The sequence below is a fragment of the Thermobia domestica genome, chromosome 7, assembly GCF_964235325.1.
Source record: "Thermobia domestica chromosome 7, izTheDome1.hap1.1, whole genome shotgun sequence".
In the NCBI taxonomy this organism is placed as follows: domain Eukaryota; kingdom Metazoa; phylum Arthropoda; class Insecta; order Zygentoma; family Lepismatidae; genus Thermobia; species Thermobia domestica.
In genome coordinates this window covers 251,227,643-251,299,731 of record NC_137460.1, presented here as the reverse complement: position 1 = coordinate 251,299,731, position 72,089 = coordinate 251,227,643, and the positions used below count along the sequence as shown (strand labels likewise).

Sequence of the window (72,089 nt, the reverse complement as noted above, 5' to 3'; positions counted from 1 at the left end):
TGCTCGTGGGTTTTCTCGGGGTTCTCCCGTTTCCTCTCACTTTCTTCATTCCACCATTTCACTCATCTCTCATTATCACCGTCTTCTTTAGAATAACCGGCAGAACCGTGGGACGTAAAACAAAAATTTCATTTCATTTCTTTCGTTAAACGAAAAACTGAAAGAGTTAATTTCATATTCTCCTGATTCCAATTAACTTCGTTTAATAGGGATGATCGAAAAGCCGCAAAGAAAATATACGCCATATTGAATCGAAATTGACTCAATATGGTTAAAGTTATTTTTAAAAATATTTTATTATAATATTTAAATAATGAAGTTTCGAAGTTCAGAGGAACTTGGTCTCTTTATGCGCTTATCCATTGCGAATTTCACCCACAACCAACTCGAATGATGCGGATGGCCTAAAGTAAAAATAGGCTATGTTTTGTCTAAACAAATGATCTTTACGTTGTTTTGCCTATGCAAAAAATATTTTTGTATGTATATGTGCAAAGGGTGAGTGTTTTAGCATTCACCCCTTATTCTTGGTAGAGTTAAATCCCAAACAATAGGATTATGCCAATTTTCATTAGAATGAAACAAAAACAATAAAATATAGTTGTTGAACAGACAAAAGGGCGCAAATACTCACAAATGTTAGTAGAGTCGAATTGTAGCGCTAGTTTCAAGTTTAAGTAATGTTGTGCATTGTAGAAGTGAGCGAAGTTTTTTTTTAATTTGTCTTTGATCAATTTCACTATGTTTCATAAAATTGGGATTTGATGAACCCATAATTAGTCGCATGCGGAATTTTGTTCCGCACTTTTACGTTTTTATTTTTATTTTCCTTACTTTCGATCGTATGCTTTTGAACGTTTGTCTAGCTGTCTTTTAAAGCTTCATGATTAAACAACAAAACATATTTGCATTGTTGCCCAAGCCACTAGGGAATATTTTGATATTTATTTTGGAGTGATACATTTTGCGGAGCAAAGTTCCGCGCGCGACTAAATAATTACCCCCTTTTCTCGTACAAATTTTATGCTTTCTTTCAGTTTATTGTTTTTAGCCGACAACAATTAAGCGATTCGGTGACTACAAAACATATCACAAGCAAGCGTCACCACCATGTTTTAAAATTTATTTTACAAAAACATATTTTCAGGTGCAGTTCATTTGTAAGCAACGGAACTTATAAGCGGTTCATATGTGCATTGTGCGCTCTGAAAATAAATACATAGAGAAGAAAGTCAGTCTTTTCTTTCAAAATGGATCATCATGAACGTGATGTGGACAGAATTAGAAACATGTTGCTGGAAGTTCTGGCTGAAGACGACAATTTAGATGTTCCGGATATGGAAGATGGTGATGAAGAAAATATCATTGAAGAAAGCGACCATATCTCTGCCAGTGAAGAATCAGTAGATGAAGGTGAAGTGTTGCCACAAACAGATCATGTGGAACCACTCTCAAATACTACTGCACGGGGACTATATCTTCTAGGAAAGGACAATGTCACTAAATGGTACGCACATGCTCCACGGCAAATCATACGAATAAGTCAGAATATTTTGACCCATTTACCAGGAGTCAAAGGACATGCTAAAGAAGCGAAAACGCCGAGCGAATGTTGGAGTTTGTTCTTTAGTACGTCTATGCTGGAGAAAATCGTTGAATTTACAAACCAGTGGATTGAAACACATATGGACGCCTATAGCAGAGAAAGAGATGCTCAAAATACTAATATAACAGAAGTAAAGGCCTTGCTGGGCCTTCTATATCTTGCAGGAGGACTGAAGTCATCTCATGCTAATCTGGACTATCTCTATGCAAAGGATGGGACTGGAATTGAATTCTTCCCAGCAATAATCTCTCTTAGGAGACTGAGATTTCTCCAACAAGGTCTTCGTTTTGATAACAAAGTTGACAGATACGAGAGAAGAAAGTTTGACAAGTTTGCGCCTCTTCGAGATATTTTTCAAGAATTCAACTTGCACTGCAAAAATAGCTATTCTGTTGTGGAATATACCACAACTGACGAAATGCTTGAGCCTTTTCGAGGACGATGCAGTTTCCGTGTTTATATGAAGTCTAAATCAGCTAAGTATGGAATCAAAATATTTGCTTTGTGCAATGCAAGATTATTTTATGCTCTCAACATGGAGGTATATGTTGGTCAGCAACCCGATGGACCATTTCAGACGAACAATAGACCCCATCAGATAGCACTCAGGCTAGTAGACCCTATAACCGGAACAGGAAGAAATGTCACTACTGACAACTGGTTCAGTTCCTTACCACTGGCTGAAGATCTACAAAAACGTGGACTGTCTCTAGTTGCCATTCTGCGGAAGAATAAAAGAGAAATCCCTGCAATATTTACTGAAGGCAAGCGACGTGAGGAATGCAGTAGTTTGTTTGGTTACGGTGAAAACATGACTCTCCTTTCGTATGTACCGATGAAAAATCGAGTGGTTATTCTTATCTCTTCCATGCACTTTTCTGATGATATTGATGAATCTTCCGGAGAAGCCAAAAAGCCAGAAATGTTAACTTTTTACAATGTAACAAAAGGAGGTGTAGATCAGAGATGCAAGGGCTCGGAAAAAAACCGGCTTTTTTGAAAAAAAACTCGGTTTTTTCTGCTTTGCTTTTTTGCTTCGGAAATTTTGGGCTTTTTTCAAAATACTGCTTTAAATTGATAAAACAGACTTTGTATCGCTTCTCTATAACACAAAAAATCATTTAATTAGTGGTTGATGCTGATAATAATATAAAACATCGAAAACAAACTATGAATTTCGAAAAAATATTTCAAACAATTTTTCTTCAACATATTTACATTATGAATTCCACAGGATTAACCAATGTATATAATAAGAATTTTTTAACCTCCTATATACAAAAGTAAGCAGAGTTGGCAAGAACCGTGGTTGTTTTTGAAAATGCCAAAAACCCGTTTTTTGGGGGATGTTTAAACCAGGCTTTTTTGGTTTAAACCAGGCTTTTTTGACTTAGATTTTTTGCTTTATGTATTTATATTATATATTCACAGAAATAGCCTAAGTTTGTTTCGCCTTGATGTTATTATGCAACAGCGGGGTTATGCCGGAAGAACTCCCATAAGCTTAAAGAAGTGCGGTCAGTAAATTTCTTAATTTGGGAATCTCCCGCCCTAGCCATTGGGAAAATCCCGTCATTACTTGAAATGTAAGACAATAACGGGAAAATCCTGTTATTGCTTTGCATGTAAAATTTAAAGGTCAACGTACCATAATCAGTACGCTAAAACTGAGGTATTAAATTACAAACTTAGTACCGGTACGTAGATATCATTGAAAGTCCAATCCAAGCTAATGTTGGAAGCTACGTAGGCAATCGATAAATTTTGCCAATTTCTATCAATATATTTAAGCAATATTGGCTTCTTTATAAAACAACACGCATTTAGGCATGTAGAAATATACAATTTGGTTTGTTTCGTATATTTAGGCTTAACATCCTTACGAAATACCGAGGTTATCAAGGAGAAGACTTTCGCTTAAACTGACATCCGAACCGCTACTTGGGTTACGCATGAAAGAAGGATTGTGGTTCGACCGAGAATTGAACATGGGACACCTTGATTAAAAGGTGAAAGGGAAATGAAACTATTGCAGGTAGTTTGATATCTGGAAACGTCACCATAAAGTTCACACGATTCGCATTTTTCATTCTTTTTATTTTTGTGGTTTAAACCAGTTGTTAAAAAAAAAAAGTTGGTGTAAAACAGCCAACCCTAAAAGTAAACACTTCTTTTTAAAGAATACACAAATAACTAGCAAAATAGTATGTAGTATTTTTACTTCAAAATATTCCATACCCTCTTTTTGAAACAAAATAAAATTAAAATAAAACATAAGAGAAATACTTAGATTTATATGATACACTTAAAGGCTGCACATCTAGAGCTTTTGGTTCTGTATATTCTTGAAATTCTACAGTTAAGTTTTATAGAACCACCATCACAGTTTACCCAATCCTCAAGTTTTCTGAACTTTTAACAAGAGGGATTCAACATATCATTACGGAACTCCCCCCCACCCCCCCAAAAAAGACTACGGAATATATTTAAGTTAAGCAAAATACAACTGCACAACAAACATGACTGAGTGATTAGCTTTTGCGCTTCTATCGGGAAGTCCGGGATTCAACCAGCATTCGACCATTCTGACAAAGCTTTTCTTCATTCCATCTGTGAATGTAGAAATAGTGCGTGTACTGTGAGTTGGGCGACTTCCTTTTTTATTGTTTTTAAATCGTTATTATTACTAATTACCAGCAGTGACGGTTTTGCGAAGGTTAGGGGGGCGGTCTTTCGGACTGAAGCCCGTTCCCCAAAGTTACGGAATGTCTGCAACAAACGAAATATCTATTATTTATACCTTTACTCATAAACTTTAAGCTCCCGTCAAATAAAAATTACGAATGTTTAAAAAAACTAAACATTAGTAAGAAATCCTTCCCAAAATACTTTTCTAAATCCGCCACTGATTCTCAGTATAAAATAATTTTTAAAGTTGTATCCGGAAGATTATTGCTAAACATATAAACGAAACGAAATATTAGTTATGCCTGTACTCATAAACTTCAAGCACTTCCCAAATAAAATTAGGACTTTCTAGGAAACGAAACAATCAGAAAGAACCCTCCTAAAGTACTTTTCTAAATCCGCTACTGATTATTTGTATAAATTGGTATTCAAGGTTGTGTCCGGAAAATTATTGCTAAATCACTTCACAGCTACAGTATAACAGAAATGTGGAAGTACGGTTTGACGGATATATTGAAAAACGTACGCTTTGACGGATAAATAGAAAAACGGGCAAGTTTAACTTTTGCGCTAGAAGCTAGAGTACTAAAAGCTCTTAGAAATGAAACACGGATGACAAACTAGAGAAGAAAAAATATCGATAACTCAAAAGTTAAAATAAAGTTAAATAGCCTCTAAAATTACCCTCAAATACTACATTCTTCATGTTAGCTTTAATTCGTAAAACATGTGCTCCATCCATCTTGATGGTGAATTTCAGAGCGAAATATCACATTCAGGTCATGGAATTTTTATCTAACTATAGAATATACTATAAGAAAGCTATTTAGATAGAAAAATCATGAAGTTGAAAAAGCCAAAATTTCCAAAATTCTCGTTTTTTCCCAAAAAAGCCGGCTTTTTATGTGAAAAAAACCATCGATTCAAAAAAGCCGGCTTTTTTGCATCTCTAGTGTAGATACGCTAGACCAAATGAAAGCTACATATTATGTATCTAGAAGAACTCATAAATGGCCACTAGCTGTCTTCTTTGCTTTGATGAATATCGCCGGTATAAACTGCTTCATAATATTTCAGTCCAGCACACAGAGTAACATGAACAGGAAAGATTTTTTGAAAGTCTTAGCTAAAGATCTTTGCTTGGACAACATGAAGGCACGAGTAAGTCTGCAATATCTCCCTAGAGAATTAAAATCAAATATCCAGGAAAGTATGCAGGAATGCCAGAAGATCCATCTAAGTGTCTGATAAAGTTCCAATTTCAGGGCGTTGTGCTTTTTGCACGAGGAAAGAAAAAAGGAAGACCAAATATTGTTGTGTCAAGTGTCAAAAATTTGTGTGCGGTGTGCATAAAGAAACTGTCACATATTGCAAAGAATGTGTTCATCAAGATAGTGGAGGAAGTTGAAGACAAGGATATGTATGTAGTATGGATATGTAAACCGAGAGGCAAAAGCATAATTTATATGAACGTTTCAAAATACATAAAAACTATATATCTTATCAGGTCTAACTATACACGTTATTGTTTTTGTTATTTGAGAAAAAGCAGAAAAGTTTCTTCATTGTTTAGGTATTTATGTCTAACGTATTTTTATATTAGTTTAGGTCTTCAATAACATAAAACAAATTAAGACGCCTATTAAAACAAATATTTTAACCTAAAATTAAATAAAAATTTTAAAAGACAAATATTACACGAGATTTACTATGTAGTTATTATGCGGAACAAAATTCCGCGCGCGACTAATTAAGTAACTTTTTTTCACGCGACTAGTTAAGTGTTAAATATGTCTTCGCGGAAAAGTTTTCAAATCAGTGATGGATAATTAACTTCCTCGTTATTCACTGACTTCAGCCCCAAGCAGTAAAATATTTGGAAAGGCTTATAGAACATATACTTCATATTGTATTAGCATCTAATCACTTTTACGAATCTCGAGCCGGCTCGGTAGGTTGAGGTGTGCGCTCGGCTCACTTCTCGGCTTGGCTCGGTAGTGACTAAGCCGTGAGCCGAGTCACAAGAGCCGTTGACCACACTGCAATCTAACACCTTAGGCTGCTCAGATACACCCACCGGCTTCCACTGGGCCACTGCGGCCCCTACCTTTGTAACAGTTCGTAGTAATAATCATTATCTTCACCCTCGCCATCAGCTATCGATTTGCGGTGATTAAATTATACATAATATGTATTTTTTATTTATTTATTTACTAAAATATTTTTATAATACAGCCAAAAGAACTCGTCGTTACTAACTTTGTAAAATGTTTATTATTTTCATGAAGCAGAGAGAATATTCTATATGGGTTTAGAACTATCGCTTACTACACTTTTAATTGACAACTAACAGTTTATGTTCATAATTTCTGTCCAATTTCTACAAATTACTCGCAGAGACTATTCAGAGTAAATGTTTTACTTAGGTAATGTTTCATTAAAGTTTAGTCATATGTTAATAAACATTTCAAATATTTATTTCCGTTTAGGATAATAATTAAAAATGAAGTTTCCTTTTTTTATAAAATTCTTTATAATTGTAATACTTTATTTTAAGGACGTAATTCTGGATTATTTGGAATAATTCAAATAAACTAGAATGAAGACGATAATACTAACCAACATTATAAGAACAAAACATTGATGTTTAAGAAATTGACAAAATCAATCTCTTCTAAAAAGTAAAAAGGGAGCGTAGGGGCTTCGAACTGATGATCGTGAATAAAACCGAAATACTGCAGGAGCGTGCGCTAACCATTCACTCTACGAAGGGATGTTAAGGTTTATCCTCTTAGTCAGGGCCGCAACTAAGGGGGGGCAGAGGGGGCACGTGCCCCGGGCGCGTGGTTGGAGGGGGCGCCAGAAAGAAGATAGTATATCAATTGTTTTAAAAATCGCACCCTTTCCCTTGAGAAACTTATTCTAGAGGTTAAAAGAAATGAAAAGTTTACTTGGCCTTTTCCATGGGACCTCTTTTAGAGAGAGAGAGAGAGAGAGAGAGAGAGAGAGAGAGAGAGAGAGAGAGAGAGAGTCTCATCTAAATAGGTGTAATGTCATACATTAAAAACCTAATATTGCATGCATTTGTTCCCTTGGGCGACCACAGAGAATCCGCCCCCCTTTCCTTTTCCTACCACAAGGAGCTGTTTGTCTGTATAATTCCATTGAGTTGAGTTGATTTTAAGTTTAACGTCCCTTTCAGCAGCAAGGCGATATGAGACGTGGACCTACTGATTAACGTGGAATCCGAACCACATGAGCTCCCGCCAGGAATCGAACCCGGGTCTCCCACGCCAAAGGCGCGTACGCTAACCGCTTAGCCACGAAGAAGCTCTAAGTTTAAAACGCTGTTATCAATAGGGGCGGGGGCGAAAAGTTACCGATTTTTGTTGCTTGCTGGTGGTTGAAGAGTTTAGCTCAGACGCGCCCCTGTAATGTTACGCAATTGCTGTAATGTTTTTAAGTTAGAGGGCAGTTTTGTGGCGGAAAAGATAAGTTGCACGCCTCGGTGTATTTAATTGTTTCTTGTACGCCTACCAAGGGATTTTGCGAGTGAAGGCTGTATGAAGTTTTATCTATTAGTTTTGCTTGAGAGCTTTTCGAGGCATTTTGAATTGTTATCTATCAGTCCAACTTATGCTTTATTATGCTTTATTGTTAATTTCAATCATTGTTTTACATTAATCGTGTATAATGTATAATATTTACTATACATTAAATAATCTAAATATCTTGATCTATTTATTAATATTTTATGAAGCAATTTCTTTCATATTTAATGAACTTTCTAGTTAATGCACTGTAAAGAGATATGCTTTGCTCGAATCAGTTTTTTCTATCACTTGTGTGCACCTTCGAGGTGCATATATACAGAAAGAGAAAGTATACAGAAAGGTGCACAAAAAGTACAGAAAGTGCTCAAGTTCGAGAGGTACACATAACAATATAGTGTGGAGTTCTTTTGTGCTTCATTGTTGATGGAAAGTTTTCTTCTTTTCTCCACATCAAAGGATTACACCGAAAAATTTACAGAAATAAAAATAAGCTTTTCATTGTTGCATTGTTATGTTCTCAATGATTTTGCATTATAAATATTTTTTTAAAAATATTAATATAGTATATGTTAATATAGTATATTAATATAGTATATGTTAAACTTGCAGTTAAATAGAATTTCCAAGAATTATGCTATATATTTTAAATTATGCTTTATTTTCTAAAATTATGCTTTATTATTCTTTAAAATTAGTTTCTTCTGGACCCTTAGACAACCACACCCATGTTCAAGGTACCAACCATATGTCTAAATTGCTATTATGCTTTTTATGCTTTTGGGTTGCTCTATTTATAATATACCAGATATTTTCAAGTTTATTTTGTATTGTTTTTATATTTTTAAATGAAAGCTTATGTACAAAATTATTTTTGGGTTTATTAGAACTAAATGTTATTTCAATTATAACTTTATGATGTACTAGAAATTTTCTAGTTTATTTTGTATTAGTTTCTTATTTTAATATGAAAGCGTATGTTCATAATTATTCTTCGGGTTATTAAAACTAAATGTGTTATTTCAATTAATAACTGTATAATGTGGCAGATATTTTCTAGTTCATTTTGTTTTGATTTCTTCATACAACATTAAAACAAAATGTATGTACAAAATTATTCTTAAAACCTGTGAGCACATAACGAATGTAATATATTTTTGTGGTTAAAGTAAGTTTGATTAAAGTACTTAAAAATCGATATAACTGGTTTCATTAAGAATGTTATTTACAGTTGCAATCCATAAGTAAGTGATACTTTTCGACTAAACCTGGGGGGGGGGCGCCGAATTGTGTGTTTGCCCCGGGTGACAGAAACCCTAGTTGCGGGCCTGCTCTTAGTAAACGCATATTAGAAAATCAGTACCAGAAAGTGCCTGATCGCTTCGCGTCTTTTATGGCTTATTTCCTTTTATTTCTTTGTTTACGTATAAAATGTATAATATATATATATTATTAGAGCTGTGCAATATGTATAGCCCTTTCGGGATCCTGGATTTTTGGGGTATTTTTAGACTTTCACTCAAGCAGCTACTGAATCGTTACTCTTTATCCTAGGATCATGGTTCATACCTCATTCTCTTCTAAATGGAGCCGGCTTCCAAATGGTACCGCTTCCATGCTCATACCATATACCAGGAGAGGGAAAAATGATGTAAAGTGAACATTTCGGAGGAAAATTTTTTTCACACTTTGGCCCCCTCTGGAACGGCCCTGTGTGAACGAAGAGGTCTAAAAAATCTAATAAATAGTACTTGGTATACTGAATGTGTGTTCCGAATTTCAAGTTGATATCTTGAATACTAAGGGCGGGAGAAATTTTATCAAGAATTCTCACAATGCCCAAATCACCGCAAAACACCATGATCTCAGGTAAAAAATTTCCTGAGACATCTCTATTTACCCAAGGACTATAATCCGCCAATCATTCTCTTCAGAATTGAACTGCTTTTCAGGCAGTACCATTCACATGTCTCCATCATGTATCTAAGGCGGGAAATTCCCGAGAAAAGGAATTTTTTGGTTTAAATATCTCTTTTTTCAACTTTTCGCCCTTCTGGATCCCCCTGTTTTAACGCAGACATCTGAAAAAATCTGTTAAATACTACTCCGTGGACTGAATGTTTGTGCAAAATTTCAATCTTCTATGTGCAAAAATAAGCCCGCCAAAAATATATATAACGATAATGTCCCCTATTCCCCTATACAGAAGTATATTTTGATAAAAAAAATCCCTGATACATCCCTAATTACCCTAGGACTATAATCCGCCAATCATTCTCTTCAGAATGGAACTGCATGTCAGGCGGTATGACTCACGTGACCCCATCGTGTATCTAAGGGGGAAAATCCCGAACAAATTGATTTTTTTTGGTCTAAATATCCCTTTTTTCAACTTTTAGCAACTCTGGACCCCCTGTTTTAACGCATAGATCTGAAAAAATCTGGTAAATATTACTCGGTGGACTGAATGTTTGTGCAAAATTTCAATCTTCTAGGTGCAAAAGTAAACCCGCCAAAAATAAATATATAGACAATGTAACATAGTCCCGTATACAGAAGGATATTTTGTAGAAATTCCCTGAGACGTCCCTAATTACCCTAGTGTCATATTTTGCTCATCATTCTCTTCAGAATAAAACTACCTTTCAGACGGTATGACTCACGTGCCTCCATCATGTATCTAAAGGGGGAAAATCCCGAAGAAGGGATTTTTAGGGTAAAAATATCCCTTTTTCAACTTTTTGCCCCTCTGGATCCCTGCTGTTTTAACGCAGAAATCTGAAAAAATCTGGTAAATATTACTCGGTGGACTGAATGTTTGTGCAAAATTTCAATCTTCTACGTTTAAAAATAAGCCCGCCAAAAATAATGAACATAGGCTTAATAAATGAAAATATATAGTTTAGAATTATGACGTCATCACCTCTTATGTCTCGACGCAGGAAGGTGTGAAACCATACGTAAGGTCTTCTACAATGCCTCTGGACTTGAAAAACAAAACAAAAAACAAACGCATGAAAAAGCTCAAATATGAGAGTTATAACGCAATGTACCATGAAACACCCGTATGGTACAAATTGTACCATAATACCCCAAAGGGATAGTAACTAACATTATGAAAGATTTACGTTGTATTTCTAATAAAGTATAGAGCTCTCTCTCTGTGTGTGTGTAAATTTCGCAGCGCGTTTCAATACTTACGAAAACGGAACTTAAAATTCTGGTTTCATTACCTCGATCTGTGTGCGAATTCACACAATTAACTCGGTCTTCAAATTTTCCACGTGATTTCGGCAACAAGTGATTATTAGCTTTATCGCTACATGCAACTTTGATAAAGCATTAAAGGAATAATACAAATTACAAATAGTGATCGATCTTACAACTCTAGTCACAAGAACGATTCTATTCAAGGTGTCATCTGACCTTCCTATCTAGGAAACTACCCAGTTTCGATTCCCGGCAGGAGCTCATGTGGTCCATCCGTTGGTCCCTTCTCATATAGCCCTTCCGCTGAAAGGGGCGTTAAACTCAAAATCAATTCAACCTATCTAGAGGAAGGGCAAAACAAAACTTATTACTGCTACCAGCTAACAAATATTTATACTCCATTTCTTGTTCTCATAAAATAGTAATTCTATGTGTCAATCCATCAATGTAATAATCTTATTACGTTCATGTGTAAACCTAAAAAGAATCTAACATACAGTATATCTCTTCTGTTCCTATCAATAGCTTCTAATATTTTTGTTTTTCTTTCCTTCTTTTGTCATTCTAGTAATAATAATACTAATAATAATAATAATACTAATACTAATAATAATAATAATAATAATAATAATAATAATAATAATAATAATAATAATAATAATAATAATAATAATAATAATAAATGGACACTTCCTCAGAAACTTGCGACTTTAAGGTCTACAGTGTAGAACTCTGTCGACGACAACACATTGGACATTGTTTGCAAAAAGACCGAAAAACATTATTCACTAACTTATTGTCTACGGTTTGAACTGCAAGAAATGATCATATTTCTTCGCGATAATGTGAAAACAAAAGTGAAATGTTGTGTTTCTACACACTTTCCTTTTCTCGGATGACTGGGTAGTTTAAAAAAAGTCTATTGTTGTAAAGAAAATCGGAAGTATGTCTTCACTGGGAATCGGTCTGAAGACCCCGTTAACATGAGCCGACGTTGTTACCGATTACACCATCAAGACCTGGTTTCAAGAGTAGCACTACATGGAGTGATTTGTCGAAAGAGTTCAAGCACTTTACATCACATTGTATTTTTCCCTTGTTTCCTTGTTTTTATTGCGTTTACTCTTTGTGTGTTTCGTAGAATGCACGAAAAGGCAAATACATTTTTCACCGCGATGCCCAGGAGTACTGTTTTAACTGATCAGCAAATAGGAAGCTACTGGCGAAAATATATGGGATGCTGGGTGGTATTTTATTTTCATAGCAGCAAGGGGCAAGATACTATCCCGCGGGAAACATGCATAAACATTCTTGACAGAGTATACACCACTGGCGTCTCTGGCATGTAAAATTGGGGGGGGGATAAAAGAAAGTTATTTACATGGTACAGCCTAGCCCAACATGTTTAATATCTTCGATTCCATTTGTTAACTTTCTGCTTACCTTCACGAACCCCCTGAGGTATATCAAGAACTGTTATCATCGTTTAAGAGCCTGAATATCATATTCCAAAAAATATAATAATTATTATTTATATGATATTCTGTCGTTAGTAAAAAATTAGAATAATATGTTGAATGTTTTGTACTTCAAAATATTGGAAGGACGCGTCCCCCTCGTACCACATGCCAGAGACGCCCATTGTATACACCCACTGAAAATTAATGAAATATGCATTTCTGGATTGCGTATGCGTGACTTCTTTACCTGATAAGGATCACCATCCACAATTTCTAGAATTCGAAATAGGACATATTGAAGTTTTGCTTTTTCGTGATTTTGGACAGCCCTAGCTCTGAAACTATGCACTTTTCCCCACAGGTCCATGTAAACTTTCTCTCTTATTTAATGTAAGGAATCACCTCAAAATAAGAATAGTTCATTAACACCCTGTATAAAACTCTAACACTACAAGTAACGGCTGCTCCACTGACGAAAAAATAAAAAGTAAATATTAAAAGTAACGGCTGTTCCTTCGGAACGAGAAAACAAAATACACTTGACGAAGACTCGAACATCAATCAACTGATTGGCAGATTAGAACGTTATCTATTACGCCAGATACTCAGGTGCTTGTTTCTTTTTGGTTCTTTTTTGGCTACACACTTTAAACATCCAGTTTGTGATTTTTTTCTGTTGTCTTTCCATATTACAGTTTCTCTGCTTTACCTGGTTGTCACATTATTCGTGTTATTTGTTGTGTAAATTGCATCTTCAAACGTAACATATTTTGTTGATTTACCAGCATCCAGAGCTTTTAAAAGTGTTTATGGTCAATTACATTAACTGACCCGATTTTCTCGTATCTTGCATCGCGTCAAGAAGCAACAGATACAATGCTGCGGAGAACATGCATTTTCTTAAGTGACAAACAATACCTATACGGCCCTGAGTGCCATTACATCTTACTACACCCTTTCCCTTGGTTCGGATCAACTTCGTGCCCCTTCCTGTGCTACGAAGAAAACCGAAGGATCGCGGCCGACACAGTTCTCTTCAGGCTATCGAGTCAGAGGGATTGAATTATGTAATTGTGCTTTATTTATTTATTTACTAAACACATTTCCGATACACCAAAAATACCATTATTTTTGTAAAATGTTTATTATTTTCATAAAGCACAGAGAATTTTCTACTTGGCTTTAGAACTATCCCTACGAATTTCTAATCGACATCTAATAGTTTACGATCATTATTTCTGTCTATTTCCTATATATTACTTGCAGAAACTATGCGGAGTAAATGTTTTATTTAATTACTGTTTTATGAAAGTTTAGTCATATGTTAATTAAAATTCCACTACATGTAAGTTTCTCATTTCGGTTATGAAAGACAATTTTAGTGTTTTTAAAGATATAATTCTAAATTATTTGGAAATATTCAAATAAACTAGAATGAAGAGCAGAATACTAAGGAGCAATATTAGAACAAAACATTGTTCCTTAAGGAATCCACAGAATCAAGCTTTTCTAGCAAAGAAAAAACCGTTAGCATAGGATATGGAATTCGCAGTGCTGATCGTGGAGAAATAAAGTATGTAAAGAACAAGCTCTAATTGACTACTATACAAAGCACGGTAAGGACAGCACCTTGGCAGACGCATATAACGAAATCACAAACACTAAATGCCTGATCACTTCGCACATTTTGTAGCTTATTTCTATTTATTCCTTTGTACAAATGTAAAATGCTTAATATAAATGATTTTTAGAGCTGTGCCACATGTATAGTAACTAACCTTATAACAGATTTACGTTGTATTTCTAACAAAGCATAAAATTCCCTCCCTCATTCTAAATTTCGCTGCGCGTTTGCCACGTTTACCAAAATATAACTTAGAATTTTTCGATGAGAATTCCGAATATTTATTTTTTAATTATAACTTGCTTATTTCTTAATTTTTTATTGAAATGTTTTTTGGAAATATGTGTTTCGTTTTTCTGCTTATTTCTTCTAAAAATGTGACATTTTCTATTACAAGAAAAGGAGTCATTTTATTTATGTAATTTCTTGAGACATGCGATAACAATTTTGTACATAAGTGTACATGAAACATTTTTGATATTACCTCGAAAACATTTTCTCTCCCAACGTTGAAAATATATTACACTACATTCAGCACAATATTTCGATAACAATTATCGAAAATTTTCCTTACATTATTATCCTCCTAACGTTCTAAAAAATTCACTTCCTGTACTCCATAAAAGGTTTTCCAAACATATTTTTAAACATTTCCAGTAAGTGTTTGGGATAATTCTCAGATATAACAAGGAAAATGTTTTCCCCACTAACTGAAGAGTATATTCTGAAAACAATGTAAAAATGTTTCTGTGGTATGTCAGAAAATGTTGTTCACTAAAAATACAAAATATTTTCCAAAATACAACGGAAAACCTTTTCTGTACATTTTTAATAAGTTTTCTTTTCTCTGTTTAAAGTTGTATAATCAAAATTGGAAAAATATTTTGGAAATAATACTGAAATATTGCACGAAAATATTTCATTTAAGTTATAAGAGAAGATTACTTAAATAAATTAAGTAACCATTTTAAAAATATTTCTGAAAAGTATTTCTTATAAAATAATTTATTTTTAAATTAGTCTATTAGTCTATCCAATATGTTTTCTCGTGAAAATAGAAAAAATATCGTAAGGAAAACATTTTTTTAAATATATGGAATATATTTTGTTGTATTGTTTTCCATATCACATATGAAAAACATTTTTTGTACAATTTAGAAAATATTTCCCTTCTCAGCAGCAAACACATATTACATTGCATCCAATACAATATTTTTAATAAATTTTGTGAATATTTTCCTGGGTTTCCTTTCCGGCGATCATTCTCAAAATGTACTCTCTTTATTTTCTAAAATGTTTTCAAACATTTCTTGAAAAATATTTTCGGGAAATATTCGGAATATATTGGAAAAACCAGCACGGAAATCTCCCCACAACGAAAACCTTTTGGAAACCAAGGAAAATATTTCCTTTTGATTAAGAAAATATTCCTTTGTGTGTTGGAATGTATACGAGCATGGAATTGTTAACTACCAACAATTTTGCGTACAGAATCATTCGATAATTTAAAAGAAAAAATATTACATTTTTTTGCATAAAGTATTCAATATAGTGCATTTCGAAATATAAAGAGATCTTACAGTTTTACTATAGGGATGCACTGATTGTAAAATGTACGAGAAAATTTGAGGAAGCTTTAATTTGTATATTTTATGTCGAGAACAGGACCCAATGAACTCTTCCAGTACTGTCAACTGGTTTCTACTACTACTATTTATGCTATGGATCAGTGTTGAATTCAGACAATTTTACACGGGGGGAACGTGAACTCTTCGGGAGAGTAAGGTGTTTTTTCTGTATTTTTACAAGGGAGCGGCATATCTAATAATTCAATTCACATGCACATTTTATTTAATTCTGGGACTAATTGCGGATAAATATCTAAAGTAAAATTATAATAAAAAAGAATCGTTATTTTTATCCAAAACATTTAATAATTATAAAGACTGGCAAAATTATTTTAAATTAAACTTTAGTTACTATTTACAGTATTTATTAATGTTACTGTTTCCTTTTTACACTAGTAACTGTTTGATATTAATGTGGAAGTTTGGTAAAAGATTTAAAATAACTCAAATATTTTAATTGTCCTAAAACAAACATGCATAGAAAAATTTTAATAAAAGATTCAGATTCTTTCTCTCACTTCTGATTCTAAATAGAGCATATTCACCTTGGCTTCTTCGCTGCGTACACATCAATAACTTTGTACACAGAATCCTCAGTAAGATCCTGGTCACCTTCAATTGCAATCTTTCATTAATATACTACTATTCCATTGATAAAATCTATATAAATATCAAATCCAGGAGGGACAACTGTTTCTGCCTGATACCTCTAAGTAACGCCCTCTGAATCTCACTCTCTAACTGACTTCAATTTTGTTAAAGAAAGTTGTGCTTACTTTAACAATAATTCTCTAACACACTATAGTCTGTTTTATCCGATACAAAAAGTGGGATTTAAGTCGCAATATTTCAAATAAGTCCAGAACTGTTCATTTTCAATAACTGAAGTCTGTTGATGTCATAAATCATATGGAATCATCGAAAGATCTTCCCTATCTTTCCTTTCCTAACTCAATCTGTAGTAATGTATAATATAGGGCGAGATTACAATACACATTAAAATACTAATATTTCATCCCCACTTAACAATTTCATGTTCTGCCAAACTCGCACATAGTGTTAAGAAACATAGGTTTTATTGACTAGTTGGTATTTTATCTTAGGTGTTACATGTTTAATATTTATATAAGATTAGTCTGCGTCTTATCGAGAGATTGAATATCGTCAGCACGTGCAGATTGGAAGTCAAATAATTAGGTAAAGCAATTTCTACATATTGCGATAGAAATTTTGTTTTTCCCGTGGAAATGAATTTTCTCCAAGGGGATATTCCACCCGGAACTATAACCTGAATTCATCCCTGCTACGCATGCGTATAGTAAAACTGAACCGAAATTTGTTAAAAACAGGATATTAGTATATAAAATACGTTATCTCTATCCGGATAACATTTGTAAATATTCTTTATCTATCTATCATGGTACAAACTTTGACAACATCTATTCCAACAAATGTTCATGAAATGGCAAACAAAAATATCTCAAATTAGAAAAAGAAAAAGTTCTAAACGCTAATTATGTTTCCAACCCTGTTTGTAACACACATCTATCCTGGTCTTAAGAGTAAACAACCAAGTGTTGAAACGTATTATGATTCGTGTCACTGCGTGAGAGTTGGTAAAAACCTGTGGTAAAAACCTCTCATCCTACACTTATCTACTCTATTCGTAAAAACCCTTTGTTATGTAATACGCTTTTATTAATTTATTATACGATTAATCCTTTTAATAACTACCCAATTGTCTTTGTTACCTGAAACATTAAACTGGAGAGGTAGAAGATCTATTTTTTTTTTTTCAAAAATCAATTATATACAGTACGTTGTTGATTGCTGCTTGTTTACTTGATTGGAAGTATAAAGTTGCTTCTGTGAATGGCCTTTTAAATAATTTCATTAACAGTGGCAGCATAACATATAAAGGAAGTATAAGAACAGGGTCAAATTTTTATTAAATTTAAAATCATAATGGCTGGCCTGGCGTCTGTTAAGTTGGAAATTTTGTGCAAAGAAGAAATTGATTATGACTTACCACAGGAAGATCCACTCGAGGGGAAAGGGTGGACATACGAACTTATGAATGACAACAAAGAATTAATATTAACTACAACGGAAGGAGAGCAAACAATGGAGAAGGATGCAGCTATGTTTTGTTTGGATGCGAAACTAAACGTTGGTACGGTGAAATCAGAATCTGCAGTACAAGATCATCCTGCGTTTGAAAGTAATATAGAAACGCTAAGAAAAATAGTGGTTCAAGACACTTGCGCATCGTACTCTAACGACTCCCAGCAATTAACAGCAAAAAGTTCAAATTCAGTTCGGCCAGAAAGGTAATGTTCAATTTTTCATAAAGTAATTGGCTCAGATTGATAATATGGTTCGGAAACTTTATAGAAACTAAATACTTCATGATAAATATTTAGGTATGGGAGATGTAAATTAATAGTCTTCAATTTGGAAACGGAATGGCACATATAGACCAGCTGTGGCGTATACCAAATAATAATAATAATAATAATAATAATAATATCGATAACATTCATACTAATCTTAAGTAGATCATATGTTGATGAAATAATGATTACTTTATTACTGATTACACATTTCTCACTATTTTTTATATATATATTTACAATATGGGTGTTCCACGATAGTGTTTTATTTATATAAAGGCTTTTGCAAAAAAAAAAAAAAAAAAAAAAAAAATGGGAGAATGAAATTTATCCTGAAACTTTGAAAATTTAAACGTAAAATCTGTTATACTCGAACAAAAACTATGGACGTTTGTAGTTTTATTTAGGATGTAACTCGAATGGGTCTAGCCTCACTTTTACGGAGGGCTTCGAAAGACATTAACAAAATACAAGATAAGAAAGAATTCTAACCAACAATGGGTGTTCAGTAATTATATAGGTCCATACATAAATTCATTTCATACTCATTTCTTTTTAAAGAAGTAGTCGTTTTGTATTTTCAGCTGTCATTTCTAGGGTATGGACTTCCATTTTTCCATACAGGTTCACTTTAGGTGCTTAGAGCACGTACACGATACAGGGATTATTGTACAAACAAAATGTGCTAAATAACCGGTAAAAGAAAAATATTGCTATGTAACTTAGAGAAGGGTGCAGGATGTTTGTCCAACTGGAAGCAAATGGATGTCGGATAGGATAAAGCGGGTCACCGAAGGTAAATATAGGCCCATACGTTCACGAGGATAGCGCAAAACATTGTGTATACTGTAGACTTACATATCTTAAGTGTTGGATATGAATTTGTACGTTCCTAAACATTTTTTAGGTAAATTCCTGAAATGCTTTTGATGCTTGCATTGCTTTATTGAAAAAAAAAAAAAAAACTAATTTGTTTGGTTTAAATCATTTCTTTTTTGTTTGTTTAAATAATTCGCTCCAGGTATTTATATCACACATGGACAGAATTCAGTTTGTTTCGCTTTGGTGTTATTATGCAACAACCGGGTTTTACTGGAAGAGGTCACATGAGCTTAAAGCGGAATCCAAACCGCTTCTCGAGTTATATCCGAGATAAATTTTCTTTCACTAGAAATCGGAACTGGGACTAATTAGTGAAAATGTGGTACGCTTTCGACTTCTCACAAAGGTCGCCTGATAAAAATACATTGTTCTGATCTTTACATACTTGTTAATATAATTGTCGAGTGCTATTTCAGAAGGACAAAATCATAAAACAATAGCAGACGTGAAATATTATACAGAGTTACATGTGGACAATTTCAAAGTACTGCAGAGTACAAAAGAACTAGTTAAGTCCAAGCTGGTTCACTACGACTTATATTAGTCCAAGTTAAAGAAATACGATTTAATTTGCATATCAGTGATAAAAGTGAATTGAGTCCACTTTGGCTCTGACACATTTATACATAAATAGATACCATGATTTCAAGAAATTCCTCTCGAGGTGTTTGCGTTCCTCCCCCCAAAAGAAAGTTCGGCATTTCGACGTATTTTATCAATAGTAAACATTAGTAAAACGATACAATATTTAGAATTTTCTTTGATTGGTATTGCATAACAATAATAACAAATTATTAGAATTTCACAAAAGAGGCATTCATAAACTTATATATATATATATATATATATATATATATATATATATATATATATATAAGAAATTTCTTCTGTAGGTTTATGTCTTTGAATAGCGAATGGGGAATTTACTTTTGATTATACTACGAACCATATACGGGAGTGTAACGTGATAACCCACAAATGTGTCTTCATGAAGATTTCACAAACTAGTGATGGGTAAATTCCCGGAAAGGTGTTTTTCATGAATATTTCCAGGAAGATATCCAAAAATGGGATTTTTTCGGGAACTTATGTACAATCACAAGGAATATTGCATTCTATTACTATATTCTGATTTCAAAGAACAAATCGTTTTTATATCACAGTATGTTATTACTGTTGTCCCCAGAGTAATCTTTAAAATGTATTTTCTGAAAGATGTTATGTTATTTTATTAATATTCTATTATATTTATAGAGAGTGCGCTTAAATAGATATTTATTTGCAATATGTCCTATGAAAGTAAATATGTTTCAACAATGGTATAGTAAGTCCACATACTTTTAAACCACTAAAAAGTTTAACTTTACATGGAAGTGGCTTTTTTGAACTTGACTCTACGAGTGATATTATAAACATATTAAATTTTGAAATGTTATAAATAATTTTGTCAACATTTACGCAAATATGTACGTTCACAATATTTGCAAGATACTTTTTTATCTTTACAATTTTGCGAGTAACATTGCCACACACGACCTTTCTTGCTGCCCATTTCTCCAAATTTCATGCGTTAATTAACATGTAAGAGATGGCCGAATACCTCTTCAGAAATTCAAGTCTGAGAGAAGAGACAAACCGACATATATTACTAACGGTGATACAGAGTTTATTAATAGTACTTCATCTTTGTTTCTACATAATTCTACATTACCACATGGTTCGTTTTCATCATTTGTAAATTACTACTTTGCTACTCTTGGTTATTGTTTAGCATTGGAGGGCCAGCTTTTCTACCTACTTTTTCGCAATATTCTATTCCGATGCCGTTATTTTATGATTTGATACGTTAAATTACGTTACCAGCATTAAATTCAGACAGCATTGTAGAGCGAGCTTTAGCGAGTGAAAGCGGGTTAGAGCCCCGCATGGAACGTTGTTTTCTATCTTCGTTACCAACAATTCACTTCCTTTTTTCACATCACTTCCACTTACCTTTACGGTTTGTACAAATCCCCTACAGCCCTGAAAAAAAATATTTTCGATAAATTCTTTTCTATTTGAATACCACTATCAACTCATTTCTTCCGTAAATCATCCTACTTTTTGCTAGTTTTGGCCCCCCAATACTGAACAATTACCTTACTTTTTAGTGAAATTGGAAATTGAACCTAAAAAATCGTGTTATTAGCTATATAATGTACAGTCAAAGAGTTTTAAATTTTTTAACCTTTAAATTCTTGAGAACCAAGAAGGAAATCAATATATTAAAATCAAGGAATTATAATTAGTCCTATGGTTCTTATATTTTGAAGATAGAGTAAACAAATGGAAATAAATTCCTTCCCGGAATATTATAGGCCAGGGAAGAAACGCGGGAATATTCCCTTTTTTAAATTCCTTCCTACCGAGAATATTCGCACTGCCCATCATTATTACGAACACACACTTTTACGAACATTTTTCGTTTTTTGGTTAAACTAGTTTTTTTCAAACTAGGGATAGTACCGAGACCAAGACGGACTTCCATATACCGAGACGGACTTTTATACACAGAGACGAAACGAATATCTAGGTTCTAAAGAATTTGAAGAATAAAAAATTTTAAATTCGTTGACTGTACATTATATAGCTAATAACACGATTTTTTAGGATCAATTTTCATTTGCACTAAAAAGTAAGGTAATCGTTTAGTATGGGCGGTCAAAATTAGCATGTTTTACGGAAGAAATGGCTTGATAGTGGTATGTAAGTAGTCAAGAAAGTATCGAAAATATTTTTTAAGACAGTAGGGGATCTGTAGAAACTGCAAAGGTAAGTGGTAGTGGTGTGAGAAAAGAAAGTGAATTGTTGGTAACGAAGATAGAAAACAACGTTCCATGTGTAGCTCTAACCCGCCTTCAGTCACTAACGTTCGCTCTGCAATGCTGTCTGAATTTAATGCTGGTAACGTAATTTAACGTATTAAACCATAAAATAACGGCATCGGAATAGAATATCGCAAAAAAAGTAGGTGCAAAAGCTGGCCCCGGAATGCTAAACAATAGCCAAAAGTAGCAAAGTAATAATTTACAAATGATGAAAAGGAACCATTTGGTAAATTTTGTGTCGTTTTATTAATGTTTACTGTTGATGAAGTACATCGAAATGCCGTCCTTTCTTTTGGGGGAGGAATACAAACCCGTCGAGAGGAATTTCTTGAAATCATAAGTATCTTTAGTATTTATTTATGTATAAATGTGTCAGAGCCAAAGTGGACTCAATTCACTTTTGTCACTGATATGCAAGTTAAGTCGTTGTATTTCTTTAGCTTGGACTCATATAAATCGTAGTGAACTAACTTGAACCAAATTAGTTCTTCTGTACTCTGCAGTACTTTGAAACTGTCCATATGTAACTCTGTATAATGTTTTATGTCTGCTACTGTTTATCTTTTTGTCCTTCTGAAATGATACTTGACAATTATATTAACAAGTATGTAAAGATCAAAACAAAGTATTTTTATCAGGCGTCTTTTGTGAGAAGTCGGCAGGCGTATAAACTTTTGACCAATTAGTCCCAGTTCCGAGTTCTACTGGAAGACAGTTTCTCTCGGATATAACCCGAGAAGCGGTTTGATTTCCGCTTTAAGGTCATGTGACCTCTTGCAGCATAGAATGTGACCCTAGTGTTCTTTTCTCTTGTTTTCATTGTGTTTTTCTTTCTTGACATATTCTTGGCTACATGTCTAGCTAAGTTCTGAAACTGATTTAATTTTATATTTTACCATACAAAGTAATCTAGAGATACAAAAAAGCCGGCTTTTTTGAATCGATGGTTTTTTGCACATAAACAGAGAATTTTGAACATAAAAAACGAGAATTTCGAAAACGTTGGCTTTTTTCGTTTTCATGATTTTTCTGTTTAAATAGCTTTCGTATAGTATACTCTAAAGTTGAATAGGATTCTATGACCGAAATACCATATTTCGATCTGGGATTCACCATCATAATGGATGGAGCACATGGTTTATGAATTACAGCATACATGAAGTACGTAGTATTTGAGGGCAATTTTAGAAACTACTGTATTTAACTTTGTTATAAATTCTAAATTATCGACATTTTTTTCTTCTCTAGATCATTTCTTTTTAGTCATTCGTGTTCCACATCTTAGAGCTTATTACTCTTTTTTCTAGCTCATAATTAAACTTATGTTTTTCAATATATCTGTCAGAGCGCACATCCACATTTCCGTTATACTGTAGCTGTGCAATGATTTAACAATAATCTTCCTGGACACAACCATAAATACCATTTGATGAAATAATCATCATCGGATTTAGAAAAATATTTGGGAGGGGTTCTTCTGAATAATGTTTGGTTTTTCTAAAATTTACTAACTTTTATTTAAGAGTAGCTTAAATTTACGAGTACAGGCATAACAATTATTTCATTTCGTTTGTATATTCATCTATAATCTTCCAGATACAAGCTTGAAGATCATTTTATATTGATAATCAGTGGCGGATTTAGAAAACTATTATGGGAGAGGCTTTTCTTATTAATGCTCAGTTTTCTCTAAAAATTCCTAATTTTTTGTTTGAAGACACCTTGAAGTTTATGAGTAAAGGCAAAATTAATATTTAGTTTGTTTGGAAATTCCGTAATTTCGGGGTAGAGGTTTCAATCGGAAAGACATCCCCACCCTAACCCCCTTCGCAAATCCACCACTTCTGGTAATTAGTTATAACGAAAATTTAAAAACGATTAGAAAGGAAGTCGGCCAGGAATCACAATATACGGAATATCTCTAAATTCACAGATGGAATTAAGAAAAAATTTTGTCATAATGGTGGAATGCGGGCTTGAATCCCGGACTCACTCATGTTTGTTATGCAGTTGTGGTTAACTTAAATGTATTCTCTCTCTTTCTCTAAGGCCACAAAAGTTCTCCATTGACTTCTGTCCTCATCCAATTCAATCCAGTTTCTACTCTGTATTCCTATTTCTGCTAGATCCATCTTGATATTGTCCTCCCATCTGGGCCTAGGCTTTCCTAATGGACGTTTCCCGATTGAACTTCCAGTTAAAACTTTGAAAGCGTTCCTACTTTCTTCCATTCTGGCTTCATGTCCTGCATACCTGAGCCTCCTAGACTTGATGACTCTAACGATCTTTGGTATAAATTATGTAGTTCCTCCTTATGAAGTTTCCGTCATTCCCCATTCCCGTTCCTCTTGGGTTCAAATATTCGTCTCAGAATTTTATTCTCAAATACTTTGAGTCTGCATTCTTCCCGCAACGTAAGCGACCATATTTCACAACTATAAAGTGTAACAGGCATGATTATCATTTTATATATTTTAAGCTTTAAATTCCTTGACAGAATTCGCGACGACAATATATTTTGAAGTGTATAATAACAAAAATTTCCTGATTTCAGTGGACATTTAATTCCTTAGTGGGTATGATTTGGGTCTGGTAATACTGATCCAAGATATTTGAAAGTATCCACAGTGTCGAAAGTATTAATTGATATTTTAACGCATTCATAATTTGACGTATTACGATTCTTGCAAACTTCCTTGTATTTAGATTTATGTGTATTTACTCATGTCCCTGCATGTGTTTAATAAGGCCTCTGCATTTCTTTTGATTGTTATCGTATTAGACTTACATCATCACCATACATCATAACTTGGGGAATACCATTCAGCTGTAGGCGCTGGTTCCTATCTTTGTTTTTACTTATAGCATGCTCCGGAACTAAGCTGAATAATAACGGCGATAACGCATATCATTATTTCAGGCCAATCTCGACGTGGAAGCTTGTATTTTTCTACTTGATCTTTACTCTGGGATTCATTTGTAAACTTAATAAATCTAGCTTTTTCGGTATTCCAAATTCTGAAAGAATGTTGTACAATGTTTCCCTCCTAACCGGGTTGTGAGCCTTTCTAAAATCAATAAACAATTATGTACTGGGGAATATATTCCCATTTCTTTTCGAGTACTTGTCGAATGGTAAATATCTGGGCGATAATCTCCAATAATTTCATCTACGTATGGGGTCAATTTTATTAATAGAATGTTAAGAGAAATGCCTCGATAATTTTTAGAATCAAATTTGTCGTCTTGTGAATTGGAAGAATGATTGATTACTCTTTTTAAATGAATTCCATAGTTTTTTTTTGTACAAAGAAAAGTTTCCTAACGATAAGTTGAATTTTTCTTCTTAAAAATTCACAAATATTCAGGACTGGGTAAACCGTGATGGTGGTTATATATTCTACAGCCTAGGAAACCATACGCTCAGATGAACCGTCTATTACTTATGCGATCCATGAACAGAAAATTCGATACTTTCCCGATTCTGAACAAGCTTAAGGAACAGTCAGTTCATTACAGAATTTGCAGCTTTACCGAGTTTGCAGATCCGAAGCACCTGATAGGTGGTAACAGATTATTACACATGTGATCAATCAGTGAAAAAATTGTTCGAAATATTCATACAATGTATATGAAAGTTAAAACTTAACTGAAAAATTTCAAGAATGTGCAGAACCACCGAAAACGAAGCTCTTGATGTGCAGATTTCTGTCATGTTTTTCTTTATTTTGCTTCAAAAGGAGTGTGGCTGATATTTTGAAGTAAAAATACTACATACAATTTTGCTAGTTATGTGTGTATCATTTTTAAAACTATTTATTGTATATAAGAGGTTAAAATATTATTACAGATGTTAGTTAATCCTTTGGAATTCATAATGTAAATATGTTAAGAATTTTAAAAATCTCTTTGAAATTCGTTGCTATTTTCGAGGTTTCATATTATTATTTGCATCAATCACTAGCTAAATGAGTTTTTTGTTGTAGAAAAGCGAACTAAAGTCTGCTTTATCAGTTTAATGCAAAATTTTTAAAAAAGCCCATTATTTCCCAAGCAAAAAAGCGAAGCAGAAAAAACCGAGTTTTTTTTAAGCCGGTTTTTTTCCGAGCCCCTGCATCTCTAATGTTATCCCGTGCCCCTTAATTAGCTTTTCCTGATACGAATTGTGGGCGTAAGGATGAGAATGAGAAGCTATGGTGGGCGCAGACCTACCTCTAGCATTATTACACATTCGCATTTTATGTTTAACTGGCTGATCAACTGTAGTATATAAAGTCCTATTGCAAAAATAGCATTGCATACCGTTTAAGCGCTCAAAATGAAAGTTTCAAAACCACATAATTTTATTCCGTTAGAAACAATAAACCAGCTACCTCAAAACAAAAACTGAGGACCTTAGAAGTGAAGGGCAATAACTGACTTTTGGAGTAAATTTATTTATGCCCAGGAAATGGATTCTTTATAGTGAAATATATAAACTGAAAGGATAACCACGACGCAACTCATTCATTGGTAGAACCTCTAGTGAATTGCGATGCGGTGCTTCTATTTTCCGTATTGTGCTGCGGAGAATACTTCTTAGGATATAAATAAACATTATTGGAAAAGTCATGTATAACTTAGATTCCTTTTATTCTGGGTTCCTCAATTCAGCTGTCTGATAACAGTGCACCAAATGCACTTTCGAGCTATCAGTACGGAGAATGAACTATGTGGTTTTTCATGATTTGTGATAAGCTAGTACTTTTGGAAGCAGTGGTATGATAAATCCATATGAAAATATAATGTAAAAATGTGGCAATTACCATTTTTGTGGTAACTGACATTCTGAGCTTTGCTAGTGCTTGCTGACAGCTCGAAAATGCAGTTATGAGAGTTCACTTTGGTTTCAGACAGCTTAATTACTATTGATACAATGCCAGATTATACACACATGCATATATATATATATATTTATATTCAGCCTTTATCTTTTATCACTTTGAACTGTTTGCATGACAAGAAACAAGGACATTCTTATCTATCACAAATCTTTTCGTCTGTGCACTATCATGACAAAGTTTGTTAATTATGACACATTTATTCACTTTATTTAGTATATCCCTTTTATACTGCATTAATAGAAACGATTCAAGGTTATCTTGACCGAGTTTCGCCCTTAATCTAGATTTCATAATCTTGAGTTTGGAAAATGCTCGTTTACAACTTACTTGTGTATGAGTGGTCGTATGGAGAAATTTGTAAACTTTAAAAAGCTATGTATAACATAAGGCATACATGCGATATTCATATGTAATTTTGAACGCATATGTGAAGCAAGACTTGCAAGCTTTCTTTATGTTTATTTCCTACAACGCTGGTTCAATAACGTGTCACTATGTTTCCTCTTCATACTCACTACTTAATTATTCACTCTCCTATTCACTCAGAGCATATCCGTGCGATGTCTTGGAACAAACTTCTACAAATAATTTTAGTTCGTAGGTAAGTTTCCCTTTATCTATACTGGAGCTGACAGATTTTGTTCATTGCATTTGTGGGTAGTTCGTCTTTTAAATCCAAAATCAGCCTTGGATCGAAACAACAACTCGTGATAAAGATTTTCTTCTTTCGAAAACCAGTGAGTCTTATTGTTATTGCATTTGTGAAGGACACCATTCAGAACACAGAATCTGAAATTTTCCTCTTCTTTATTCCCTATGATTTCATGAGATGCCAATTCAAATCACACGATTACATTCTATTGAAGAAAGATTGTTGCACTATCGCAAGGTGGGCACAGTTTATATGGGTGATCACGGCGAAACGCATACGTTCTCCTGGTGTTTTGGGCACCTCCATCTACCGCTCCGCGCGAAATCCAATTTCTTACGCACCTCGTGGCTTACGACGACATTCCTTTTACTAAACCACTGTTACCTTATTGTCAGCACCTGGTGTGAAATCTTTCGCAGTTTTGGAACTCGAGCACACTAACGGCTGCAACAACTCTTTTCCATTTTTGTGTCCAAGTACTGTGGGAATCGTCAAATAATTTAAATGAGATTTTTATATCGTGGTTATTGCAATGAAGAATTTGTTAAGGAATTCATGAATATTTTAACTCAGGGTGATGTAAAATATCACGAAATATCAAAACTGTACACGAGGTCGAAATAATAACTATCATGACATGGCATCATATGATTCGTATACTACTTCCCTAGTGTAATCTTTAACGAATGAACTGACACCAGCGGAACTATTTCAAAACAAGGAAACGAAATTAAGTGAATTGTATATACCCCGTCAGAAATGTCTGGATAAGTAATAACTGTATTAGCATCAAAAGAACTGTATTTAAGCGCAAAATCCAACTTTAACTAACTGGAAACCACAAACTTAATGAACCGACCTAATGATTTTACCTTTCTTCAGACACTATTATATTTTGGCCTTGAATTTCACCAAGAAACCATTCCTGTCAGGAATCTTATAAACACACAAAACTTGAAATCAAGCTAAGGTTGGTAACTACTCTTTACAGCTCTTAAACGATACAACTTCTAAAATATTCTTCATACCTTCTTCCAAAACAAAACGCAGCGAATTATTAGCTATTCCATAAAAATTTACCAGGTTTGGAAATTTGTGGAAAAAGGTACCGTACTGATTCATCAAAATTAACAGAAGGCCATTTTATACATTTTACGTTTGAAAATACTTGTTTAATCGAATATTTCTGACTAAAGCCTAGATATTCGGGATAACAGTGCTACTAACTTCAAATGTGCAGAATATCGCTAGAAAACCAAATATCTAAACATGTAGAAATTTGGGCCTGAAATCAAAATTAAATATTGAATATATTACAATCACAAAAATAGAAAAAATGAAATATCTTTGAGTTTTACTTCCCACACAAAAGTAGATTAGACACATACATAGATTATTTATCTCTGTCGATCCAAACTTCAGAAAAACGATCATGTGACACTTCACTATATTTGACCCAAAAACTTGCTTGTAGGGAGCGTAAACCTTAGGCCGTTAGGTTGGTTCAACGCTAATTTCTCCCGGCGTTTGATGTACCATGCAGTAACTTGGTTAATCATATTCAATATTTAATCTTTTTGTATAATAATTAAAGGAACCATGATTTTTAACAATTTCCATGTTTTCTTTGTTTAATTCTCTTTTCCCTTTCCTAATTTTAATTGTCCGAGTGTATTATTCCAATTTGTGCTTTTTGCTTAACTTTTATCATGTTATGTTTTTTCTTTCGATGATTGCGTTTAGCTACATTACTAATCGGAATTTTTCCACATATTTCAGAAATATTCGCTAATTACTTCTTTTTAACCCAATTTTTGATCACTTATTGTAGTCAACCAACCACTAAAGTACCAACCAACCAACCAAATAGTACTTCCCTCCTCCAGTTGAATTGTTTCAGTGTATGTCTGACAGCTGGGCACCGAACATGACGATACTTACATGCCCCAAGACATGAAATGCCAGGTTATTTCCCCAATTAAAGCAAAAAAGAACGAATATTTTGGCATCGCTTGGAGAACCACTAGATAGAAAGGATTAATTGCATTCACGTTGAGTTCTAAGAGATGAAAATAAATACAGGGATAATTAATATAATAATACTCATCATGCAGAGACAGAGAAAGCGTGGACAGAACAACGAAATTTAAAGTCATAAGCATAAACAATCTGTGTTTCCCTCCTGCCCCATATTTCTGTCTTGGGTTTTCTCTACCCTTATGGAATAAATCTCTTTTAGTAGCAATAGCGAGCATAATTTACAATGCTTACTTCCCTCAAAAGCAAACTCTGATACCAGACTTTGAATCGAACGCAGAAAATTTCGAATGAGTCTCATACGCTACCCCGTAGGTGCACAATCTAAGGTGTGTGTTTAAATAAGCCGTGAAACTCCACACTGCCATAAAGTTGCCCCGGTTCCATCTGAAGTTTGAATTTTATTTACTGTCTTTAGACGTCTATGGGTTGATATTTGGCTTCAGAGAAAAGCATTTTATCTGTAGATCAAGATCAGGTAAAACTTAATACACAATCTTCACAAATTACTGTTGCAGCTACATATATGTGGACCTAATCGAGGATTTGTATTGAGGAAAGCTAAAATATCCGAGCTGGAAACATTTAAGATGTGGTATTGGCCCACAATGCTGGACCGAAATTAAAAGGAATGAATAAGGACTAAATTAAGCTAATGAAGGACGATAGATCATGAAAATAATAGGAAAAAGAATAATCAGCGTGCTTGGCTATCTTATTCGGCACTGAGATTGGATAAAGAAAGGTAATAGGAATAGCATAAAGAGGAAGACCAAGCATTAAATGTACAGACAGGTTCGTAGAAGAGAGCTTATCAAGGTATAAATCTGATCTCCCAAGAGAGTGAAAAGTTTCAAAATTTCCATGTTGCCCTCCAACCTATGGTTGGGGTGAACAGAAAGAAATCGAGAATTTAAAGTTTTGTTTCCTAAATTTGCGATATGAGCACTAATTCTTTAAGGAGGTTAAAAAAGTGATTTCAAAAATCTACGAGGCCAGCCCAAGCTCTTGAAGGAGATGGTCTTACCAGTAATACATCCGTGAATGACATCTTGTAGCTTTGTTAGGTAGTATACGAGGAGTGAAAATAAAACTTCGAAAACGCTAATTGCAAGCTTTCACATAAATACGATGATACGGTGTCGTGTTATTCTATGAAAAAACCCGCGTTCAAATATTGGCTGGTATAAGTTATTTTTTACTCTCAAACTACATTCTTCTCTTAATATATATTTGCATTTATTGTGGATTATCTTAAATTTTATTGACCAGTGGTTGGTAGATGCTAGGTTTTGTCAAATATCTTCACACTTCGCTTTCTTTCTTTTACTGCGTCGATTATTTCTGTGCCTGGAATGTGGTCTCTTCGGGGTTATGCCGTGTATACTACAGATATTTTTTAGGTATTAATTTATGACATCTTGATATAATTTTGCCTTTTTGAACAGCAAATAAAACGAACAAACCAATACTTAAAGGCAGACTCGCTGGTCAGATGGCTAAAGTGTTAACGTCTGGAATAAATGTTCGCGGGTTCAAGTCACATCAGGTGAAATATTTTTGTTTCTAAACATGTCTCTATATGTATATTATTATTTCTTTTCCTGCAGTTCTCGTATGTTATCTTAGATTATTTGTTCATGGATTAGGGTAGGTTAAATCAGATTTCGTTATATATGGTTACACTTTTGTATCTTTTCTTCAATATGGATGTCTATGTGTTCATATTTATTAATACTTATTTATTTATTTCAAATTTAAAGGTCGTGAATTAGCAGTGATAAGGATGTGTTCGCAGAAAATATAGAACGATGCCATAAAATTTTTTTTTCATCAATGCTTTTTTTTTCCTTAACTGAGGAAGTTACTGCCAGTGTGTGCTATGCAGCTAAACCGTTTACTCAGTATTGGTGCTGAAGGTGCAGTTTTCTGGAAATACTCGGTCTATTAAATCACGTATTTGGCCACTCATTATGTGTGAGCACCTGTTTAAAAATGACCTATGGATTTTTATCCTGATATAAAAGAAATTATCTGTGTTAAAATTGTATTCGTTTTATTTGTACACACACATATTTTTACAGTACATTTTAGAACAGGCATACCAAATCTGGTTTCGAATCTGGCGTAATATGAAGGCTAATTTTTTGAACTATATATGTAAATGTCAATGGTGTGCTATTGTTCATAACGTACATAAGTACAAACACAGGTTTTTAGACTAGAACTAAGTGAGGCAGTCCTCTAGAAAGGGTTTGCTCTTCCGTCCGTCTGTGAACAAGTATCAGAATAAAATGGTTAAAAAATAGTGAGAAACGTTTTATTCCAATCGATTCAGCCTTGAAAGAATAAGTTCCAACTTCTTACTTAACTCTCTATTCAGACCTGAATTGATTTAAATTAACCATTTCCAACTTCAACGTTTATTGATATAGAATGAATATTGTAATATAGCGGGAAGTGTTTATTTCCAATACTTCTTAGCGTCTTGACACAACTTTCACGACTATCCAACGTACTTTATCAACTCCGAAGATAGTTCAAATTTACTCATCCATCCAGTTTCGTAAGTGATTTCCATATTGAATAAACAGTAAACGCTTTAATGGTGCTGCTTGTTATAAATATTTCAGAGTTCCTCGAATAGATTCAATTTCGTCCTTTAACCATATACTCAAACGAAAATTTCTTCAGACTAGAAATTGGTTTCAGACTTTAACAAAACCAGAGAACGAAACGTTAACGGATAACGAAAAGTGATTATTTGAAAATGATCCTCTGTCTATATACAAGACATAATCACTGTCTAAAACGCTAAGCCAAAGTGGGCAGTTTTTCAAATTCTCTATTATTGCCAGTTTCAATACAAGTTTCTTCGTTTATTACCGTAGAACGAGAACGGAGACGCAGAAGGAGAAGCGGTTTGCTACCAAAAATTGAGCGTCTCAAAACAACATACCGTTACTATGCTGCATATTACTAGTACTTCTGGTTTCAAAATTTATTTGTGAACAACGAACACTGTAAAAAGTATCATGAAGCGAGTTTTTGCATTGGATGAATAATCTCAAGCATAGGCTCCAACTTCTGTATCAGAATCTTGTTGAAACCATACCCGGTTAATACTAGTCACTTAGGTTTGAACTTTTATCACCAGAGAACGAAAACAGGAATAATACTTCTTTCAACAAACAATTGAGAATTAAACATAAGATGACTCTTGGCAACGCTCTACCAAATCTGAAAATGGCTTAAATATAGTATAAATTTAGATTTCAATACCTATTTCTATATGGCAATCGTGGTAAGAGTTATGGAGGTGCATTTTTACAATCAACTGAGCATTCTAAGATAAGGTTGCACATTTTCCGCTAACGCGTATTCAAAGCAGAGCGATTGAGATTAACCATTTCTGGCGTTAACATTTGTTATCATAGGACGGAAACCGTAACAGACATTAACAAACAGTTTGTACAACCGATTTAGCGACTGGTGTAAATATACCACAAGCCACATTACTTTACCATAATCGGAAGTTGTTGAAATTTTCTGAACATTTAATTTCAATACTGATTTCTGTAGAGTAAGGACAGTAAGAGATATCGAGATACGGTTTGGTACAATTGATTCAGCTTCTCCAGAATAGGTCCCCTCCTTCGTCACCCTCAATTGAAAACGTAAGCATTTCTAATTAGCCATTTCCAGGTTCAACAATTATCCATACAGAACGGAAAAGATAAGAGATAGCCAAAGGCGGATTTCTGTAACCAATTCGAAGTTTAAATTGTTCATATCGGATTACCCACAGAACTCTACCAGAAACGAACATTGTTCAAACATACTAGTAAATCCAATTTCAACACTTATTTTCTTAGAAGAAGAATGATAAAATCTATCATAATGCAATTTCTTGTAATCGATTCTGCATTCAAATTCAATTCAAAGATGAACCACGAACCATTACTGGTTGTTAGAGTGAACCATTAATATTTTCAATGTTTATCGCCACAAAACAAATGGTCATATATGGTGAGAAGCATTTTGTGCAAACGTTCTAACATCTTAAACGTTTCTACATATCTCTACTCTTCACAGTACTATATCAGAACCACAAGTGCTCCAAACTTACTATTACTTCTGATTTCAGTACTGATTTCCGTAAAGCGAAAATGGTAAGAGATATTGAAATCTCTTTTTCTACAATCGAGTCAGCTTGCTTAGCAAACGATCTATCTTTCTCGTTAAAGCTCTGTTCAAGTCGGAAGTGGTTAAAAGTATGTCTCCGGCTTCAACATTTATCGCTATAAAACGAAATTAGTAGCATGTATCCTAAATACTCCAAATTTACGCCTAATTTCATTTTTCACTAAAACGCATATATTGGGCTTGGTGCTCAAATTACACCGTTATTGAACGTAAATGCTTTTTAATTGTAGTTGCTTCTAAACGTTGGACTCAATTCTTGTATGGAAGACATGTAAAAGTTTTACAGATCATAGCTTTTTGGTATATTTGCATAAAACGAGACAGTGGATTTCTAGACTTGCTCGTTCGAGTATACAAATTCAGAAATTTCACATACAAATTCTGTATATCAAGGGCCATGATAATCAAGCTAGCGACGCATTGCCACGTATCATTTTGTCTCCAGAAACTGAAAGATACCAAGTTAAGAAATAACATATCCACAGTACGAAAAAACCATGAAATATGTGGATTACCCCAATGTTCCCTATTTTAAGGTTAAAAATCGCAGCATTGCTGAATTTTACAAAATAAGAAATGGTATTTTGTTAAATCTTAGTTACCATTTTCCTGGCCATTAGAAAACTTGTCACTTGTGAATGATGTAATTCTAAATTATCTTGAACAAGGGCATTTTGGGTTTGAAAAGATTTTAGGTTTCGAAAGCGACCCCTGTAATTGAAATCTATGTGCACTGATATTAGCAACTATTTACGTGATAGTAATATTTGTAAACCTACGAAGTTTGAAACTTCACCACCAGGCAGATTTCTACAAACTGTTGCTGTGAAGAATGTAATTGACAAGGTTCAATTGATTTATTAGGCCCTTACCGATCTTCACATAATGAAAAAAAAATTGCATTGTCTATTTTAGATGTATTTGGTAGATATTACACGATGTTTCCCATTAGAAATGCCACCACCATTTGTGTTTTAAGATGCTTAGAATATTACTACTTTGCAACCATGAAAATTGCGAAATATATATCGCTAGATCTAGATGGATATTCTATATCTGTTAATTTAAGTCTAAAATCGAAGAATATGGTATTACGATTCAAAACTCCTTACCATCCGAAGAGCTCTAGTGTGGAACAAATTCATAGAGAAACAAAAAGTTTTTTTTTAAACTGTTGTTTAATTAAGACCATACTTCTTGGAAGAGGTACATGCCCCAAATTGTAGTTTTGCACAATTACTCTGTATGTAGTAGTTTAGGTGTCAGCCCTGCATGTCTTCACTTAAACGCAAAACCTAATTATCCTCTATTACAGCATTTTACCATTGTAACAAATGAAAGTTGACGAAAACAAACCTCTATATTGGGAGAATAAATTCATAATGGCTGACTACGGTGGGAATGAGAAGATGAGAAAAGAAATCAAAAATACAACGTAACCTAGGATGGAAAATATAAAATAAAAGAAAATGATTTTGTGATTTTGTTGCAATCACGTTGAGCTCAGCTGTAAATAAAAAGATTAGTAAATTCTTCATGCTCTATAAAAGTCCTTTGTTATGGAAAATTAGGTTCTCAGGTAAAGTTTTTGAACTTATAGATCGTTTGAGTGGAGAATCTTGTAGCATACATTCTATTGATCGTATGAGAGTGTGAACACGCACTCAGAAAACTAAAACCATATTTTTAAAATTAGCTAAGAAGCACCTTCGTGAAAAAGAATTTGATTCTGTAAAACAAAACAGCAAAAATGTCGATTCTTGTTAGCCTGAAACTCTGGCAAATTTACATTTTTCGAATGTGACTAAAGTTAGATTGTATTTGACGCAAGCGAAAGTATCAAGTTTATTTCCAGCTACTGCTGGAAGAGCTATTGAAATGTGACTTGTATTTACAATAGTTGAATGATAAGTTCGAGTGTCAAAGACGCACTTTCATATTGACTTTAAATCATTTGTTAAATCCAAAGTTGAATTAACGTGACATGTAGAAGAAGTCACGAACGCGGATTATATGTTAAAGAACATCCTATGTCAAATAATTGTCTAGCCATGCTATATTACATGAAAGAGATATAAGCCGAAAACTCATTTATCTGGGTGGCCATAGTTTCTCGATGCTTATGCGACAAGTTATTGCAACTGGTAGTAAGATCTTAAACCACCCTCAGTACGAGGTGAGTCGCCTATCGTTTATATAATATTGTGGGTGTAAACTAATGTACACTCTGAGTTTACTAGAATGAAAAAATTTCTTCTGTGTTGCTGGAAATACTATTAGACGCGTATTATGTTATGAATGGCAGCTCCTTTCTATTTTCGTTTTAACCTTAGGTCTCATTTTCCTTATTATTTTTTTAATCCTACGTCACTAGAAAGTCTTGTTGCCATTTCGAAGGGTTAAGAAGATATTCTAAATGTACGGTGGGGGAAGGTAGTCTTGTAAATTTAAGTTAATAGACGCTGAATAGTGTAAAAGTGTGACAGACTTACTTCTATCCGGCCTCATTCTTATCGTAACAATACGAAAGGGTGGTAAGTAATTTATTTCATATGAGTATTGTATGATAATAATGTGTAACCTATAGTTCTCATTTATAATTATTTTATTTGTATGTTATTGTGTTAGAACGGTATAAATAGTTTGAAAATATTTTCTTATGTATACACAATTTTAAGTGTAGTATATATATATATAGTAAGTTCACTTATTTTCTTTTGTGGAATGTTGTTTTAACTAATTTATGTTTCAACTATTTGCGTGGTAAAACCGACGATTCGTAATATCATGTAAATTTTATATCTGTATTTTCAAGAAGTTGCATTTATTTTTAGATAAAGCAATTACAACTATATTTTATTTACGTAAACTATGTTTTGCTGCAAAATAATAGATACTTGTTTTAGTTCTTTGTTTAAAGTTAACATGTGTTTATGATGATTCAATGAATCTAACTCTGAAAAAATTTCCATGAATGCGAAAAAACAAAGAAATTATAAACGTTAGGATGTTATAATAAAATATCTAATGTTAATATGTTTTGCATCTAATATATATTAAGCTTTTCATAATGTACTTGTATTATTGTTGGTAGTAAAACCGCATAGCATTAAAAGCATATCATGATATTCATTTATGTATCGAAATATAAGTCATACACATGATTTTGTTTAACCTAGTAACAGTGCCTAACAGAATGAACTGCAAGTGAAGAAAGACTTTACATATAAATGCTCCATGAGTTCATTTTATATGTATTTAAGTGTCCCGTAATTTCGTTTTTTTTTTCTTCTTTGGAATAGGACATTTTCAACTGATGAAGTGATCGCCCAGCAAAAGTACTTACAAAATTCCTAGTGAACTGGTAAATTGGCTTTGAAATAGTGCCTTCACTTAAAGTAAAATCACGGTATAGGGATCTCGAACCTCTATAATTTTTTAATGGTGACGCACATTCCTTTCGACCGCCAATTTAACTTATCCAAATTTAGGCCTAATATCATTATTTCACTCAAACGCATATTTTGTGCTTGGTGCTCAATAGTGATGATATTCCAAGTTCATTTAGTTCGCCTTATGTGTGCCGCTCTTCGATTATGCTGCCACCCATTGGTACCAAAGGAAACATTGGTAGAAGAAAAGAAAGAAATGGAAAACTGAAGAATGTGGAATGTTCACGAAAGTTGTCTATGTGTTATTCAAACCATTAGTGCATTTTCCACGTTCAGAAAATCATGATAACGTGATGTAAGTGCACGACCTTCGTTCTGACGAATATACGGGACTAGATGTTAATTTCACCTGTTCTCCATATTACAATTTAGATCGTCTAACAGACGTTACAGCCCAAAACTGGATGGTACACGATTAGGTTGAGTGCATTGAGCAGATTCATTGAGTAGCAACCGGAGAGAGGTATTTTATTTTCCGATCCTGTGTGTAGTACATGGCAAGGCTGTGTTCACCGTGGTGAGGAACCGAACAGGTCTTGTGGGGGTTACTGAATGAAGAAACTGGTTTGTCCAAGATGCGCTAAACCGTAGTATCGAGGAGATGTTGTTTTGGAAATGATTAGTCCATCTGTTATCAAATTTTCATAAAGAAAAACATTCTAAAATATTTATAAGCTCCTTTGGGATCAGCGTCCCAACAATACGTGCTATCTCTTACCTTAACATTCTGTTCAAATTAGAAGTGCTGCAAATTAACTACTTTCTGAACATTTATCTCTATAGACTTAAAAGAGAAATGGATAACAAGTAATAGCTTTTCGAAATGAGTCCAGTTTACAAGGAACAGATTCTATCTTTGATTTTGTTACTCTATTGAAAGCCGTTTTTACAGATGTTCTACTTCAAGTATGAGCACTGACTTCGTAGATTTTGGAAGTCTTAGTTTCACACTGTGAAACGATATAAACTATTATTAACTTTTGTTTTGTATAACACGTTTAACACATCCTATCATGTTCATACTGTTAGTCATACATATAAGAGTAGTAGCTATGTAACAGATATTTGGCAGAAGTTATGTGAATGGTTAAAGAAAATATGCACTCTTCAGACTTTGTTCTCCACTGCCATCAGTTTATACCTTTATCTTGATTTGAAATATTATCCTAGTACAAAGGGGCAAAATGTTTCTGTGAGATTTTTGAACACTTTCTTATTTCCCTATTTCCATTTGTATGCAATACTTTGCTGCTTCTTTCCCTGTACTAACTAGCTTATAAAGGAAAGCTGAAGATGTTAGCTCTCTGGTAAAGCCCAGGACTTACAACAAAAGCGTAAGTTCATGAGTTTAATTCCCGTTTGTGTCAACTTTTTGGTATACAATGATATATTTCTTCGTGCATGAATAATTATGTCAATAAAGTTTCGTCCCGTTGACTTAATTTTAATTGATATGTGTGTCTCCGAAGTTTACTAATTTGTAGAATTCTAAAGGTCAGTACTAGTAATATCACGTTGTAGGAAAAAAATGTTTGGATGTATAAGAATTATGTAATAATTAGTTGTTGCTGTAATCAATAGCATAAATTTTGTTGTTAAAATAGACCTATTACGCAGCTACAATTTTACATGATAAGATCTGCAGGGAGAAAATATCAGTTGACCAGATTTAAAAATGTCATTTCAAATGTTAATAATTCTCAAGAGAGAATATGTTGAGAAAAGGATGATTTTCTCGTCCATATCACCTTGAATTAAACTTAATTGTCACAAGTCCAGGCCATCGATTTGTATGCCTTTCCACTCGGACTATTTCTTTAAAAATATTCAAAAGCAAACAAAGAAATAAACGTGTTTTTCTAATCTATTATAATCTGCTAATCCTCATAAATACGATCTCGGTATTTTTTTTAAAAAAGAAAAGCTTTCGGAAAAATTAACCTGAATAATTGTGCACGTTCGGCCAATATTGTATATATTAGTGAGTCTATCTACTTGTACGATTGTTTAGGTAAGGGCTGAAAGGGTTAAAGAATGTTACTAACACGCAGGAAAGAGACTGCTGAATTTTTAATATCTTACTTATCTAGAGATGAAGGAAACGAAAGTTTACATCGTTATATGTATAGTTAACATTTACAAAAGAAAGACATCATATATTTTTAGAGAATGAAACCGATATTTCTACGATAGGCGGGTCACGTCGCTTGCGTTAGTAATACACATGGGAGCTGTAAAATTCCTCTGAAACATTGTTATGTCAAAAACGATAAGATAATATTTTAGCGTAAGATACTCTGAGAATAGGTGATGATAATTCAAGTTAATATGGTTTTCTGCAGGATGATGTCCAGTTGAGAATTTAAATTTATGAGGTGTTGGACTTCGGATATGATTAATACTGGGTGAATGAGTTTCGTATATTCCCGAATGTATACTAAAGTTTAAGGTGAAGTATATATTTTATTTTCTTGAGCTTTTAAATTTGCTGCTGAAATTGCACAGTGAAAATTATTATGAAAATTTCAAGTGAACGTCACGTTTGTTCCAAATAATTAACGCATTCGGCCGCCATTCCTAATTTCGCGAACGTGTGCACAGTATGTTGTACCGGCTTGTAACCAGCAAACACACACCTGATCACACCTGACCTCTGCAACAGAATGTGCTAAAAACCAATACTTAACTTCAATTGTGAAATTTCGCAGATCGTTCAGTAAATAAAACCCCGAGCAAACTTACGCTTATTGTCCTTGCCCCAAAATTTGTGCAGGATCGTGATTTTAATTCTTACTCTAATGAGATGTGAACCGGTTTCAAGACGCATTTCTGCATATAAAATTGCACTTTGACAATGTAAATAAAATGTATACTTTCTTCCGAATGTGTTTTTGAAGTTGGGAAAATTTCTTTTTTAAATCTTTATTTTAGTTGTGAATTATCTTTTTGTAGTTTCTGCGTTGTAAGTGTTTAGGAATCTCCAGTGTTCTTAGGCATATAGTCTTACGTAATATTTATTCCTACAAATTTGTTTTTAAAAAAGTCATGTATACGCTACGTGGACATACTTAGTGAAAAGTGTCCATAAGTTTTATCCCGTCAGTATTGTATTGTAGTAACGCTTAAATGATACAGGTCATATACATATGAATATTTGAGGAAGAGATAGCGATTGTATAATGCTCCGTATCAATAAGGAAGCAGGTTTGGAAAGGATAAAGGTGTTGGGCTTTGTTGTCCAGTAAATAATTCTCACGTCGTACACTACAAGCTTTTTTACTGTTTTTCACGTTGCACGTCTTAAAACATCTAAATAGGTCTATAAGTGGAATTCAAGTTACATGGGTTTACAGCTTATTTCACAACATCCGTAGTTTTCTTAAAATATGCCACCAAAAATGTGATCACTTAACTGCATCAGGAAATGCGTGATTGAGATCTATATATTATATATTAACTTTATATTATGGTAAATTTATATATTAAGAAATTTACGGAAATTGCCCGTTTTGATCTCGTAGGGCGTAGGTCACTTGTTTGCTGGTATAGAGTAAAGATTTTTAGGACAAATTTCACCTCCCTAACATAATCCACTCGTCAGATACTCTGATTTTCCCGTAATTTTTTTCTTACTCGTAGGATCTTCATTTTAATGACAGTAACGTAAAAAAGAAGGAAAGAAGTTTTCTGGATGAGGTATAGGTTCTAGCTTCAGTGTAAAATTCACTCAGTACATTCATTTCCTTAGCCAATACCAGATTAGCCGGATGCCAAGTTTGTGTAGATATATAATATGCAGATAGTTCATATTTACCCTCTTGAATGTTGTATTTCCCAAAACACTGATGCATGCAACAGCTTTTTAAAAGTAAAAAGTTCGAGAGCAACAATCCTCTCTCTCTAACGAGAAAGACTCGTCAGTTTATAATTTTTGACGTACAAATTTAATCCTTTTTCCGATCTTTTGATACCCATTTCAATGAATTTAACATGTTAAAATGGCAACTAATTGTAGACACAACATATTAAGAAAATATATTTCAAACAGTTCAGCTTCCTGTCTTATAATGTGATGGAAAACATATTTCTTCCATTCTTTGGATTCAGATTTTAGCATTTATCTTCACACGCCTGTTTTTACTTTTAATGTATGAAAACAACAATGTGTTTTTCTCATTCCTAATAATACTCGAGGAACATTGTTTAGAAAAAATCCTGTAAAAGCTAGATTACAAACCCAGTAGAGCTTTTTGATTTCTCCTAATGGCATTACACCAGTTTAAAAGAAATTTAAATTTTATGTTTTTAGGACAAACGACAGGCATTAGTAGTAATCTAAGGGTGACGAAGGTGAAAACGCTAGTCCACAATCCCTTAACGTGAAATTCAGGAGCCATGATATGTATTTTAAAAAATTAGATAAAGATTACAAGAAATTGAAAACTGTCTCCTCATATGTATTCATTTCATAATTGGGCTTAAATATGTATCAGATATAACCACGTAGCTATATGTTAATAGACGCAAAAATTGTAGTACCTATTAAAATTTACTTTGTCACAGCTAGAGATTTTATAGGGATTGAAATGACGATTTTTTTAAATTTAAGAGTATTTATACTTTTCCAATTGCGACAAGTTCTCGCGGTTGTTATATTTTCTGACACAAAAATTGATGACATATAAATATTTTTAATAAAAAGTAATATCTTTTTTTTTTACTTATAATAATAAAATGTTTATTCAACAAAGCATAAAATAGGTATGTTTGTAGTTACTTGAGTTAACTCTGATATTGTATATACAAATAATTGTACAAATTGACATATTAGAAACAAACTTTGTGCTCTTATTTTTAGAATAGAGACATATTGAATCACCTCGAGAATTGTCAGTTAAATATTCCTACAAAACTTCATGTTAATGAAACAGAAATATGAAATTCAAAGAATGATTTCATTTCTTTGTTGTTACTTATTAATTACCTTTTAAACTTCCTTTTTTATTGAATTTGTTACAGGCGCTCTAACGAATTTGCTCTTCACAGAGAAGCGAATACCTTTATTGCTTTAAGAGAAACCTTTTCTTATTCCGATGAGAAATCTGCAAAACAGTCTGGCAATGGATTTAATCGATCACCTTTTTCAAGACATATGCTAACACATAAAAGTGAAAATCATGTCACGCACAGAAAGAGTGTTAAACGCTGTAGTCAAAGATCAACATTGTCAAGCAAAAAGTTAGTACATAAGGGTGAGGAATTAAGCATCTGCGGAGAGTGTGGAATGTTATTTAGTGTACGTTCAAGTTATGTTGCACATATGTTAAACCACAAAAAAGAAACACCTATTACATATGGAGAGTGTGGTCGGGCATTTCATCAACGTTCAAGTTTGGCTAAGCACATGTTAATCCATCCAGCAGAAAAACTAAAGAAACGCCAAGAGTGTGGAAAGGGATTCAGTCAACGATCTCATTTGGCTAGGCAAATGTTAATCCACAGAGGAGGAAAATCTCAGACATGCGAAGAGTGTGGAAAGGCATTTACTCAACGTTCACATTTGGCTGCACACATATTAATCCATACAGGGGAAAAACCTCTCACATGCCAAGAGTGTGGAGAACGATTTAATCAACGTTCTGCTTTGGCTAGGCACATGCTAATCCATACAGGAAGTAAACCTCATACATGCGAATTGTGTGGGAAGGCATTTCGTCAACGTTACACTTTGGCTAGACATATGTTAATCCACAAAGGAGAAAAATCTCACACATGCGAATTGTGTGGGATGGCATTTCGTCAAAGTTCAAATTTGGCTAGACATTTATTAATCCACAAAGGAGAAAAATCTCACACATGCGAAGAGTGTGGTAAGGCATTTACTCTACGTTCAAGTTTGGCTGCTCACATGTTAATCCACACAGGGGAAGAACCTCTCACATGCGAGGAGTGTGGTAGGCGATTTAATAAACGTTCTCTTTTGGCTAGACACGTGTTAATCCATACTGGAGATAAACCTCACACATGCGAAGAGTGTGGGAAGGCATTTCGTCAACGTTCAACTTTGGCTACACACATGGTAATCCACACAGGAGAACAGCCTCACACGTGCGAAGAGTGTGGAAAGGCATTCACTCGTCGTTCAAGATTAGCTGCACACATGTTAATCCACACAGGAGAAAGGATTCAGAAATGCCAAGAGTGTGGAAAGGGGTTTAGTCGAAGATCTCATTTGGTTATTCACATGTCAGTCCACACAGGAGAAAAATCTCACTCATGTGGAGAGTGTGGTAGGGCATTTTATCAACGTTCAAGTTTGGCTACACACATGTTAATCCACTCAAAAGAAAAACCTCTCACATGTGAAGAGTGTGGTAAGGAACTTAGTCGACGATCAACTTTAGTTAGACACATGTTAATCCACACAGGGGAAAAATCTCACAGATGCGAAGAGTGTGGAAAAGGATTTAGTCAACGTTCAAATTTGGTTAAACACATCTTAATCCATACAACAAAAAAAGGTTTATGTGTGCCAAGAATTGGAAAAGGAGTTTAGTCATCGTTCTGTCCACCGAGAACACACATTGGTACATATATTTAAAAAAGAACAACATTTGCCGAGAGTGTGGATGAGGGTTTAGGATATGTTCAACTTCGGCTACGTGCCAAGAATGTTGAAGGGGTGTTAGTATTGCTGAATACATTGCAAAAAGCACGTTGATACAAACAGGAAAATCCCCGCATCTGCAGAGAATGTGGAAAAGGGATTAGTAGACGTACAAAATTAACTACGCACATGTTAGTCAACATAGGCAAGAAAATTCGCGCATGCCCAGAGTGTGGAAAAGTATTTGCTAGACGTTTAGCCAGAAAAACGCTCCTACTGACTAACGAAGCTGAGAAATTCAACATATGTTGTGAGTGTTGAAAAGGGTTTCGTGTATGTTCAAACTTGAACACACACATTCTATTCCACACAGGGGAAATTCTAAAAATGTTATAAGCAGTTTTGTGTAACCTCAAACTTTGCCACAGAATTGGTAACCTACAGTGCAGAAAATTCTCACACATGCCAACAGTGTCGAAAGGAATTTAGTGTATTGTCAAGTTTGGCTGCAGAAGTGTTAGTTCCCACTGAGCAAAAACTTCCCACATACGATAATGGTGGATAAGGGTTAAATCTACTTTCATGTTTCGCTGCACATGTCAATCAATAGGAGAGAAAAGTCTCACACGTACCAAGAATTTAGTCAACGTTCCCGCCTTACAAAACACATGTTAACATTAGTGATAGGTAAATTCCTGGGAAGGTATTTTTCGGAAAGTTTCCCAAAAATTGCAATATTCCGGCAGTTTATGTAGGAACCAAAAGAGAAACGACTTCTGAACAGGATTTGCTGTTTGATCAGTACCTTAGCATTAATGAAGCAATTTTTTTTTCTTTTGAAAAAAGAAAACGTACTTTTCAAAAACAAACATGCTCATTAAAATAAGGGGAGTTGTTTCTTTATCAATGAACTCAATGAGCGCTGTCTAATTGTTCTAAAAGCCATGCGTGCCAAGTAGTCTATTTCCTGCGTTAGTGCAAAATGTGGAACCTGGTTCGAATCCCACTCGATGCGTTTATTTTTTTTAATTTTTCAGTTATTCTACCCGCAAAACTATATACTATATTTATTAAACTGATGTAATGTACAGCTTTCTATTCTATCCAAAAATAAGGTGTACAGGCGTAAATTTTATCTGTATATCTCAAATATGATTTCTCAGTGCAACTCACTTCTTGCATCGCTCCATAAGATTATCGCAAACCTGTAAATAAATATGGAGTTCTAGTGTCCAGAATATCAGTATCAGATCTAATACCTCCTTCATCACTACCAGAACGCAGCTTTTGTTATTATTTTTATTATTATTATTATTATTATTATTATTATTATTATTATTATTATTATTATACGCTTCTCAGACGTGGGACACCCGTGTTCGGTTCGCGACGGGACCTTATTTGGTTGGGGTCCTATATTAAGCTGTAGGATCACTGCCTATACAGCCTCGCTGCTCAAAGGGGAACTAAACTCAAATATATATATATTATAACATTCGCCTTTCGAGTGAGAACCCCGGGTTTGATCCGCGGCGGAGCTCATGTGGTTTGAGACGTACATTAAGCTCTAGCTTTACTTTTTATACGAGGGCAAGTCAAGAAAGACTTGAACTCATTTTTTTCCCGGCAGTTCTGTTAACGCTGGAGCTTAATAGTTTGGCATACAAGTAGGGTGGGTCTTGCTGTGCATATATATAAAATGTTAAGGAATCATTGCATGTTTGGTAACCACGACTTTTTATTGCAGGTGATGTTCTGCGCCGCCTCTAGAAGTCGCCTGTAGAAGAAATGGAGTCATTACGAGATGAACAATTTGCAGCTATACGGTTCTGCTATCGCCTGGGGAAAAGTGCAACAGAAACTCTAGAAATGTTGAAAGCATCCTACAAAGATGACGCTCTGCCAGGAAGTACCGTGTTCTGGTGGTTCAAAGAGTTTAAAGAGGGCCGAATGACAATCACGAAAGCTGGTGGACCAGGTGTATCAGCATCAGCTGTTACTGAGGTGAACATTAACACGGCAGCAGTCATTGTTAGAGAAGATCGCCGCAACAGAATCGACGATCTGGCAGCCGCACTACGCATATCTCATGGCAGTGCCTTCAAAATTTTGCATGACCACCTCCACATGAGCCGAGTGTGTGCGCGATGGATTCCTCGACTCCTGACACCAGAGCAGTAGGCCGTTCGAGTGGAGACTTGCAGGGAGCTTTTGCAAAGGTTTGAGGATGGTGGAGACGCCTACCGCACCGTGCGACTTTTTTCTATTCCCTGCCCTAAAATCCAGACTGCGTGGACGCCGCTTCTCCGATAATTCCGAGGTTCTGAAGGCATCGGAGGCGGTTTTGAAGGACCTCTCAAAGAATGGCCTGCGACACGTGTTTGAGGACTGGAAGACTCGAATGAAAAAGTGCATTCAAATGGGCGGGGACTACTTTGAAAAGGATCATGTGCCTGTTGCTGAGTAATAATAAATTGCCTAGAAAAAAAATCAGTCCAAGTCTTTCTTGACTAGCCCTCGTATAACCTCAGTGATGAAAAGGGCACTAAACTCAAAATCTATTATTATTATTATTATTGTGCGAGACCAGGGTTCCATTCCCGGTGGAAGTTGAAATCGTTCGGGGCCTAGGTTAGGTTGTAGGTTTGCTTCTCATATAGTCTCACTGCTGGAAATTGCGCTAAACTCAAAATATATTATTATTATTATAAGTAAGAAATAGAAAAAAACGATTCAGGGTACTAAATTTGATAAGATCTCTTATTTCTTTCCAGTGTGGACTTCATTGTTGTCTTGGTGTATCAGAAACATTTTAGATATGTATTCACAACGATCTCATATTTTTTTCACTTAAAAGTCTTAATAGATGTCAATATTATTACCGCTTGCCTGAGTCAATTTCATCGGAGAAGAATACAGTTAGTTACATAACACCTTGGCCATCACCTTACTCGGAACATTCTCACTTAGTATTTTACGAAAGGAGGTAAGGTGTGTTCTCTATTCTGAAATCGGTTTTGTTTCAGGTTCAAAATAGTGGATGTGCCCCATCATTGGATTATACATTTTAAAAACCTGGTTGTATCCTCTTTTTAATGATAAATGATGTGCTCAAAAATGAGATCTCTTTTACATTTTCGTATAGAAAAGCTGGTCTGAAGAGAAATGAAAGTGAGTTGAGGCCATAGCTGGACACTATTTAGTATATCTTAGATCCTGCGCAGGGCGATGTTTCAACTTCGAGAAGGAAACGTACAACTAGAAAAACACTGAACTCGCTCCCAACTGTGTTCAGCATTCAGTTTTTTGAACCTGCCTCGTCAATATTTTCCTCGTGCTTTGCCACATTTATATTTTCAAGAATTCATTAGAGTATGTTGTAGCTTCTGACAGGAAATGCTTATAATTTCTATAGTACACCAAAGTTTTGATTTTGCAATACTGTCGTGGGTAACATGAATGTTTTCTGGGTCAGTATTATTGAAGGTGCAGTGCAGCGAAGTTAATTAAAAAATATATTTCACCTTTTAGAAATGTGCAACTCAAATTCTCACAGTAGCATTAGATGTTGCACGGTTCCTCTATAATTGACACATATCTAGTGGATTTTTGTGGTGATATCCTTCTAGTACAAGTACACAATAAAAGCTCGGTAGTGCGTTCCACAGAGACGGTTAGGTTGCGATGAGCTATCCGCTCTATTAGACTTGATTTAGATGAACCATCCTCTCGATTCGGCTAGGTTAGGGTTCGCCACATATCGGTAGACTTTATATATGAGCGGTGTTTCTGAACTTGGCTCTAGAGTGAACAAGTCCCTAGCCGACGACCAATTTACATCAATTGCAAAACTAGAGTCGTCACGTTTCATTCACCGCATTGAAGTTGACCGAGGTTCGTCGCTAGAGGTTAGATTGGTTGTTACTTTTATGGAAATGACTGTTGTGCGGCTTAGTGAGTCTTGCTGCATCTGATCTCTCCGTAAAGACATCCTTGGTCCGGCTGTGAAGAGGAGTGCTACGAAACAAAGTACTTTAAAAGTCAGGTGTAAATTTCCTACTCCATAAATTTCTTGAATAGTTATCTTTAAGAGTTATTGGATTACGAAGTATTCAGTAGCTTTTATCAATTCAGGTCAGTAGGGCCACGTTTTTTATGAGACATTTGAGAAACAAACACTAAAAAGAACGAAGTTTTTATTATTGAAAATAAAACTACAGGTTTTCTTTACAATACCATGTTTCGTATCCATACAGCACCATAACAATTAGCTCACATTTTCTTTACTGTCTATGCACTTTTCTGTTCTGTTGGAAATATCAGTAAAAGTGTTTAATGAATATCAATTTGGGCAAACACGACACGCTTATGTTCTCTCATGCTTCACAGAATAAGCATGCAGATTCATGAATTTTCTAAAAGGTAGTCCAAACTTTTGAATATATACAGGGTAATTTTGAATACGCAAAATGTAGTCACATTAAAAGAAAAATTATGGTATATAAATATAATTTGACAGAAACGTGAAACAAGTTGTCTAGAGTTCAATATCTTCGTTATTTTATTTTTAAAATGTATTGAGTTACTTTGTCATCAACTTTTTCTTATATACAGTATATAATACAAGTTATACTAGGTGATAGTTGTTATTTATATAACTCGTAGTCGGTTCGAAAGTAGCGCGATATTTGTAGCGAAGCTACAATAGCTATCTACAAATTCTGTAGCTCTAGATGTAGCAGCGCTACAAGTCAAAACCTGTATTTTGTAGCTCTAGCTGAATTACACAAGTTTATATTTTGTAGCGAATTTTGTACTAAAGCTACAAATAAACCTTTTCGAGAGCGCAAAAATACTTTGTAACTCCAACATTTCCTCACAAATTTTAGTAAACTTTTATATGAGATTTGGAGAAAATGTGACTGGTTTCTGATTTCCGTCTCCAATCATATTGCAACAATATTAAAGAGAATTTTCTGGAATAAATTCCGTACTGACGACCGTTCAAAAGGATAGTAATGATTCTTAAAATACACCTACATGCCATTCTAGCAGCGAAAGCATACAGATTTTGGACTGAGGTGTATTATATATATTTCTAAAAGAGCAGACAAAATGCATACTTACTGTGAAATGCAAATTGAGAGACAAAACTTTTATGTAATATTTTAACCAAACTTTTTAGTTCAGTTACGAATGTAGCTGACATGACACATATTTTAATGCATGATGCCAAGTAAACTGTATCTGTGACAAGAGTTTAAGTGGCGAATACGTTTGTGAAAAAAACTAGCTACTAGTTGTAGCGAGGTACAATTTTTATCATCTAGTTGTAGTGCAGCTACTTTTGAAAAGTACCTTTCCGATCACTGCTCATACTAAAATGATGTTGGCAAATGGTGAATATATTATATACTTGCCTTCTACGTGAGCCTCTCGAATCTACTCTAGGCGAGCTTGCTTTCTTCGATTTCAACAAGCGATAGAAGGAAATCTGTCACCTTTCTCAGTCTGTTTGCTGTATGCTCAGAAAACTCTTATGGTTAAGGATATGAGTTGGAGTACTCGGGTCACAACCAAAGAAGGGGCATGAAAACCATGGTCCGGCGCAGCTTCAACTCCGACTGTGTACAACTGAGCCAACAGCTTGAGTCGGGATGATTGAAATGAACCATTGACTCGGCTCAGGTGAGCTATTGGCTAGAACTGTGTCTGTTGAGATGAAGCACCTGCTTAATTCGGCTCGACTAAGGTGAACCATCGGCTGGAGCCTGCTCGGCTGTGGTAAGCCATTAGCTCGACTCCCCTCAGCACAGGTAAGCTATGCTCGAGCCAGCTCAGTTGAAACAAACGATCGGCTCGAACCGGCACAGTTCGATGAGCTAATCTCTCGGCTCAGTTCAGTTAGGTGGTGGCAGAGCCGGGAGCCGAGTTGCTCTAGCCGTTGACAACACTACCACTTTGAACCTGAAAAGTACCGATTTCAAAGCCGTAGAGAAAGCACCTCATCTCCACTCGCAAAATACTCATAAGACATTGTTCGGGGTAAGATGATGACCAAAGCTTCATGACACAAAGGGCATTCTTGTGAGATAGAATGTAGCAAATGTGATACTATTTAGAGCTATTAAGACTTTTAGGTAAAAAAATGTGAGATCGCCGTGAAAACCTATCAAAAATCGTTTAGATACACCAAGATAACATGCAGTTCGTATGTGTAACAAGAGATGTAAATTAGATTTTTCCGAGGGAGGTGCAAGCATTAAGACGTGTATTAGAATCCCATAGAAAACTTGTTTTTCTAATTCTTGGACCAACTCTTTCCATCCTTTTCTTACTCTTTATGGACCCTCGGAGATTGTGCGCCCTCCTGCAGGAAATTTCTGCGGTTCCATTGGTTGTACCTCTGAACCCGTTTCATACATGACAAATTAGTTAAGGAGACAATATTTACAAATCTCAAAGCCATACTAATATATATTATTTCAAGAGCACCAAATAGTAAACATTTTTTATTCAAATGGGCCCCAGACTCATTTTTGTTTGATTACACTTTTGTGTGCTGTTTTGTTTATATAATGTAGAGAATCTGTTTGATGCTTCATTTATAATTTCATCTTCGTATCGTATATGTAGTAAAAAAATTGTCTTACCATCGCCCCATCGAATGGCGGGGAGTTTTTCTGGAAGGGGAAGTTGCCCGATGCCCCCTACAACTTTGACCCTGAGTGTAAGAACAAAGTAGGAGGAAATAAAATGTCTCACTATATTTAGTACCTTAATCTTTTTTCTATTTCCTACTTACAAAAATAATAGGCCTAATAATAATATATTTGATTTTGAGTTTATGGTCCCTTTCAGCACCGAGACTGAGAACGTACAAGAACGAAATCCTACTGCTTAACGTAGGCTCCGAACCACATGAACTCCCGCCGGAAATCGAACCCGTGTCTCCCACACCAACGACGCGTATAATAATATATATGATTTTGAGTTTAACGCCCATTTCAGCAGTGAGGCTATATGAGAAGTGAACCTACAGCTTAACGTAAGCCCGGAACCAAAAGAGCTTTCACCGGGAGTTGATACGTGGTCTCCCATACTAAGAAAGCGTATAATAATAAAAATAATAATAATAATATGAACTGCGTTGTGGTAGTGATGAAGGAGGTATTAGGCCTGATAGTGATCTTCTGGACAATAGAACTCCGGATTTATTTTGAGTTTTGCGAAAATCTTACGGATCGATGCAACAAGTAATTTGCACCAAGAAGGAATCACAATGAGTTATATAGAAAAGGTTTTGCACCTCTCCACCTTCTTATTTTTGGATAAATAAGAAAGTTGTCCATCACCTCCTTGTTATACATATAGTATAAAAGTATCAAAAATAAATGAAAAATTACAAGATGAAAAAGTAAGAGCATCGATTGGGACTCGAAACAGGTTTAAAAGTACTAAATCCACACAGAAAGCAAGAACTTAGCTCGCATGGCTATCGAAACAAAAATTAAGTTCCATTCCTATTTCATAAATAGAGAACGAATTTTTAACAACTCGCCCTTCCTTTTTTAACAAATATTGTTGTCGAAAGGCGTTTGTACTTTACTTACAACCAAATTTTCTGCATTAATAAAGTACTATGATGTTCTAAATGTATCATTATATTAAGTTATAACAAGAAAACTGAGTATTTCAAACAGAAAACTCTAAGCTGTGTTGGGAATTCCCGTTATTTTTTTCACATTCTCTACCATTACACCGGCTGCGATGTTGCCAAACCTACAAATTTAAGGAACTTAGAAAAATTCAGGCATGCAATTATATTTTGGAGAAGTGTACAATGACAAAGAAAATAGCATTCTATTAACATATTATGATTTCATAGTTAAATTCGTTTTTGTATCACTGTATATTATTACTGCTGTTCACAGAGCAGTCTTTAAAATGTATATTCTGAACGATGTTATGTTATTTTATTAATATTTTATTATATTTAGGGAGTATGTAAAAATGGATATTTATTTACAATATGTCCTACGAGAGTAAATATGTTTTAAAAATAGTGTAGTAAATCCACATACTTTAGGCCACTAAACAGTTTAAATTTACATGTAAGTGGATTTACTAAACTTAACACTACTACTGATATAAACGTATTAAATTTTTAAATGGCTTAAACAAAGTAGGTTAGGTAAGGAAACACATGTGCCACCATTTTGTCAACATTTTCACATAAATATGTATGTTCACAATATTTGCAAGATACTTTCTAATCTTTATAGTTTTGCATGTAACATTGCCTTTCTTCCTGCCCATTTCTCGAAATTTCATGCGTTAATTCATATGTAAGAGAAGTCCGAGTAACTCTTCAGAAATTTAAGTCTGAGAGAGGAGACAGACCTCCGTCTATTGCTAACGGTATTTCAGGGTGTATTGATGCTACTTCACCTCTATTTCTACATAATTCTACATTAGTTTACAAAATGGTTCCTTTTTATTATATGTACAGTAGTACTTTTCTACTTTTGGCTAATGTTTAGATTTGGGGGGCCTGTTTTGCTCCTACGATTTTGAGATATGCTATTCCGATATTTTGTTTTATGGTTCCATACGTTATACTATGTTTCAAACATTAAATTTAGACAGCATTGCCGAGCGAGCGTTAACTGGTGAAGGCGGAGTACAGCCCGTCAGGCACTCTGCTTTGTGCCTTCGTTACTGACAATTCACTTTCTTTTCCCACATAAATCACTTCCACTTACTTTTACGGTTTGTACAAATCCCCTTCTGCCCTGCTATTATCAACTCATTTCTTACTTACTTACCTTACTTTTTAGTGCAAATGGAAATTGAACCTAAAAAATTGTGCTATTAGCTATATAATGTACAGTCAAATAATTTTTAATTTTTTAACGTTCAAATTTTTGAAAACTTAGCAGTAAATCCTAATATATTAATATAAAGTAATTAGTCATATGGTTCTTATAATTTCGAAGATAACAAATGGAAGTGAATTCTATCGCGGGAATTTATAGGCCAAGGGAAAAGCCCAGGAGTATTCCCATTTTCTTTAATTACTTCCCACCGGGAATATTCTCACTGCCCATCACTAGTTAACACACACAAATGAAAAGTCCCACATCTGCAGAGTGTTTAGAAATTGATTTAGTGCACCCTGAACTTTGACTACACACATGTTACCCCAAAGAGAAGAAAAAACCTCACAAATGCCAAGACTAGAACGGCTTTTAATGTACGTTCAAATTTGACTACATACATATTAATCCACGAAGGAGAAAATGTCACTCATACCAAAAGTGTGGGGAGGGGTTTAGTCAACGTTCTCACTTTGCAAAACATGCTGTACAGAGAGAAATCTCATATGTTCAAAGGTGGCAACTTATTTAGTGTAGGTTCAAGTTTGGCTATACACATGTTATTTTACATGAGAGAAAAAGCTCACACATGGCAAGAGTGTGGAAAGACATTTAGTGTACATTCAAGTTTAGTTACACGCATGCTAATCCACACAGGAAAAAATCTTATACCTGCGAAGAACGTAAAATGGCATTTACTCAAAGTATATATATGGGAAATCACATTTAATCCACATAAGATAAAAATCTCACGTGCGAAGAGTGTAGAAAGTTATTTACTGAAAGTTCACATTTGGCATGCCACGTGTTAACCCAGCGGAAATACCAAACACATGCGGAAAGTGTGGTAGAGGATTTAATTTACATTCATGTTTCGTGAGTAATGTTACTACACATAGGTGAAAAAATATTTTACTTACAAAGAATGTGGAAAGGTATTTGATTCGCGTTCAAGCTTGGCAAGACAAGATTTAATATACACAAGCATAGACAACCTAAGAAAAGTTAAAACAGCCACATTTGATACTGATGTATTAATGCTATTTTTCACTACAGCGTAAAGCAGAAGTTTTGAAAAAAAAAGTGATAGTGAGATTTTCTTATCAATTATCAAAACAAGTAATTTGTTAAAAAGATATTAACTCATTTCCTTTAACTGTAGCGTTTTTGTGCTTTTCTATGAAATATTGTACTTCAAAAAGTAAATGTGCTGCTAGCATTATTAAAAAATATGAAAAGGATTTCTTCTGTTTGTTTTGCGCCCCACGATTAATCACTAAGGTGGTGATAAGAGCGAATGAAAGTGTCCTCAAAAGTATTCATACATTTTGAAAGCTCTTCCGTTACATTTAAATTTCCGCCTTGTTTTTCCGTTACATTTAAATTTTCGACAACACTATTTCTACAGTACCTCTATTGATTTCAAATTCTACTTGTTCTGTGTTCTTTGCAAAATTCTCTTCGTATAAACGTTTCTGCATACCTAAGTCAATTTGCAGTTTTTCCTCAAAGTCTGAACGTAAATTCTCTATCTCTTTCGTGACTGTCTGCTACCTACCGTTTCTCTTGAGTGCTGGCTCCCGAAGAACTCCCTAAGAAAACAACTGATAACAATTTTGGTCCAGGCTAATACTCTGTTAGGGCGCAGATTGATAATATTGAAATGTAACAAGTTATTTGACATGAGCGACGTTGGTGCTTTTGAGACTCAGGTTGTATTATACTTACTTTTGCGTATGCACACGCATACGTATACGCAACTGACAAGTTATCTGCTCGCAGGAATTCACACACACATGAATGAAGACGATGATATTTACTTAGGTAATTCCTATTTATTGAGTATGGATATATGTGGGTACAGAACGGAAGTAGTGTCATTGATACCAGTTCTAGCACACTTTCCCCATCCAACCCCAAACCCGCCACTGACGATAGTACTTAAACAAAGTTACAGAGCGCAAAGTAGATTGAGTATTGCACCTTGTGCACTTGCTTTTATCACATTTCAAATGATAAAAGCTTACATCTAAAACTGCTTACATCTAAAGCTTACATCTAAAACTTACATCTAAAATTACTTACATCTAACTTAACTCTTCTATTCGTTGTATTTCTCTTTATTGTCTACTCTTAGCATATTGATCATATAACTCTTTTTCTTGGGAATCAAATCTTCTTTCCTTAATTCTATATTATAATGACCCGAAACTTGAGTATGTATACCATCATTCAATATATATCTCTTATCATCATAAGCACTTAAAGCTAACTTGTTTTCTTCTACCGAGTATCCATTATGCTTTTTACTACGAATATGATTTTGTATTCTATATAACTCTTTCTTTTCTAAAACACAGTTCTCATAATCCTCAAATGATATATCTTTTATAACTAAACTTTTCTTTATGCCCTTTGCTTTTCTAATCGGTTCATCCTGATCTCCTTTCTTTTTGATAGCATACATTTTTGATTTCAGACCGACAAACTTTTCTATTACAACACTTTTCAATTCATCTTTAAATTTTCCTAATACCTTTTTATTAACTAATTTCAATCCATATTCATTGTTTTCTTTATAATCAGAAGTATCTAAATATTCATACATATCTTTCATATCTTCGTAAAGGTCTTCTGTTTCTATATGTGCTATAACAGAATCAGTATCAATCATTAACAATTTTGCATTGTCTTCATATCTCTTTTTCAAAACATTGTAGTAAAAATCATACAAACATATTTTAGAGATATCTAGCACTGCCATTCCTACATAGATAGGCTTGTAAAATACAATTTTTGTTTTATACATATGAATATCAGCTAAATTCTTAAAGTTAGGTTTAGCTACTAAATCCTCTAACAAATTTTCATTATGTACTAATCTTACATTTATTCTTTTTCTTATATTTTCCATAGTTTTACCAAAAACGGCATTATTAGCCAATTTATAAAAATCTTTCTCAAATTCATTCTTTGCTTGTGACCGTATATTAGTATTTAGATCTATATATTTCTTTAACCAGGCTGATTGTTTAAAAGTTATTACCTTATGTATTTTCTTAAGCTTCATTCCTTGATTTAAGGTTTTGATAGTGTAGTATATAATGCTCTTTATCATATAGAGTTGTCAATAGCTTTGGAAGTTTTTTGTTATTAATGTAGTTTTCTGGAGCTAAGGGAAAATCTGAATGTTTATTATGGAGCTCCTTTGGATATTCTAAGTCAACTTCTAGAATATAACCATCTTCAGAATCATCTTTTGTTTCTAGTATTGTTTTCGCTAAACGCTTCTCATTATACTTATTAACATATATCCATTGAAAACCACCATATGGCATGTGATGATTCATCGCCCAACCATACTCGTTATTTGCATCCATGTAAGTTATATAAGAGCTTTTTTTCTTCTTGTTTAAGTTATCTAAGTATTTATTATTAGCAACTGCATATCGATTTGAACATTGAGAGATTCCGCCTGTTATACCCTTCTCTATAAATAGTAATTTGTCATAGTCAGTTAATAATTCTAATTTTTGTTTTGTCATCTTTAACATTGCATCCCAGAAAAACCCAGGCCCGGTAAGATACCACGCAGGATCCAATTTATATGTTTTAAGAGCTGTATCTCTGAAATTTTCAATAATATCTGTTAGTTGAAGAACATTTGTTTTGTTGTAATGAACAGTAAATTCATCTAATAACTTCAGATTGAATTCTTTACAAACTCGTACATGAAGGTTATGACGCTCAGGACTCATTTTTTCTCCTGTTAATCTGTTTGTAAATTTGTCTGGAGATAATGGAACAGGCTCCTTTAACTTTTCCTTAGAATCAACATAATCATATGGATAATCACCTTTTGTAGTAACTAGATCAAGCTTATCAATTGGAAAAAAACTTGAATGTTTCTCGAAATTGTTCTGGCTTTAAATTCTTTGCTAACTCTGCTAAGCATTTTAGTAAAAATCTGAATGAATCAATGAATCTTAACTTGATAGATTTATCCTTTCCTTTTGCATCCTTATATCGAATGGTTTTTGAAAATGTAATGTAGTTTTCTTCAGTGTTAGCTATTACATCTATTTTTTCTTTCTCATCTCCACCTCCTAAGCTTTTTATAAACAAATGTGCATCATACCTAGAGAGATTGTGGAAATATACAGGAATAAATCTTGGATTTGTATATTTTAGATTGCAATAAGAATGAGCGGCACCTCTAAATTTACCTGTTAAATGATCATGATCATGCACTTTTGTTTTACATGACTTTCTACTATTTTTAAGCTTTTTATATTCATTCTCACAATCTACTAAGAATTCTTTTATCTCTTTTCTCTGCTCTTTTATCTCTGTTATGCTATCATCCTCCTCATCTTCTATTTTGAGATGATGTTCTTCTTCCAAGTGTTTAGCTCCTTCTTTTATTTTCTTCTTTAAATACTCAATTTTAATCTTTAAACCTTCTATTTTCTTTACTAATAAACGTGGTAGATCTTCAAGACTTCCTTCACAAATATGACATAATGTGACTGATTCATATATTTCTTCTTCCTCCTTAGATAATGGAGTCATAGGTGTATAAGTATCATATATTTTTGCTATTTTGATTGCTTCTTCTGTTAACCTTTTTATAAGCTCTTCTGCTACATTATCCCCTATGTATTCTACTGGCTCGCTTTTATAGGATTCCAAAGTGCTTTATACATAGTAAATAAAACTATTAGGTTCATGTAGTTGATAAGCATTTGAGTAGGATCTTTCAGGATCAGGTTGGCATGTGCTTATTCCTCTTAGTAATGATTCTAAGTCTGCTATTATTGTGAAAGGTATTCTTAAAGAACGCTTATCATTTACAAATTCTAATATCTTATTCCATTCTCTATCAAAATGATTTTAGCAGCAGAATGTAAACCACAGTATTCTTCATGTTGTTTTAATAATTCTTCTGATTCAAAATATTTAGCTAGACATCCCTCGCATAAAAATCTTTTATGTCCATCTTTTGTTATTTGACTTCCAACAAGCTTCCATAAATCTTTAATCAAGCAGTAATGTGTTTTATCTCTTTTCTTTAGATATAAAAGACGAAAATGATTTTGTTTTCTTTCTTTAGTTATTCTAAGTGGGTATATCTTTTCATTATCATCTAGGGTAAAGACACTGATAGATATATTAGCTCTATTTTCAAATTTTGGTATATCAGTAATTTGTACAGGAAAGGGAATATCTTTAAAATATTTATCCAGTTCATGCTCATATTGTCTAGGTACCCTTTGTGGATTTCTATCAGCAGGATGTAATGCTCTTAGAATAGACCATAAGAAACATTTTTGATCTTTGTTTTTAATATTAATGCATGCTTTTCTTCTTTTAATTGTCTCTGGAAGCTCTATATATGATGATCCGTTCATTGCTACGTATTTGTTAATTCTTAACTCAAGATAGTTAACAGAATGCAAGGCCCAACCTGAACCCTTTCCTTGAAACTCTTCCATCTCTGCTCTAATTTTTCTAGTTGCATTTTTATAATACTCATTTGGATCGGTGAATTGAAGTATAATTTCATTTGATGTTTTAAAATTATGTTCTCGTATCTGCTTATCTTTTATGAAGTTACATGTAAATGACATATTTACCTTAAGTGCATTAAAATATTTAAATCCATTTTTAATCATACTTTTAACTGGGTTGCTAATTGAATGTAGGAATTTAGAAGGATCTTCATATTCACCTGTGTTTTTTATTTTGAAAGTGTGTAATCTATGTTTAAATGCTGTTTCTTCTAATTCTACTTTCATGGGTATACGTGCTGGCTTTGGTTCTTCAATTACTTCTTGTTTAAAGGGGAATATATTTCTAATCTGCCTTCTGCTTTGTTCATCGTCATATTGTTTAAGAAGGTCTATCAGTTCTGCTTTTCTTAATCGGGAATATCTTCTGATTCCCCTCTCTTTACATTGTCGTCTTAACTCTACTACAGTAAATTTATTATAATTATTCATCTTATTTATTATATAGAAAATCTTTATTACTCTTTAATTTTTATCTTCACCGGATTATTTCAGTTCATTTTCATGTTTTCGAACACATCGTTTAAACATCTGCACGCGTCTGCCATTGCCTACATTTGTTTCCTCGTTGTGTTAGTCTAGAACTTTCATGGGATTAACCCATCAAAGTCACATATACACATTTAAAACTGAATCATTTTTGTAAGCTTACTCATCATCATCATAATCATCACTACCATATTTGTATTCATCATCACTACTCAAATCATGTTTTTTGTTGCATTACTAATAACTCTTTTTCTTTTAACAGTATTTGCTTCTCTAGTAGTGTTGCTAAAAGTTTAAGATCATGATGAATTAGTTCAAGTCTATCATGTAATAAATCAAAATGTGCTTCCATATTTGTTATATAGAAAACCAACCTTAATTATCAGATAATAACTTTTCATATAAACAATCAATTTCTTTAACCAATTCTTTCTCTGATATGAACGTCCAAAACTCATTACCCTTACCTTTACGAATATCTAGTTCTTGCTGCATTAGATTCAATAGCTTAATACTGTTAGGATCTCTAAACTTTTCGTATATTATTACATGATTAGGATATTTTTCTTCTGCTTCATTAAGAGGCTTATATAGACTTCTCTTTTGACATCTGATAGCATAATAAGGGAAAGGATCATTAGGTTTGTTCTTCTTATATATGATTATACAATTATCTTTTGAAACATCATCTGTATATGGTGCTGCAATTTCTTTTAAGCTCTCGTTTTGAATTCTCAATCTTTCCATTGTTTGATCTATTTCTTCTACTCTTTTTTGCAACTCTTCATTGTCTTGCTGATACTGTCTAAATTCCTGAGTGAAGTCATTAATAATAATTTCATTACATTTAATATAAAAATCTGGTGAAACCCATCTTGCTATATCAAGTATTAACTCTTTCGGAACATATGTTCCTCGTATAATACCTAATTGCCCACCTTCAACAATCTTAAAGTCATCCCCACGAATTCGTTGCAATGACTTTATATAAGAAATTAACTCTTTAGATTGTTTATTTTCTAACCATTTATAAAATTTCTTTCCTCCATCTTGACACAACTTGGTAGCATTGAAGTATCCTGTACTCTTACATATAATCAAGTTGAAATCACCAAAAATACCATACCAGTAATCATCTTTAATCTGTTCGTAGCAAATATCGTTTAAACTAGGAGAACTATCCATAGTACTCATATTTATTATATAGAAAATCTTTATTTTTACCGGAGCATATCTTCTTTGAAGTGGTCTATATCTAGACCGCTTATCTTTTCATTGTACTTTGATGGCTTAGCCCATAAAAGCAATGGTATATTTAGTTTCTCGTACTTAAATGTCTCTTAACTGAATAAACCTGTCAACAAGATCTATATCACTTAAATCTGTGTTCATATGTGAACCGTGCCAAGTTATACTATCATCATATCTTTCTTTAGCTCTGTTGTATAAGTTGACAGAGTTTGGATCGTCGACGTTAAGTAGAATACTCATACTTGGATACTTAAGTTTGAGTTGTTTAATCCTACTTTCGTAATTACATGTTTGTAATCTTCCAACCCAATACTTATATCGTTCTATTCTTTCTTTTTGATCTCGTTCTTCTTCGTTATAGTAAAAGAGTATATTTTCAAGTTGTTCTTTAGTAAGGTTTTTCTTGATAATGAATAGCCTATGTATCTTTTATGGATCTTCTGTATATGGTGCTGCAACTGTTTTAAGATAATCAACTTTGCTTTCTAGTTCTTGATTGTGCAAACGTAATTCCTCCATTTGTTGTTCTATCTCTTCTACTCTTGATTGTAACTCTTCTTGGTCTTCTTGAATTTGTTTAAAATTAGAAACGAAATAGTCTTGGATAATATCATAGCATTTGTCATAGAAGTCTTGTGATACCCATAAAGCAATAGCGAGAAATATCTTTTTATACATATATGTTCCTGAGATTAGATTGTTTATTTCGTTACCAGCTAGTTTTACTGTGTAAGATGAGTTTCTGAATTCCCCAGAATGCTGGGAATTTCGAAGTTTGTTGTAGTAATCTAATAACTCTTTTGATTGTTTGTTTTCTAACCAATGATCAAACCTCTTACCACCACTCTGACACAACTTAGTAGCGTTAAAGTATCCTGTACTCTTATCTATAATCAACTTGAAATCACCAAAGATACCATACCAATAGTTGTCCTTGATCTGTTCATAGCAAATGTCATTAACCCTAAGAGAACTATCCATAGTACCCATATTTATTATATAGAAAATCTTTATTTTTAACTTCATTTTCGTTACCGGCTAGTTTTTACTATCTAAGATGAGTTTCTGAAGTAGCCGGATTTGTAAAATGGGTTTTGCAGCTCCCCAGCAAACTGGGAAGCTAGGTTTCTCTTATAATAATCCAATAAATCTTTTGAGTGTTTGTTTTGTAGCCATGAAGTTTGTTGTAGTAGCCCGGACTCGTTAATGAAGATTGTATGTTGTTGTGGATTAACGCGGGTCCCCGTTTCGAGGACCTCATATTTTTTTGTATGTAACTTTGTCTTAGAGCGACCCCTCGTATATGAGGAGTCGTTTATTTTTTTGATAATTTCCACAGTCGGAATACCGACCCTGGAAATATATGCTATGAGGGTAGCGTTTCGATACCTTTATCTCATTTAAATCAACCTTTTATGGCATAATAACCATAAAAGACAAACATTTATATTTACACTACAACATTACTCTTATCTATCCAACTATTATGCGAATCATCAAACCCTAGCCATTTAACATATACTTTGTCACCTTTCTTTCTCAACACCTTTTCTACCAAGTATTCATCTTTGTGTTTCGTCTTTAATAGTTCTGGCTCGTAAAATCTACCTTGCACATCCTCTTTTTCTAAATCTTTAATTCTATATGTAGGCGGATTAGATGGAATAACTTCACTAATAACAAATACTTCTGTTGACCAATTAGGTGTATATCATTTCTCAAATAACCCTTTCGACTTACTTATACGAACATGATCACCTACCTTGAATTTGGGCTTAACACGCTTATATTCTTTTTGATACACTTTCTCCAATATTGTTTTCTCATTCTTCTTGTTAACTTCTATAAGTTTTAAACCAATTGTTCTATGAATTTGATGATTATACTCTTTAACTAGTGTTGGTAATATTTCTATCCATTTATAATTTCCTTGTGTTGTGAACCTTTTCCACATGTTCTGCTTAAGTGTTCGATTGAATCTCTCAACAACAGAAGCTTTCTTACCACTATAGGTTGAGTAGTGATTAATCTTATTTTCATCCATTAACTTCTTAAACTCTTTATTGTAAAACTCTTTACCTTGATCTGTTTGTAAGTTAGTAGGCTTTCTTGTTCTTAATATGGATTCGAATGCTTCTGTAACATTCTTCCCACTCTTATCTTTAACAGGAACAGCAAACGCATATTTCGAGAACACATCTATAATCGTTAGCAAATACTTATAACCTTTGTTTAATTTGGAAACACCTTTTAATGCTCCACTATCCATTTCTACAAGATCAGCCTGCCAAAGATCATCGATACCTTTTATAACTACACTTAATCTGTCAAAGTTTTTTCTAGATGGTTTGTGAATTTCTTCTATAATGTCTTCTCTAACACCTTTACCTTCTTCTAGTCAATCAGGCTTTTTAATGAATTGAGCTTTAGTAATACCACATACAGAACAAATACCTTTCTTTAGATATCTTCCATTCTTCGTTTGTTCAATTCTAATGGTGTCTTTCTTCGTATCTGTCAATTTCTTACACTTAACACAATAATCCTGTTTATTATATAGAAAATCAATAACTATCGCTGTTTAGCAAACGTCTTTAGAAAAGCTCTTTTTCTATGTACATTACAACAAACAATAATTGTCCTTCTTCCATAGCAGAATTTTTATTTGGTTTAATCGTAATTATATCGTTCTTCTTAAAGTCAAAAGTATCTCTTTAATCAAAGTATCACCCAAATATATATCTAAAAATTATTTATCCAAACTTAAGTCCATGTGCATTATTTTCCCATTATAGAGAAATTTGTAACCATTAGAAAGATTAAATATTCTAAAGATTGGTTCCTTAACGTTTTTAGCTCTTAATCGATATAGTAGAGGCATGGTTTCTTTCTGCATAATCAATTTAGTAGTATCCATGCTAACATTTTCAATATCTTCTTTCTTTATGTATGTGTCTTGTAACGTTTCTAATGCATCTTCAAATCGTTTTCTATCGTTCTCTAATTGGGCTTCTATTGATCTAAGTTGACTTACGCTAACAACATAATTTAAATTCTCCAACAATTTTAATTTTTCTTCACTAATATTAACATCACCTCTTCTATCTTTAACATTACCAAATATATCCATACTCATTTATTATACAGAAAATGCCCATCCTAATTTTTCAAAACATTTCTTTAACATCTCTATTTGTCTAGGTGAGTGTTTAAAATCAATATCAACATAAACATCATGCTTTTTTAACAGATAGCGCAATACACATTTTAGGTTAATAAACAATGCTCTTTCCGGATACAGCTCCCTAAAGACCTCGTGTAAGTTTTCGAAGTCGTCTATAAGTGTTTCCTCCATATGTCGTAAGTTTAATGGTTTTTGTTCGGTAAGGTGATAGTGTATTAAATAGACATCATCATAATATTTTGTGTATTTGTTTTTCTTTAGTACTTCTAGAACATCTTTTGTTGATATTAAATCTCTTGGTATATCTCTAAATTCATCATTTAACACCTTGAGCACCTCTTCGGGAATAATTCTATCCTGTAAAGCCTGCAAACGAGATAACTGTAACTTAAATTTTTTTTTGGTAGTATACTACCATGGTTTTCGTACTTAAGCAGCTTTCGTTTCTTCACAAGTACTGTAAACCCAACCATTCTCTACAGAACAATTGTCACAAATGTATCTACTCATACCTTTTGTTAATGACTTACTACCACAATAACTGCATTGTAATGGTCTAGAGCTATAATTTGACAACAACTCCTTTACGGTAATTATTGGGCGTAACTTTTCCAACTCTTCTTCCGTGTACAAAAATTTTGGTATTAACCTTTTCCATAAATCAATAACATTATATACGTTGGTTTCATCTTTTAAGTCTATCTCGCTAACATCCTGAAAATACTGATAAAAATTATATCTATCTAATGTACCTAGTTCATCCTCATGCTTCTCAAAATAATCTAAAAATCTATTGTGTATAGCTTCCATATTTATCTTAAAGCAAAACTTTTATGGATATCCTTATCTCGTAAAGACGTCGCCACAATTTTAGAGTATACAGATACAAAACAAGCACTGACTAAACACATAGACGAAGATGATAAAACACAACTGTCACATATAAAGGGGGTTGTACAGGAAACGCTACCTGTCAATTCACAGCCTCATACAATCTCCATCAACGAATCTGGTCTGTATTCCTTAGTGTTATCATCAAAGAAGCCCAAAGCTAAAGAGTTTAAGAAATGGATAAAACTTTTATGGATACAAACCATAAAAGCGCTTAATCATTTTTAATCATATACATAACGTCACTAAAAGGATACCCTTGATTTAGAAGATTTAAAACCTTAACACAAAGATGACCACATGTAACTGAGTTAAAGTCTTGTATTCGTTCGTCATTGTAAAGTAAGTTTTCAGTACCAAGATATTGTACTAGTTGTTTAGGAGGCACACCACCATAAGAATCGAACACGTACTTTGTTGTTATCTTTCCAATAGCATATCCAATGAGTACCAATGTTTTCTGATTTATCAAGGTTAACGACACCACACTCATTTACATAAGGTTTTTGTGGAAGTTCATCACTCATAAATACACCTCTAAATCGTTTTATCTTTAATTCTTTAGCCAACCTCTCTATATCGAAGTTGGTCAATGGTTTTAGTTTTTTGACTTGTTTGGTTTACCTGCCCCCTGCTTTTCTTCCATAGTCATCTTGTGTCTTTTTTGTTCTTCAAGTTCTTGTTTATTCTTCTTAGCATCCAGTACAGTTTTAGTAATCGCTGCTGCACCACCTGCTAATGAGCCAACTGCTCCTAAAGCTGCTAAAATGGCTGGAATTGTAAAGATAAAACCACCAATATGCTCTTTCTTAATCTTTTTCATTTGTGCAGTAGTTAAAGTTAAATCCATTCCTTTACCTTCTTTAATTTTCTTGGCTTTATCGTTAAGTTTTTTCTTTGTTAATACATGATCGATATTTAAATCCTATAGTTCGTTATAAGGAACACTAAACATACAACCTTTAATAGAACACATCTTCCTATTTATCTAAGAGAAAATCTTGGTTTGTAAAAGTACAGTTGTTGTTGCTCCACCAAAATTAATTAAGGAATCATTCTCATCTGTTATCCTTATCTCAAAATTATCAACCTTGTCTTTGGATATAGGGAAAAATAATGGATAAGTAGGCTCGTAAATAATACTATGTTTGAACTCGGCATCTGTTTTGAATGATGCAATAATTCCTGTTTCTCTATGTGTGTATTCTGTATCTTTAACAAACATGCCATCTGCTATATTACAGTGAACATTTATAGTATCGAATGGGTGAAACTTTGGTAACTTACTTCCAATATGTGTTTTGTTTTTTTTCTAAAAGTTCATAAGACTTAAATCCAAGAACAGTACCTAAAGTTCCCATCATGATATTAATATCACCTCTTTCTATTTTTAATCTATTTGTTATATGATCCTCTTTTAACATTATGTTGATGGATTGAGATTTTAAATACTCATTAAGTGATTTTAAATTATATTGCCCTTCTGGTATATAAACATGATTAACTCGACCATTACCATATGAGAAAAAGTTTTTTTCTGGTGTTATATTTGGTGTTAGATATGTACTGTAAAATCCAACTAGTCCTATACTTAAATTGTTGTTCCTGTTGTCTAATTCGTAATGGAGTTTCTTCTTTAAAACAGAAGTATCACTCGTTAGCTTAAATACCTTAGCCATTTATTATATAATAAATGAATGAGTTTGATTTACCTAGAGATATTCCAAGAGAGAAAGTAATCAAGTTAATAGAAGATGTCATTCGAAAGTTAGAATACAGTTTAAAGAAGAAAAAGAGAAAACTACAAATTGTTAAATATGCATACTACACTTTGATCACGTTGTCGGTTATTCTTTCTGCAACCACTGGGTTTATTAATATTTTTATACCTGTAACAATTTACTAGATATTAACAACGTCTCTTGCAACTGGAAGTGCTATAATAACAGGTTTGTCTTCGAAGTTAAACATAAGCAAAAGAAAAGACGAATATAAAACCATTGTCACTTGTATTAACTCATTTAAAGAACAGTTAGAGATGATAATAACATTGAATGGCGAAATGGATAGCGAATATATAAAAGATACGTTGCTTAAGATCAGAGAACAACTTAAAGATATAAGATAGACTATGTAAATACAAGTCAAGTCCTTAAAGATAACGTAAGACCAAAGTTTCAGAGCAAATTTGAAGACCTGGAGACTACAAAAGGCGTCCGCATTACGGACACCCTTCCAAATGAGCAACCTCACACAACTTTCATCAACGAACCCGGGTCTGTACTCTCTAATCATAAAAGGTGACGATTTTCTCTATAATAAATGAGTAAGAAAACTATTAATTCGGATGTAAAAGAGATGATAAAAGAAACAACAGCTAAGAAAAGAAATGGAGAACTTATACCTGATGATGTTCGATGCCTTATAGTGGGTCCGTCGGCGTGTGGTAAAACTTTTTTGTTATTTAACTTCTTATTACAGCCAGGTTGGTTAAACAATAATTACTTCTACATATATTCTAAAAGAATGAATCAGCCAAAGTATGAGCAGTTAAAAGATCGATTTGAGAAAGCAGAACTAAAGTTTAAGAAGCAAATAGCAACGTTCTTAAGCGGTAATGATTCTATTGTACCTATTGATGAATGTGAAAAATACTCTGTTGTTGTGTTTGACGATTACATTTTGGAGAATCAAGATACTGTTAGAAATTACTTTACAAGAGGTAGACATAGACATTTAGACTGTTTCTATCTTGCACAAACATATTCAAAAGTACCTAAACAGCTTATAAGAGATAACGTCAACTTCCTATGTATATTCAGGCAAGATGATACTAATCTTAAACATGTGTATAATGAGTTTGTTGGAGGAGATATGTCTTATGATAAATTTAAAGAGATATGTTCAAAATGTTGGCAAGAAGATTATGGTTTCATAGTAATTGATATGACAAGGAAGGTAAACAATGGTAAGTATAGGAACAAGATAAAACATTTCTTGAACGTTTGACGTTTTTTGATGTTTGACGTTTTAACGATTGACGTTCTTTGACGTTTATTGACGTTTTTTCACGTTTATTGACGTTCTTTGACGCTATTGACGTTTGTTCGTTTGCTATACAATAAATGGATGAGAAAGAAATTGATAAGAATATTAAGTTGAAGGAGTTCTTGATAAAGGGCTTCAAATCTTGGAAGAAAGAAAGAGCAGGTATATACGATAAATTTAAGACACAAGAGCAACCTGTAATTGATGCTATTCAAAACTTAGGAAGTGAGATCAAAGAAGTAGCAGAACAAAATAAAAATCTAATAACTGAACTTGTTCCAGTTGCACATAAGACGGCTTCAATAGATCCCAGTCTACTAGAAACACCTAAAAAGATAACTTATGATAGTTCTCCGAGTAGTAGTGATACGTCTATAACGGGAGAAATAAAACAAATGAGGAAACAAATTAAAGACAAAGTGGAAGGAGTAGAACCATTAACAACAGCACAGTCATTTGGTAAGATTGCAACGAAATATTATAGTAAAAGAAATGATACTGTGTTTAGAATAACAACTGTAGAAGAAGATGGAAAAATAATAAACAAGATAGGAAATTTGGAAGTTAAAGTGAATGGCGATGATTTGATAATTAATGGTAAAACTTATAAAGGAACAGAAGGTCTATGGGAATTGTTAACGACGAATACTAATAAAACCATTGAAGATTATGATGATGATGATTTTGAACAGTACAAGGAAATAATAATAGACTCAGATGCTGCCTTTCAAAAATATAATCGAGATAAAAAGGTAGCATCTAGTAGAGGCTCAAAGTACATTAATATTATCAAGCCTATTTGGGATAATTATATTAAACCAACTTTACCTCCAACTCCTAAAAAGAACACGACACCTAAAAGGACTGGTGAAGGAATTAAACAATATACAGAGATAACTAAAGAATATATATGGATGGATGATGTGAGAAAGTTAATTGATCGGTTAATAGTTATAGATGGAGAAGAAAGGGCTGGTAATCATAACTTTTACAATGAGAAAGTAGGTATAGTGAGTATGATTAATAATAAGCTTTCACAATTTATTCCTAATGATCCAAAAGGTATAAATTATTTGATTAAGATCTTAAATACGTTACCACCACGATTCTGGAATGATGAGAATCTTGGAAAAGGATTAGTAAATGATTTGATTAATAAACTTCCATTAGAATCATATTCCAGGTTTTAGATTTTGCGGGCCTGGGACTAAGCTACAAGAAAGATTAGAAAGAGCTGATAAAGGCATTAACCCATTAGATAAGGCCTGTAAAGAACACGATATATACTACAGAGACAATAAAGATACAGAGTCGAGACATATTGCAGATAAGGAACTAGAAACTAAAGCAGGGAAAAGAGCATTTAGTAGTGTTGTGCCAATTGGTGAACGATTAGCTGCTTTTGGGGTTGGTACTGCTATGAATGATAAGGTTAAGTTGGGATGGGGATTATAAGAGCGGTGAATTGGCGCTCTTAACTTCTGAAAATTTTTTCTTATCTTCTTCGTCTACATGATCTTGTGTTATTATGTATGATTCTTTTATAGGTATATCCCATAAAAGCGCCAAGGGAGAGTTTTTACCACCCCCACCTTACAGAACGTTCATCCTCAAAACGTTTTTATCAACGATGTTTCAAGATTTTCTTTATAATAAATGGATAGTGTTGAGAGTTACGTGTTACAGAGTTTTAAAGCTAACACAAGAACATTTAATAATTTGAATGAAGCTAACAAAGATATTGAGTTTGATTTCAATGTGGGGGATGGTTTCATACATCCACACAAAGCAGATTGCCATATGACTTTTGAAGTTGTTGGCGCATCAGTTGGAGGAACATTTGGCGCAAACGATACTATAAAACTTGTAGATAACTTCTACCTATTCTTCTTCTCTAAAATTGAGGTTAGAAAGCATGGTGTTGTTATAGATAAGATTGAACTACCAGGAATAACATCTACAGCTGTCGGAACATTAAAGATTTCCAAGCCAGAAGTTCAATATCTAAAACAAGCAGGATTTGAAACAGATGATAAACTTGGTCTAAGAAAGGACTTTAGTGTTTTGTACCCATTAGGATTAATTCCAGGCTTCTTAAGTGATTATAAAGAGGTTATGTGGAAATGTGGATTGAGAATAACATTTACAAAAGCTAACAACAATAACGATGTTTTGTACAAATGGGCTGGATCAGGAGCAGCTCCTCATGATGGAAAAATAACAATAAAAGTATGGAGATAAGAATGCCTATTGTTGAATACGAATCTAATTATGAAAACAAGTTAAAGTTGAATATTCTAAAGAACCAAAAATCATGTTTTCATTCCATACTTATCAATGTGTTCAGAAGACTTTTGTAGGTTCTTTCTTGGAGTTTGATGTTACTACTCAACTTAATTCTAGACAATTTGATATGCCTGATTTCGTAGTTGTAATGTTCCAAACTGATAGAAGTGGCAAACAAACAGCAGATGCAAGTAAGTTTGATCATTGTAAGGTAAAGAATATCTATCTTAAGAATGGGAGGAATGAGGTATTTCCAAAAGAATCAAGAAACTTAGATATTGCTAACAAGGATTATTTCAAGATGTATGAAGATTATACTGCATTTAAGAGAATAACATGTGGCAACACCGAAATGTACTATGACCCTAAAGAGTTTGTAGATAACAGGCCAATGTATGTGATTAATTGTAGTAAGAGGAAGAATGTATCTGTAAATGAAAGAACAAACATAAAGATTGTGGTAGACTTTGCAGAAGCTGTGGCTGCTGATACTATATGTTATGCGATTTTAATTGGACGAAATAAATTTACATATGATCCTAAGAATGAGAAAGTAGTAGAAGAGTTTTAGATAGTTAACAAAATATCAACGGACATATAGAGATTTTAAAGGGTGAGCGTTTTGCTCACCCCACGGTTCAAGAATCTAAGGTCCAGTATTACTGGCCTTTTATCAGTTAGCCATAGGCGACTTTAAAGGGTATCGAAAAGATACCCTTGCATCCTCAAACTGTTTTCATTAATGATTGTTTTATGGAAGTTTTTCCATAAAACGAAATTGACAAAAATGATTAAATATTTTTGGGTGAAGATAAAAATTGAAGAGTGTTCATTGATTTTCTATATAATAAATACGATGGCAAAACACGTTGATTTTTTAATCAAGCTTGGAAGTCTTAAACAAAAACAGGTTATTGGATTAAGAGAATTAGAATTAAACACGGAATATAAAATTGTAAAAATGGAAAAGATTAAAACTAAGTTTGGAAAGAGCATTTTGGTCGAGTGTGAGTTGTTCAAGGTTTTTCTTCCACCTAGATTTACAAAACACTTAACAGATAAAATGATTGATGAGATCGTTAAAGATGGGATAAAAATCAAATACACTGGTCTAAAAAAACTATCCAACTGTTGAGTTCTGTATGTAAATCCAAAAAATGAACGAAAATGAACAAAAATATGTTGTCACTAGTAAAAAATGGAGTGATTAGAAATGGATCCTCAAAAAAAGTTCATTCTTACTAATAACTTTAATGTAATTGTAAAAAATGGGCAAACCGAAGTTCATGTGGTTTTTGATATTAACGGTTGTCTATTCAGCTTGAATTACGATCAGTGGACAGAGTTTAAGAAGTCATTGTTTCCTATAGAGAACGAGGTTAACAGAAGATTCCATTATCAGTATCCGAACTTGTAATTTTAAGTATGTTTTAACTGTATAAGTGTTTTTATAGTATCAACACTATAAAAGCTAAGGCCTTTGAATACAGATACAACTCAGTTATTGAAATCTGGTATCAATGAATGCTTTCAACTTTAGAGATGTGTGGGGAGAAAAAGAGAAGATGTGAGAAATACATTTTGTATATGGAACACATGCGCGCGCATGTGGTACGTTTTGGAACTAAATAGTGGCTCTGTCGACAAGGCCGCCGTTAATCATTCTCTCTCTCTGTTTCTATTGCATAAACCTCTCTGTCGTTCAGAGCTGATGGGAAGGAAAAAGAAAGAGACTCGAGAGATATTTTTTGTGGATTCAGTGTCGTAGTCTAACAGCTATTATACAACGTCATCGGTATATACAGCGCTCTCTGATGAAGACAAAAAGAGTGCTTGAATATGTATATATGACGTTGTCTAACAGGTATTATACGACGTCATCGGTATATACAGCGCTCCCTGTCCGCTGCTAGCTAAAAATTATGTTGAAGGAAGAGGCTAATGCATATATGTATGTTGGTGCGTGGAGAAGGGAAAGCGGGAGACTGTATACTCTTTGCTTCTCTGGTTTGTAAGCTGAATATATGTATGCGCGTCTGATGTAGCCAGCGAATCGACATACTTCATTTTAACTTATCATCATTCAGCCATCTGTGGGCCGATTTCGATCAAACAAAAACTATTTTTTCAATCAAAGACGGCACTATAAGTTATAAGTTTTAGATGTAAGTTTTTATGATTTCTATATCATAAAAGCATATGCGATCTCACTTTAACATTGTAGTTATGGGCTCTTATGTGCTAGTCAACTAATGTTAGAACAAAAAAATTATTCAAAGAAAGTGCTTAGTAATTACGTTAGTCATCTAGTGGTGATTTATAGTTAGTGATATTATAGCCCTTTTCTTTAAATTCTGGCAATCTTTTTTGTATCCAATCATGAAGTTTTATATGGGATATGGAACAAAGGTTCTCATTATAATATGCAGGAATTCCACATACAACACACTTATTATTAATATTTCCTTCATTAGTTAAGTCATAACAAGATGTAGTTTCGCTCCTTCTAGAAAGATGTGGCGGGAAACCAACACGGATTATATCTTTAAATAAAATAACTTGTGGTGCTGGTAATGTAATACCTACGGGGTTATATGTTGGATCTACAAACTTACATTCTGATAATGTAGCAGGTCTTAGAATCATAAATGGTGTATCTGCATCCTTAGAGAATTGATACATTATTTTTATAAAGTCATGCTCTAACATTTTATTCTGTATTTCCATCACTCGTTCTATTGATGA

At 33.7% G+C, this 72,089-nt stretch overlaps 1 protein-coding gene across 1 annotated transcript; it reads left to right on the top strand.

Annotated features, from left to right (window-relative positions):
* The first annotated feature begins 17,325 nt into the window (after nt 1-17,325).
* Nucleotides 17,326-45,593, top strand: LOC145690807 (uncharacterized). Its single transcript, XM_081766100.1, has 2 exons — nt 17,326-18,097; nt 42,159-45,593. The coding sequence occupies exons 1-2, from the start codon at nt 17,733-17,735 to the stop codon at nt 43,693-43,695; spliced, it is 1,902 nt and encodes a 633-aa protein (XP_081622226.1). The 5' UTR covers nt 17,326-17,732; the 3' UTR covers nt 43,696-45,593.
* The last annotated feature ends 26,496 nt before the right edge of the window (nt 45,594-72,089 follow it).

Excerpts from the sequence above, each read along its gene's own strand:
- LOC145690807 (XM_081766100.1), top strand. The coding sequence starts at position 17,733 with ATGGCTGGCCTGGCGTCTGTTAAGTTGGAAATTTTGTGCAAAGAAGAA. Across the intron at positions 18,098-42,158 it reads AATTCAGTTCGGCCAGAAAG|GCGCTCTAACGAATTTGCTC; the intron begins GTAATGTTCAAT and ends AATTTGTTACAG.